Raw genomic sequence first — 70355 nt, forward strand, 5'->3', positions numbered from 1 at the left:
GATGTTGGCAGCGCAAATCGGTGTCAAATTTCTTCTGCGTGACTGCAGACATTAAAAATGGCTTCAAATGAAACCACCAGACGAATGTCGCTGGTCTGTTAATATTACATAACAGTGTTTAAACATACGGTACATCAGTGGTTTTCAAACTTTCTGTGTCCAAGGCACCACCAAAGGGCCAGCCAAAATCTCAAGGAACACCTGTGTGCAAATGAGCCTCCAGTATATAACACGTTATCTAATCACTCTGTGCTTGCTTATTTTTATCTGCTAATGCAAACAAAAATTTGACAAACATACCCTGAAGGTTTTTAAAGGATTTTTAGGGTATAGAATTAGTGTCCGTCTTGGGAAACTAATGTGCACAACATACTGATGCAGTAAATGTGTTACTTGTTGCACAGTTCTATATTGTAACATTAACATATGGTTGTAACAACAACCCCAGCAATCAAACAGCACACCTGGACTTGCATCAGGGCACACCATTTGTGAAGCACTGGAGTCGATGCCTGGAAGATAAAATGACCAGGAGCAGAATGTTAATCGGCAAATGTATGGCTTTTTTAAACAAAACTTTATATTCTGAATGCAAAATCATTCAAAGTCGAGACTGAGAGAAGAGGAGAAGACAAACGTCCAGTTTGACTCATCCAGCATTGATCTTCAACATGGGGCGGCTTCAATTTATTAATTATTTTATTTTTTCACTCAGACCCCCTGACTGTCCTCCTTTCGCGTGCAACACTATATAATAACCATTGGGTGTCATGGTTGTACAATGAAGGTGATGAATTATAAGGATAATAGTGTAATCAAAAGACACTGTGGCAGCTGCTGAGAGAGGAGGGAGGGCTGCTGGAGGCAGGGAGGTATAAAAGAGACAGTGAAGGAGTATGTGGAAGCAGAGTGAAGAACAGAGGAGGAGGAGAGAAATGTGAGGGAGTAATACAAGTAAAGAAAAAATAGGAGAAAAAAGAGGACAATCCTACTCAAAACTCTGAAACAGGATAGTTCATTCATCAAGAAGGTAAGACAGAAAGAGAATATTAAATATCTGCTAACCAGGTCCTTTAATTATGTAGGCAGATGAATAGCACAATCTAAATGCAATTTATTATGCAATTGATTACACATGTAATCAGGAAAAAGTAATCTGATTTAGTCGTTTGACTTTAAATAAGTTACAGCTAGTTTAAATTTCAGAGACTGTTATTTGTAATTTGAATGATTATCTACAATTCATTAGTCATTTCTTGCATGTCTGTTTAAAGCTTTTATTGTAATTACTGCAGTCTCATCTATGGCATGTAACACATCCTAAAGAACTCTTGCACTAATTATTTTATCGATATCTTTTCTGTTCCTTAAACTTGAAAGCAAATGTGAGAAATTAGTCCATTAGATACAATTTTATCAGTGTTTTTTCTTTCTCTCTTGCACTTAAATGCAAACCTTGTGTGTGGAGGGGTGTTTGGATTGTGTAGCCAGCCTTTCGTCAGTGGATGCAGAAATGTTTGAGTACTCCAGTGACAAATGGTGATGACTAACACAGATGTGTAATCTGAGTGGGGGGCTCTTTCCACTCACATTTTTTCACCCTAAAAGTGGAAGGAATTTATTCTGAAAGAAACAGTCTTGTTCTGGATATGAACTCGTTTTATTTATTTTTGTAAACTTGAATATTAAAACTCAATTTTAGTATATTTTCATACATATAACTGTCTGATTGGCTCATCTCCCCACCAGGGAGGCTCTGCTGCTTGGACTCTAGTTCCTGGTGTGAAACGCACGTTAGGAGAGGTGAAAGTTCGAGGGTCGGACATTGCGGCAGTGTGTGAGAATGTCGGTGTGGCCACTTCTTTTTACCCTGGGAATCACCACAGCCAATGTTGCAGGAGTTGCAGCTCAAGGTGGGTCAAGCACAAATATCCTGCTAGTTATTGACACATATGTACTGAAAAACACAGCACCCTACCTGCAAATGTACATGCATTTTAAGTAACAGTCAGATGGGAACACTTACCAATGTATACACAACATGGACACACGGTAAAAAAATGGGAGGCACATTTGCACACCTTTCCACCATTACCACTCTACAGACAAATGAAAATGAAAAGTGTATAACGTGTGGCCTGCAACTGAAAATATGTTCCTATTTGTGGATTTATACACAAACTAAACTTGATTGGTTGTTGGCAGTCATGTTTTCTGGATCAGTATATTCCCATACAGTAATTTTCCGTGACCGTTTCCTCAATCACTGTCAAGACCGGACAGTTGTCTAACGCAGTAAGTCGGTGTTAGACAGCTTCAGCTGAATTACTGCTTGCAGATGTTACAGAAACACACAGCTGCACTCAAATGTAGTTATGTGAGTGCAGTGAAAACAAATTTTCCTTCTAAAACTATTTGGTTACTTATAATGATAATTTATATATTTAATTGTTTGACTTCATGTTCGAGATGAATACAACTCACTAACTTTGGAGCAGTGACAATTGAAGTACGTTGTCAGATATTAATGTAGTGCATGGTATAATAATTGTGAGATACAGCCATGAAATATGTCTAGATGTTTGGATTTTTCTCATGTAGGATCATGGAGAAGAGACAACAGAGAGTCAAGCCCCTCTGTGTACAACTCTGATGGTAAGTCCTTTATTCTCTGATGGTTTGAGTCAAATTCCTAATGTGATAATGACAGTATATTGAACACAGCTAGTATGAGCTTGTATTCAGGCAATGTTTGTTGTTGTACTTTGTGTCCAGACAACTTTGAGTGGACCACGTGGTTTAATGTTGATCACCCCGGAGGACGTGGAGACTACGAGCAGCTGGACGCTATCCGCTTCTACTACCGTGCTCGGGTGTGTGAGAATCCCCGAGCAATCGAAGCCAGAACCACTGAATGGGTCTCAGCTCGTGAAACTGGGGAGAAGGTCCATGCGGACCCCACTGTGGGCTTCTGGTGCCTGAATGAGGAGCAGGGTCCTGATCGCAACTGCTCCAACTACGCAGTCCGCTTCCTCTGTCCCAAAGGTTCAATCTTGTAACATCTTTATTATTCATTAAGTCGAAGCCATAAACTCTTCTGACTTTGTTGGTGACTCGCATACAAATAACAGAGGACCTCTTTGATGATCAGTCTTTTCTGGTGATTATTTGACTGTCACTTGCACTTTTTTTCCCAACAGAATCCAGTGTGAACAGCCAGGGCACCTGGGGTCCGTGGTCAGACTGGAGCCAATGCCCCGCCCTCTGTGGTCAGGTGGGGGTCCAAGTGCGCTCCAGAACATGCAAATCTCACTCTCTACCTTGCAGTGGGCCTAAATTGGAAGGGAAAGCATGCAATGGACCAGAGTGCCCGAAAATAGGTGAGCTACATCTGGCAGACAGATTATTCTCCTGCAATTCAGATTTGGGAGACCCAGTGTTCACAAAATGGCTAACCTTGTTCAATTCTACTCTTAAGATTGTTCCCTGCAGTGTGCGATGGGGAGGGTGAATGCTGAGTGTGATGCATGCATGTGTGAAGAACACATCCTGCTGGGTTCTGTTCGTGGTGCTGGTGGTCTCACCGCTGAAGGGGCTACCATCCTTCGTTCTGACAAACTGCTTACCCTCACTGACCACAACGGACATTTCCGCATCCCCGGTATCTGCCCTGATGGCAACACCACCCTGACAGTGAGCCTGCAGGGTCACGCCGCCCTCAACGTTGATGTTCCCCACAGTTCTGAACGCACTTCTGTCCTCAGTGTCCAGCTGAAAAGAGCAGGTGCAGTGAATGTCTGTGGTGTTGCAGTTCTTGTTAACTTTTGTAACCAAAAAAATTCATTTTGAGCTTTGTTAAGCATCTAAGGAAACTAAAAGTTAAGGTGTGTTTTATCTCTTATTTTCAGAGAAGCTTCACGTGTTGAGCAGCCCTGAGAGTAAGGTCAGGAGGGAGGGACAAACTGCTGCCTTCTGCTGCAAAGTGTCAGGAACACCACAACCAGACAAGTATCAATGGTAGGACTCTTAATAGTGGAACTACAGCCTACAAATGTTGATGAGTCACATAGATGCATCTAATAATTAAATAGCATGGAATATTTACCTACTTTGCTTCTCTTTTCTTCTGTGTGAACCAACAGGTTTCATAACGACAGTCTCCTGGAAAAGCAGTCCGACAGCACCTTGGTCCTGAAAGATCTGCGACTTGAGCACAATGGAGAGTACCACTGCAGAGCAAGTGGTCCATCTGGGGCTATTAAAACCAAACCAGCTACACTGAAAGTCTTAGGTGTGTTCTCAGTAAATAGATAAACATATTAGATACACAGGATTATAAATGAACAGACTTTGTGAGCATTGAGTAGAGTAATGTATGGTAATGTCATTGGGTACATTGATGTATTTGAGTCCTAGTGATTTGGACTTGAGTCGACTGAAGTCACTGTTCTGATGACCCAGACAGGAAATAAATGACTCGACTAGGACTTTTAAATTAAAGATGTGTGCCTCGACTTGTGACATGATGACTCGCATGACTTGTCTTGGGACTTGGGAACTTGCCTCAACTAACCTTAACCTTGACTGAATGACCTGAGTCATGTCTGTGGGGTACATATTGTGTTATACTTCAGAAAGATGGCAGTATGATCAAACTCAATCAACATTTTTTATCTCATGTCTTACACAGGTAGAAATGAACATTCGTGTAATCCAAAGCCTGAATCCCACCTCATCCGTCTACCACATGATTGCTACCAAAACAGCACTGACTCCTTTTACTACAATGTTGGAAAATGCCCCTCAAGTACATGTACTGGAAAGCTGGACAATGGCATCAGGTGCAAAGACAAAGTGACTTACTGCTGTGGTGTGCAAAAGATGGAGGAGAGGCAGCTAACATGCCAGGGCTACCAGCTGCCTACCAAGGTGGTGACAGAGTGTGGCTGTCAGAAATGTGTCGACACCAAGACCATTGTGTATGGTAGGGCCATTGCTGCAGACAATGGGGAACCAATGAGGTTTGGCCATATCTTCATGAATGGAGTCAGAATCAGCCGCACAGGCTACAAAGGTACATTCTCTGTCCAGGTTCCTCCAGACACAGAGAGGCTAGTCCTGACTTTTGTGGACAACATGCAGAAATTTGTCAACACCACAAAGGTACTTCCATTCAACACAAAAGGAGGGTCCGTTTACCATGAGATCAAACTTCTAAGAAAGAAAGCTCCCGTGACCATCAGCTCTACTGAACTCAACACTCTGGAGCTTGGAGAGGTGGAGGGTCAAGAGGCAATGGTTCAAATCCAGATTCCACCCAATTCCTTCTATACAGAGAGAGGAGAAGTCTTCATGGGTAATGTAAATGCTAGCGTAACGTTCCTCGATCCTAGAGATGTATCCACAGCTGCTGCAGCTCAAAGCGATCTCAACTTTGTAGGAGATGAGGGAGATACCCTGCCGCTGAGAACCTACGGGATGTTCTCAGTTGACTTTAGGGGTGAGGAAAACAATGAGCCTCTGAACGCAGGTGAAGTGAAGGTGTTCCTGGACTCTGCCCAGGTGAAGATGTCTGAGCACCTTAATACCATGAAGCTTTGGTCGCTGAACCCTGATACTGGCTTGTGGGAGGAAGAAGGAAGTCTGCTGGTGGAGAAGAAAAGAAGAGGAAAAAGGGAGGAGAGAACCTTTCTGATTGGAAACATGGAGATCAGAGAAAGACGTCTATTTAACTTGGACGTCCCAGAGAACCGCAGATGTTACGTGAAAGTGAGGGCCTTCCGCAGTGAACGCTTCATGCCCAGTGAGCAGGTGGAGGGAGTTGTTGTGAGTCTTATAAACATGGAGCCCACAGCTGGCTACTCCTCTAACCCACGTGCCTGGGGCCGTTTTGATAGTGTCGTCACCGGCGCCAATGGTGCCTGTCTTCCTGCCTTCTGCGATGAACAAAAAGCTGATGCCTACTCTGCATATGTCATGGCCAACCTTGGAGGAGAGGAGCTGGAGGCTGTCCCTTCTTCTCCCAAACTCAACCCCAACCTCATTGGAGTGCCTCAGCCTTACCTGAACAAGCTGAACTACAGGCGGACTGACCACGAGGACCCCAGAGTGAAGAAGACTGCATTCAGCATCAATGTGGCAAAACCAAGTGCCAACACAGCAGAGGAAGGCAATGGACCCGTGTACACATTTGAGAACTTGAAAGAATGTGAGGAGGCCCCGTTTAGTGCGTCACACTTCCGCTTTTCAAGAGTAGAAGGAGACCGCTACGATTACAACACAGTGCCGTTCAATGAAGATGACCCAATGAGCTGGACGGAGGACTACCTGAGCTGGTGGCCCAAGCCCATGGAATACCGGGCCTGCTACATTAAAGTCAAAGTCAACAGCCCACATGAGATCAATGTGCGGTCCCGCAACATGGGTGGCACCCACCCGAAGACAGTAGGCCAGCTGTATGGGCTCCGAGACACTAGGAGCATCCGTGACATGGACCAGGCAGCCGTCTCAGCTGTGTGCCTCGAATTCAAGTGCAGTGGGATGCTGTATGATCAAGAACGCGTAGATCGTACCCTTGTGAAAGTGATTCCACAAGGAAGCTGCAAGAGAGATCAAGTCAACACAATGCTTCAGGAGTATCTCGTCAACCACCTACCTCTAGCAGTCAACAATGACACCAATGAGTTCACCATGCTCGCACCTCTTGACCCTCTTGGCCATAACTACGGAATTTATACAGTGACAGACCAAGATCCCCGCACAGCCAAAGAGATTGCACTCGGACGATGCTTTGATGGCACTTCTGACGGTACATCTCGTGTCATGAAGAGCAACGAGGGCATTGCACTGACGTTCACCTGTGGAGATCGTGAGGTGACACGCCAGAGTGTCTTCCAGGCCCTGCAGAACCCTCAAGGTCAGACACTAACGAGTGTGGTGAGAGGGGAAGGGAGACAGAACCGACGACGCCAGAGGGCCAATGGGCCACGCAGCAGTCGTAAGCGTAGCACCAGGAATCCTACAGGAAGACGTGCTGTCGCCATAAGTTAAACACTGAATGTCACAGCTTCAGAATTAACCTTGTGTTTTGATACAAACATTTTATATATTGACTTTTTCAAATTATTTGAATATGTAACTAAACAATGCTAGGCCAATTTCTTGCAGTTTCTTCCCGAGGAATATTTTCAAGGATTTTCTGTCTTACTTTACATTTTCGTACTGTGGTAAATATTTACTTGAAACTGTAAATAGAGTATTTATTACACATGCCTTAAAAATAAGTAATCAGTGATCTGGGTGCTGTGTTGTCAAATTAAAGTCTCTATCACTGATGTTGTAAACAGGAACAGAAACACAACATGTACTTTTGACCAGTGATTTATTAAATTAGATGCTTATAAAACACTGCAGATGCTGTATCTTCCACATTGTATGTATCCAATTGTCCATGTAAAATTGAAACTGGTCAATTGCTAGAAAAGAAAAGGAGAAACAGCCCCTTTCAACTAACTGTAGCCAATATGAAGACATGGTGGGGTGAAGCCCATAAGCCCCCGCTCCTCATCACACTTGATACAAGCCTGCAGAAGCAATGATTAGGAGACCAGTCGTAGCAAGTCAGTCCACTTGCCTGATCCATACTTTTTCAGCATTAGTAGAAATCAAATTAGTAAATTACATGTTTTGTCATGCACAAAAAATACCTATAAGCACTCTTTGCTCCATATTTTCAAGGATATTCCAGAGATGTATCAAGAGAATGGCTGTGAGGTTTTAAAGTCACAATTATTATACTTGTCTATCCCTTTTACCTTAACAGTGAATGTCATGTGCTCTCTGTAAAATTACAACTACTACTTACATGTTGCGTCAGTCTTAAATCACCCACAATGCAACCTTTCTAGAGATAAAGATGAATAATGTACTGAATAATTGTTCTGAATTTGGCAACCAACTTATAGATACTATATACTTTCCTGTAAGAGAACCATCCACAGGTCAGCGATACCTATAATATATACATGACATTCTGGTTATAGAATTTGCATAGAAGCTTTTGTTTCTATGTCACTACTCTTATAACTGCAATACTGTATCTGCCATTTTGACAGGAGCAACATTTAATAAAAAATGAGCCCACAAAACTCAGATGACAGCAGTTACAATGTTTTCTCCATTGAAGCTGGGTCAACCAACAGATACTACATGATTATTTGTGTGTGAGTCGAGGCTGAATGAGACGGAGAAAAGGCAATTCCATATGTATGAACATAAAGAGATGGTGAAACCGGATGCTCCCTGGTATAGTCCCTCTGGTCATTGAAGCAAAATGAAGGGGGCAACACATAGTTCAGATTTTCCAGGATGGCACTGGACAGCATGAGAAGGTACAGCTGCATTTCTGAGGGTTGAGAGGAGGAAAGGGCAGTTGCGATGGAGCCAGTGTCACATGAAGTCCTCATAGTCTTGGGCGTAGCCACCATCAAACGCTGCATAGTCAAGGTCATCTCTCATCTGTGCTTTCAAACCGCCTCCAGGTACAACCCCTTTCTTCTTCTTCTTTCCTTTGTTTTGCTGTAAGTGCAAACAAAGATACTTTAAAAAAAAGGTACCCTATATATATCTATACATTTACAGCAACCGGTTTGATTTCTACGTCAGAGCATACATTGGGTGACTGGGCTAGGTAAACAGCACCCCCTTCTGAATACAGACCAGAACTCATCTGTGAATTAAATACAAGCATGTGGTCACTTACTTTTTCTTGTTTCTGTTTTTCACTAAGTAGGACTGAAAGGGAATTACTGACTTTCTTCAAGTCCTCTACTTCCACTGTAAGAGAAGAAGAAAAACAGTTGATGGTCAAGCTCTGATAGAAATTTAAGGAACCGATATATTGATTAAGTGTAAACCAATGTTGATCATTTAAGAAGATTGTAAAAGATACTGGGCTTACATGAAATACAGAGTTCCCGAAACAATGAATCCAAGAAACTTGAATAATGCACAGATTTTTCAAACTGGGAAAACTTTTCTTTCAGCAATTTTTCAAACTCTGCGAAGTCTTCTTTGGAAGATGGACACATGGCATCGATCCCAGTGACACTGTTTGAAGTGCTGCTGACACCTGAAGAAATAGGAAAAAAAAAAAAGGTCATGTTTCTTCAAGGAAAAAACAAGGTCACAGATGCAAAGCCCTACTTTTATATTTGACCTCCAGTGTGTCACTAGTGTTCATACCAATGATCCAACTCAAGGGTGTAAAGCTGGGATGAATTTTGAGGGTGCTAACATGACATGACAGCAATAAAGAAAAGCTAAACTGGATTTGTTGCAATTTAGAAACAGTGTTACTTAGTTGGTCCAGCAGAGAGCACTAGCAAGCTGGTTTTTCAATTGTTAAATGTCAAATTAAATATGTATCTGTCACTATCCTTCATAAACAAATATAAAGGGATCCATATCACAATTTTTTATGTTTAAAACAATTACTATACTTTGATATATCACTGGCAGATATTTTTGAAATCCTGAGAATATGTATATATTAAATATCCTGTATCTATCCATCTATACACAATGTAATGTATATACAGTTTATAGCCATCACTCAGAACATGTTGAAGTTGGTATGGTTTTACAACAACTGGAACAATTTATTCAAATGAAAATGCCACAAAATTGAGCATTTTTCTCGAAGTATACAGCAATTACAAAAACTATTCAGAGTAAAATAAATTTTGTTAAACATCAGAAACAGTTCATTTTCAAATCATTGCTTTGTTCAAGCATATTTAAACATGACTAAACACAACCTACATTTTAGTGACTAGTCTTGACACCACTCAGGAGAGACAGTGTGAGAAAATAGTGGCGAGGGTTCAGGAATGCTGACTGGTTAAGATGGCTACAAAGAGAATATAGTAGGTAAAACAAATGGCCTGTAATCACGAACAAAAGCATATACTGTTTTGTGGAGGTTTTCTGAAGGTCCAAAACACACAGCGTCAGACACTGAATTCATGACGCGTCTAAACACAAGCTTATGAACATACTAGCGTTTCTGTTTATCATGAGTTGCTGTAAGTTGCACCTACAGTATTAACAACAGGTGTGTTATGGTGGAAAGTAGAAGAAACCACGGGAGCAATCAAGCAAAGAGTGCATTGAATGCAGTAGTTGTACAGTTTCTTTTTTACAAAAAGGGAAGTGGTGTGTATTTTGGAAAACCAGGTTTTTGCTGGACAAAAAGCAATGTGGAGCTTTCACATTTGATATTTTTTGTCTGAAGTGTAATTCTGACTTACCAAAAGCATCTTTCGCTAGCTCCAAGTCTGCATCTTCCTGTAATTTCTTCACTCTTAACTTCTCTGCTTGTTGTTCTTCTGGCGTAAGCTCCTCTTGCTGTAATAACAGAGTTAAACATTATTGAAGAAGGCAAAGAGGACAACAGTTGTGTACATTATATAGAAACTATTTAAGTCATAAGGGGGAAAAAGAAACACTCACTTTTTCCTCCATCGCTTTCTTCTGCTCCTCCTGTTTTTTCTTTAGCCGGTTCTCTTTCTCTTTGATCTTCTCCATTAACTTTTTCTTATCAGAAACCTTTCCATCTGAAAATTAAAATAATGGAATAAATAAGAAATGCAGATAAAGCAGGCAACTTTGCCACTGATTAACATACAATACAACGGGTTAACATATTTACTGTTTCATCAGAACGTACCCGATTTTGTCATCTCTCTTTTTTTCTCCTCATCTTCATCCTCATCATCCCAATTGTCCTAAGAATTTAAAAAGATGGGATAGTTGTCATTTTATTATAGAGGCTACACAGGCAAACTGTAAAAAAACACTTATTGAGAGTGAGACATGTCAATTAATGTTCACAAACATTAACTGTATGTAACTCACAAAAACACTTTCACAAATAAGATGCATTGCAAAAAATTACCCATATACACCCATGACTTTACAAACACAAACATGTATCTAATATATCAACACACTTTCCAAATTAGAGCACTACGATTAAAAATCTGACCTAATTCTAATGATGAGGTGTCCAGACGGGTTGACAGCCTCAATAAATGCAACTAAACAACAGGAACAATCAATATCCAAAAGTATGCATGGCTAGTCCATCCACATCTTGATACTAAAGATGGGCAATATTTCAATATAATTTCTATTCTATATCTAATCTATTAATTTCACTTGTGAAATTTACATAAAATCTGATTATAAGGATGTGATTTCATTGTTTTATACATGTTTAATGTCCATTGAATAAATCTTAGTAATCTGTCTTTTAAAACTAACAAAATGTGATATTAACTTTGTTTGAATTCAATTAATTTTGTCTGGTGTAATATTTAAAAGGGGGACAATGCTGAGAAAGATCTGATTATAGTGTTAGATTGTATATCATCAATATTGTGATATCTCTATCAATCTATCACGAAATACACACTACTCATAATTAATTCTGGATATTGGGATGTGTGTGCATATATGCATGTATATACAATAAAAGTCAAATGAAATGTGTCTCATTGGTGTATGCACTTCAATATAATCCACATTAAACATCCACATTGTTAAAAATTTAAATCCCATCATGTACCTAAATTTATTAACCTGAATTAATAATCTCAGTCTGCTAAATTCAAGCTTCACAAAATAATGAAACTTTACACACACATTTCTTGATGAGCTTTGACAGGCAAGCTACTTTATAACTCAATACCATCCACTTTATTATATTATAAATGTGTTCATTTTGAACAGTAGTTCGGTGCATTAGCACATGCTTTGTCACTGACATTTCCCCCTCTTGCTGAATAAGACCATGGTTTGTACCACAGAGGACCTGAAATCATCAGTTTCCTTAGTCCGGCCACCATATGTGACAGAAAACGGAACAATTGGAAAGGCCTTTACCAGCATTTTCGCTGGGTCAATTATCTGAGGTTTCTGGACAGCAACCATTTCAACATTCAGTCAATAACCACCTGTATGTCGGTACCAACTGAGCATCAGGTTCCTACTACACGCCTGTTGTGAAATCGGAAAGTTCTCGGCCTTGTTCTTGGCTGAGTCGAGTCATCAGTCCAGATGATGATTTCATCCGATTGTGGCTAAAGTTGGTTAGCAGGCTAGCGATGCCTCATGTTGAACGTAACCCAATCTATGAGAATCCGGGACAGGACACAAATGCTAATCTCCGACAATCATTTAATGCAGCCAAATTCGGCCACTGATGGGATAACAGTCTACATCAACCACACATGAGCCCGGTACTCCAGACCACTAAAGTTAACGACGCAATCGTCGAGGTTACCCAACATTAAAGCGTATATTTCAGACGCAATCTGCTATGGGAGCTAGCGAGTTTGCTAGCTAGCTTAAGTGGCCCGGTTAGACGTTAGCTTCGAGGTACGTTATCCAAGTTTAGCCCAGCTGTCTGGGAATTAACATCGCCAACTGTCAGCTTACACATAAAAAAAAACGAACAACAACAGCGTCCAGACATTACGTTTATTTCGCTGACAAGTTAACATTCACATGGACACCGGTGCGTTACGACAGCTGAAAGCCGAGCAGTTAGTAGCCGAAGGTTAGCTGGCTGAATTAGAGTAAGTGGTTGGAGCCACATGAGTTAGCCGCCAGCTAGCTAGCACAAAGCTAACACAGGCTCTGAGGGCAGGATTGACAGGCAGCCTGTAACCGCGTTGAAGCATGGCACCACGGCGGGGGCGACAAGGCTCCGACCCAACGTTAGCTGGACACGAACACCCTGTTTCAACGCTGACACGACAAACGACGGCTGACTTTGAACCCCTCAGCTCAACACTGAACGAGCGCCGGTCGTGTTAATTTACCTTAACGTCCTCCTCTTCGTCTTCGCCTTCCCATTTGTCCATCGCTGCCGCCTTTTTAATCGGCTCCTCCGGCTCGAAGGTTTCAGCGTCTGTAAAAACGACAACATGAAATGTGTTAGGCCAATCCACATCTAACGACCGAGTTTGTCAATAACGGAGCGTTAGGCTCGTATAAAAAACAAAGACTGTGTCAAGCGAAGGATGTACGGATAGCTATCCTTCCCAACTTAGTTTCTCACCCCAGTCCGCCATGTTGGCTGTGTTGGTTGTGTTTGACAGGCTCCCAGTGAAGTCAGTGCTGCAGCCCGTTGGCCACGTCTAGAAACAGCTCCCACCTTCCGGACGTCACTGTCAGCTTATCTACTGAGGCAACATGACACTGGTGTGGCAGCCAGGGTCTTTTTATTTAATTACATAGTAAACATAAGGAGGATAATATGGCGGAGGTTAAACGTGACACCCCACAGGGCAGAGCAAGCCTCATTTACTGCTCACTTAATGTCTTTTTCATTCAGGATGTTCGCTTTTAGGCCTGTGAGAAAGTCTTAAAATGTCTGAAATTTAATTTACAAAGGCCATAATTCTGGTTATACAAATATTTAAAGGTCCACTGTGTAACAAAGTCTTTGTTTTCGTAAACCTAATTTTAAAAAAATGGCCTTAAAGAGGCATACTTAAAGATTTCCAGAAGCGGCAACTGCAAGTGTATTTTTGGACCTCACTGCTTCCCATAGATCAAGTGTCACCTGTGTGAGCTTTGCCACGCCTCCATAACAACGCCACACGAAAGCCGAAAAGGGAAAGATGTCTTCTGAGACGGTAATTATAACACGTGCTATTTACTGAATAAGAAATGGCTGCTATAAAGTAGCATCATGTACGTATTCATTGTCTAACATTAGGCTAACTTACTCGGCCATTATGACGCGAACCACCTGCTCTCTCTGGCCGACCGACCACTGCTGGGTGAGCGCGTCGCTAACTGCCACCGACACCCAGTGTACATCTTTGGTATTACAGCAAAGCAACATTCATCAGTGGGCCATAGGCTCGTTCATCATTGTGTTACCTCATTCGGCGATAGATGGTGACATAACAGGTATTTATGTACATGAAAATCTTCGAGATTATTACTTTAAAGGACAACGCAATTTCATACTGTCTTACTTTGTTTATATGTGGTGGACCCTGCCACCTTTCTAGCTTTCTGGAAACTTTATTTTCCTCTGAGAACAGCTTGTTTATTCAGTCACGGGAAAAAAAAAAAAATATTTCTGAATTTGTATTATTACATCATTGTAAATTTCTAAGTTTAAATTTCTTCTCCAAAAACTATATAGTGCCCCTTTAAATCTACCACTGAACCTAATACCATCTCTTTACTTGATACTTTCACTTGCCTGTTGTAGTTTGTAGATTAGTATCCTCCTGTAGGCTGGATAACTGTAGTCACTAGGTACTTTGCAAATTGCATGCTGCGTCAGAGCCAAAGCAGTGCATTGTTAAATACATGTATTTTATTATTAATTGGATAAAAAAAAAAAAAAAGAAGATCATAAAAATGCTGAATATCAAATCTGATAATCAACCAGGCCAATAATTGACCGACCCTTATTAAACAGAATATACATATTTGTAAATATATGAACAACTTACTTTACTACTTGGATTTTTGATACTCAAGTACATTTATTGCCCAAATTACTTAAATTACTTTACAAAAAAAACTTTTGATACTTAAGTACATTTAACAAGATATACTTGAAGACTTTTACTATTCGTATGGGTGACTTTCATTTTTACCAATATTTGAATAAAAAAAAATCTTTACTTTTACTCACATTTTTTTTTCTTTACAACACAGCGATAATCACTTTTAAAAAACAAATTCAGACATAAAACCTACCTCTACAGGGGCACATACTGTATACACTACTTACCTTTTTACTTAGCAGTGCTTGAATAAGAAAAAAATTATTTGTCAAAAAATCAGTCTGAATTTTGGTTAAAAATGAAATTGAAAATGTCTGTGAAAGCATTACATTTAAGTGCCTGATACCCTTAGCCATTAAAGTTTTAGATTTTAGTCTAAATGATTAGATGGCAAATAAAAAATTATATGGTAAGTCAAAATGTCTACTAATAATCATAATATATGTTGACTGATACAATGTTCATTGTAATATTAAACTATCACATAATTGTTCAAAAGTCAAAATAAATATTTATAGTCTGTTAATAACGTGGATCAAAGTAGTTCACTATATTTTTTTCTCTTCTATTTTGGAGCTGTATGTCTTCATAGGCTATTATGTCTCAGTCATTTTATATATTACAAACTTTAATTTCATTTGTGAGGTTTTTTACAATTCCAAATAAATGTAAGTAAATTTAAATATACATAGTTTCTTAACAACTTGGATGAAAGTACTCCATTATATCTTTCTGTTATTCTAAGTAATCCTCTATAACGATTATACATTGTACAAAGTTTAAATGCAGATGTGATGTATTAATAATAACTACAATAAGATAATTTTAAACAATTCCACTGTGCTAAATTAAAAAATAAATAAATAAGCAGTCAATCAGAGGCAGATTGGTTCACTTTAATAATTTAAACTGTATTTATCACACCAGAGAGTGTGCACAACAATACAAAACTCACAGCAAATGTAGTTGAAGTTGAGCATTATGTACCTATTATCTAACCAAGACATACAGTATAAATGTAGCAAACATTACAGCTCTCACTCTGACAAAAATATGATATCATCTCACAAAAATAAATAACTTTGTAGGTTTGCAACACTTTTAATTTACTTGTAATAACTGTATAATAACTATATTTTTAAAAAAAAGTAGCTTTTAAGTGTTTGGGTTGATTTGCTGGGTATGGCGTCACATCCCTGAGAAGGATATATTGGGACGGCGGGGAATCATATGGGTTTATCAAAAAAAATAAACAAATAATCCAAGTGTAATGAAAATAATTCTGTTGGTGTTGGTTAGAGTGGTGGATACATGTTTGTACGTTTTTTCTCTTTCCAGAATTAAACTTTATATTTGGTTCTTCCAGTGCTCAACGTTGAAATATCAAAGTGATCGTTGCACAAAATAAATTAGAATCTCATTAAATACAGTTTATAGAAATCCTGAAGTGCTGCTTATTTCAAAGAGGTATGATATTGCACAGATAAATCAGAGATTATCTTGATTATGTGGGCGCAGGGAGGTGTCTCCTGCTCCAGCAGGGGTGAGTGGGGTCATGTGTCGGGGCAGATCAGGTCAGGGGAGGGCAGGACGATCAGCAACATCAGCAGTCCCAGTAAGAGACACAGAGGACTGTGGCTCAGTGCCATCCCCAGTGACTTCCCTACAGGAACACAGTGAAACCAATTCAAATGAAGAGCCATGCAGAACATGATCTCTGAAATCTCTGTTTTGTTGTATCATTACAAAAAACCCTGTAAAACAATGTATTTCATTGCACTTTCTGGAGTTGTTTAGTAGTGTTATTCCAGTGGTGTTTCAGAGCCATGAATAAAAATACATCTCTCAAGTGAACCGTGTCTGTTTCTTCTTAGAAATACTGTACATATAAGACATTCAAAATCCCTCTCAGGGTAAGTATTCAAAGGAAACATTAGGCTTTTACAAAGGCAATGTTTCCACAAATCAAACAGATATATGTATTTGTGAATTAATAAACCTGAATATAAATGTCCCAATTGTGTGTCATAATGTGTCCCAATTCCAAACTACAGACTACTTAAACCAGGGTTTTTGTTTATAACATGCATTCACACTCTTACACAAAGATGAGAGCCTCTCTACTAAGATTAAAACTCTACACAGGGGATTACAAGGTGTAATTTGTAGAAAATGGCCAGAATTCGAAGGCAGATCCAAAAACACTGGGGGCAGCATATCACCAAAATAACCCACAACTGCTGCTCTTTGACAGCTATCCCTGGCTGTAGCTAGCTAATGTTAGCTAATTAGCTCATGGCTAAGTTGGCTGTGGGGCCAGCGGTTCTAGAGTTTGTCTGGAAGGCGGCCTCAGATAAAAGGGGGTCACACGGGTCTAGCTCAACTGGATTTGGCAGCCTGATGTGTGTGTGAACACAGCCTCCAAGACCGACTGAGGTCAGTTTGACAACAGGGAATGCAGTAAGGAGGGGATTTACAGCAGCTGACTATCGTCTCTTTGCAGCACAGTGTGGTATAATGCGACAGGATGGGCCTGTGGCTAGCAGGTTAGCATGCTAATTTCACACAGATGTCTCTGACATAACATCTTCACACTCTGGTGATAATGTTTGTACATTTTTTGAATGTTGATGATCATAAGATCATAAGATCATGTCTATGATTTCTTAATTAGCTTGATTTTTGAGTATGCTGCAGATGCACGGAGGACAAGGAGCTACTTACAGCTGGGGAAAATTAAAACAAATTGCAGATGATTGTGGGACAGCTCCAGGATGATCTCAGACAAGAGAACAATAAAAAAAAAAAGAATTACATCTTTGGAAATACATTTAGCACATTTTCTTTTTGCAATAATTTTCTAAAGTCGGAATCTAAGCATATACACTATATTATGAATATTTGTATTTAACACACTGAAATGTACAGTATTAGTATGGAATTGGGACACAACTTCACAGATAACCCCCATGTAGCCTTGAGTTAACAAGAAAAATTAAAGCCGCTACAAGAAAATTTCATTTTTCTTGATTCTGGCAGCTCCTGTGGACAAAAGCAGTATGAGCAACAATGTCTGTCAGGTAATCTTTTATTACAATTTCTCTTTTTCGTTCGCAGCTGTTTGCAGGATGGATAGCAATGAGATAATTTATCTATTTGTGGCTATGTAAGATTAATAAATGTATGTGTAATATGACGATGTTGAAACTTGTTTTAGTGCCGTTTAACATCTAGGTTAGCCTACACGTAGCTTACAACTAACAGATTTGGTTGCTCTGTAACAGTATTTTAATTTAGAAAGCCAAAAATATAAAGAAATTCCCCAGTAATGTTATGATTTCGTGCTGAAGCCAAACCGATGACAGGAATTAAGAATACAGAAATGGTCTATCTTTTCGCTGATGTTTGAGTTTAGAAGACTTCAGGGGTTCACCTCTGAAGTCTACAAGCCTGTCCTCCCAGGGTGTCAGCACCATCGCCAGCGCTCTCTTCTGTAGATCATTCATAGCAGCGATCTGCGCCTTAGTCACTGCTGCAGCCTGCTCATAGGAGAACACGCTGATCTGTCTCTGGTCAAACACCACCTGGAGCGAGTGACACAACACACAGATACGGGGACAGATAAGACAAGATACAGAGTTGTCAAGAGGAATAAAAACACTGAAATCAGACTCATATGAGCGTATGAAAATGTGAAATAAAAATAGTCTTACAGCAAATTTATCAGGTGGTATCATTGAGATAGCCTCAGGTGTGATTCCTTCAATTTGTGCTTTAACCAAGGCTGACATGGCGATGTCTGGGATACCAGCTGGAGGGAGTGAGCACACACAACATTTGACTGAACGAGTGGCATCATGAAATTACATACAGCTGTCGACAGTGCAATTAGCTACAACATTAAAATAAAGCATTAGTGATTATAGATGTGAAAATCTTGCAAACTGGCGGGGGAATGCACAATACCTGCCAGAACTCCGATCTCAATGAAAACATCAGTTCCCCATGAACTTATGGGCCCAAAAGCAAGACTGTGGGTCAGAAGTCCAACAAGAGCCAGCAGCTGCTCCTCTGAGCAGGACAGCCTCAGCTGACCCAGCCAGAGCACCGCCTTACTGCAGCCACCAGGGAGAGACACAACACCAAGGGTGGAGGAGGGGAAATTACATGTGACTATACAGAACAAGTGTCAAACATCAGGGAGCAACTAGACAGCATTAAGAAGTGTTTTCATCTGCTCACCTGAACTCTACGGCATTGAACAAACGAATCTCCGTGGTTTTAGCTCCACACACGACGTATCCCATCGCCTCCAGCATGCTGGAGTCGAACTGGCTCGCGCTCAGCTCGGTGGAGTTTAATATGGTGGTGAACAGGGCGGCCAGCTGGGAGGAAAACAAGAGTTATGATCCAGATATAAACTCATCCGATGCACACAACAACCCTGCAGTGAGTACCACTTTAATGAAGGTGATATGGTTTAGTGAAGAGTCGATTCACCTTTATGGTCTCTCTGGAAGCTCTGGTTTGTTGTGCTGTTGAACTGTGTACTGAGAGGTGTTTTAATATTTTATCAAGACCTTTTTGTTTGCCACTGCCTTTTATTGAAGCAATTTTAAGGCTTTGACCAAAATCATGAACTACACTGTAACTTCTTTTGTCTTGTCTTTTTAATACCTATTCTAATTTAGCTCATTTTTCTATTTTTTAACATTTGTTTTTTTAAAGTTTTGTTTTTTGATGTCTTCCTACCTGTTTTAATCTCTCTTAAAATCAATTTTTAATGTAATTTTATGCCCCTCCAAAGCACTTCGAGTTGCCTTGTGTCTATGCTATACAAATAAACGTGCCTCTCCTTTAAGTAAAAGTACTGATTCTGGGAAAAAAGGGCCCCTGTCAGTGTTAAACCTTTATATATGATTTGTTGGATTAATATAACTGGTCTATTAATGTGTAGACAATAAGTAACCTGTTGATGGCCACTGCATTTCCCACTTCCCCTCCCTCTCTATTGCATTTTTCACTTTTTCACTTTTGCACATTTGCACTAACTTGTTGCTGCCTCTTGATGCACAACCCAACCTGCCTCAATGCTACTTTGCACCTCATGTAAATACTGTAAATATCTTTTTAGTTTATTTAGTCTATTTTAGTCTATCTGACTTGTTTGTGTCTGTGTACAACTACTCCACATGCCTTTAATTGAATATGTTGCATATCTATTGCTGTGCTTGTTTAAGGTTGAGTTAAATGTAACTACTTGCTATAAAGCAGTTACCTGTCTGTTGCTCCAGGCACCGACAGTGCCCAAAGCAGCAACGCTCCTCCGCTCAGTCAGTGGGAGTCTGCTCAGCTCCTCTAGTGACAGCTCTGTGGCTATTCCACCCAGCTGAGAGATCAACGACTGGGAGAAGGACGAGACGGGACCATATATCTTCACGCACACAGGTTATTCCAGAGGGACCCAGTAAAGACAGAGCAGACACACAGTGTTAAGACCTGGACTGAGGGGGGCAAACTAGCCTGTGCAGCCTTGAAATAAACACATGGGGTTGTTAAATGCTCTGAAATCTCACCTGTTTGACTCTGTTGAGCACCTGGCTGCGTTGGTAGGAGGCGAGGAACGGGTCACGACCCATCAGCTCGAGACAGTTGGTGAAGGCAGAGGAAGACATGCTTGTCAGACTGCTGGAGGTCCAGGCAGAGGGAGCTGTTGTGTGTAGAATCTCACAGGTGGGAGTCATAGGAGTCGCTGGCAAGGACATAAACACAAATGTCTTAACATACAAGTTTTAATTTATGATTATAATCTGGGTTTCTCATGGCCTTTCATTCATTTATTTGATAGGACAGCTTTAACAGTGACAGGAAATGGAATGAGAGAGACAACAATCATGTTGACACGATTCTGTACGTTAAAGGGATACTTTGACATTGGACATGGAGCATCCTGCAAAACCACAGCTTGTTTTTACCCTTAGTTTTTGCACGGATAAAACAAAAAAGTTATAATATGTTGATTAGTGAGCTTTAAGGGTGCCTTAGGTGGATTTTTTCACCTTTTTGGGGAGAGCCAGGCGATGCTGGTCTTTGTGCTGAGCTAAGCTAACTGAATCTTGGCCGTACTCGCCAACCTCGAGACCTCAAAAACAGGGAGGATTTTGAAACCAAAGCAGGGCTCTGGGGGTCCTCTGGAAATATTTGGGTTTCAGACACCATGTGCTCTTCATTCTGGTGACTTTTAAAGAAGTACACAGCATTTCTATGTTAAATACATTTAGTTCTACTTTTAATTCTCAGGAAAGAATACAAAATAATTTGCCTAATTGCCTTGTGTTTGTTAGCCTCTCGCTGGTGGTGGATGTCGGTGCGACCACTGTGATCAACAGAAAAACTTGTAGCAGATTTTAACATGCCCCTTTTCTTAAAACTTTCCATAAGAAACTGAAAAGTCTCTTTCTCTGCTCTTAGACCTACAGTAGACTATATGTTGAACAGACAGAGAAAGAGAAACAGACTGTGATGACCAAAAGGGAAAAAAGGTGTGAAAATGTATCGTAAATCAGGAGAATTATGGGAGAATTGTGACCCAGGGAGGAAACCAGGAGAGGGCAATGAAAAATGGGAGTCTTCCAGGAAAATCAGGGGGTCTGGCAAGTGTGCACTTGGCTGTAGACTTGCAACACAACAGATATGCATACTTCCCAAAATATCAATCCATTACATTACTGTATGTATACTGTTTACACACATAAAGGATCTCCTATGTGACATGTTGCATATTCCCCTGAATGTCAAACTATTCCTTTACAGAGAGCCAGTGGGGATGTTGCAGAGATATTAAGGACAAAGTGATGCTCACGTGATGAGGGATATATTTTGAGGAAGCCCAGGAAAAACTGAAGAACAAACTGCTGCTTTTCAAAAATTTTCCTCCTTTCGTTCTCGTCCAAGCAGTGGATCCCCACATCCCCACGTTCCCACTTTCGCTGGCTCATAAACAGCTTCTCTATGCGGCCCACGGTCATCAACGCCTGTGGGAGTACAAACAATACACACTTTCAATATGCTCATGTAGAGACACCAACACACACACACACACACACACACCCACATGGTTTTAGGGAAAACAAGATCTTCACCACCTGATCCTGACACCTACTGGAGATGTGACACCTGAGGGATTTATTTACAGCCTTTGTTGGCCTAACCTGTTGTGGGATCAGGTAACAATCCCGACACCTCACTGTGGATTTCTAGAGTCTGTCACAGCTCTAAATTTAACTTGTTTAATCTGAGAAGCAATTAAGGTACAACAGCGAATAGATAAAGCAAAGCAGTAAACTGACTGACCGGGGAAATCTCCTGCAGTCTGTCTTTAGGCAGGAAGAGGAGGAAGCGGTCCACCTGGCTGAGTATTGTCTGGTTCCAGTTCTGGACCGGGCTGTGAGGAAACACAAGAGCACTTCATCATCTTTCCACATGTTCCTGCTGTGTGAATACCTGGTATGCAAAGAGCTTTTGTCTAATGAAACCTCTCTAAAAATGTTGTTTATCATTTTCATGTTTTCCCACGTACAGATCTCACTATAGGTTGAGGAAATCCCACAACCACACTTGTAAAACCCTGCTGGATGAACTCTTAAATGTGAAACGTATCATTCAGAGGCAGATTTTCTCCAAGAGAAAATGTTAAATTTGTTGAATTGCTCAGTTCTCATTATAACAAACATCATGTACATGCCAAATTCACAATGAACCCACCCCCCTTTAAAGCTCTTTCTTTGGGTAAATTATGGCTGAACTACAAATTAAAAATTATTTAATAGATTAAATAAATACATTCAGAAAAAAATGTACTTCTACATGTATTTCTGCATTTATTTCTACATTTCTACATGTTTATTTATTTATTATTTATTTATTTTACATTAACTCATTTATTTATGTATTTTATTATTTATTTCTGCATATATTTATTTATTTCTGCATATATTTATTTATTTCTACTTCATTTTTTGTCCTTCATACGTAAGAACTGTTGATACCTATTCTTTTCAAATAAAGATTTACTTTTTATTTATTATATATTATTTCATTATTGTTATTATGTGTGTTTTTATTTTATTTTATTTTTTTGTTTATTTTTTATTGTGATTTTATGCCTTTAACTTAAATTTTCTTGCTCCTGATATTGGTATTTGTGACTATGAACTATTAATCAGACTCATATCAAGGATGTGTAATAGCATGGTCCTGTTGATGTAGCATCAAAATAATGGATTTTATCGGCCACAGCAGTTAAAGCCTTCATCTTGAGGTAATAACGTTACCCGAAGACAGCAGGTTCTTCCAGGATACGAGCCACAATGTCCATCTTCGTGCTGGTGTAGCAGAGCCCCTGCAGGAAATCCAGGTTGTCGATGAAGAAGCGGCGGTCCAGCTGAATGAAAACCTCATCCACCACAAACGGCGCCATAATGCCCAGTGAGCGAAACTCCTCCTCGGTGAACACCCCTGTGTACATACCCTGCAGAGAAAGGATCCACAAAACCAACATGACAACTCAGCCTTCTTTGCCTTAAGATAGGTAACACAGTGCCGCTCTAACTGACCATCCTCTGCACCATTTTGTCCACCAGCAGCTCCTGTTTTGTTCTGGACAGTATGAGAAACTGGTCCAGAACAATCATCTTCCTCAGAGTGTCCATCATATCTGTGGGAAACTTCTTAATGGTGCTCACCCTGCAGGCGACCACACAGGAACAAAAACATGATGAGCGATGTGTTTCACCATGTAAAATACATCTTTAAGTCACTTTTCACAAAATGTTGTTTTCAGCAGGGACAAATAAATCTTCTCTACTCGTGATGAAACAACAACTTCCCTCATAGTGGAGTAATGACCAACTTCTGACTTACGGCATGGACAGGGCAATCTCAGCTCCGAGGTCTTTGAGCAGGTCAGAGAAGAACTCAAACTGATACAGCTCCTCGATCACACACTTTTTCTGTTCCGGAAGAACAAAGACACATGACAAAAGCCGTACAGACATATATCACATGCATCATAGACCGCAGAACGGCTTTGATTAAAACGGTTTACAAGTGAGGTGTGAAGAGGAGAAGGCTGCTGTCTGAGGAAGGCCAAGATTCCTCTCACTGAGGAAGGCGATGAATCAACCCGAAGACGTTCCTGTAACACTCTGCAGCTCACACCCTGACCCACAGTTCCCAGACTCCTGATTACAGGAAGAGGAGAGCGTCAATACATGCACATAGAAAGAAGTAAAACTATTACAAATGTATCGCAGACGTACTGTACTTACAGAAAATCTCGGGTGATTAAGTTTGGTTTAGCATCAAGAACCTCTCTGAGAATCGCTTTAGCCTGGAGAAGAATGATGTGAAAACGTCGTGTTATGTCTTTGTTGATACATGGCGGTTTACGCCGGATCTTCTGTGATCAGTGGCGAGGGCAATCTGATACGAGGATATTTTTTTGTCCATTCACAGTGTCAGCGATGATGACGTCCTTGCTTTTGCTTCTCCGCTCAATAATTTAGCAGTTAATCAAGACACTGTCATACAAACCTTCTCATGACAAACGGAGGAAGCATATTTAATCAGCGGAAGTGCGAAGAGATCATGACACGTAGTAAAAGTCACAGCTCTCGGGGTTAATGGCATATTTAAAACTCCATTTTATTTTAGTCTCTGCTAATCTGTATATTTACACTTTTCCCCTTTTTCTTTGCTTACATTACCAACTTTTCATACTTGTGACCATTAAAGCAACATTATGTAGAAACTGGGATTTTGTGCGATTTGGCGCCCCCTACAGTTTGATTTAGCCACTCAACACTTTTTAAGACACGTAGGTGCTCTATAATTGAATTGTAGGACATTTATGGATGTATTTTATGTCATAGAACGAAATGTGTGAATCTCTTGGTCTCTGGTAACCACAGACCTTATTTCAGGCATTCAACCAAAAACCCATTATTAAAAAAAAAAAACATTGACTTTGACACGAGGGAACAACAACTGATATCCGGGTTTTAAGACTCATTACTACAGCAGTCTTCAGAGTTTGAATACCGTGGGCTCCAGGATGGAGGAAGGTCTGTGTGACGCTGTACCTGCTGAGTGTTCCAGGGTTTTGTAAACGCTGCAGTGATGTTCACAAGCAGACGAGTCCTGGGCTTGACGCTGAGCAGAGGTGTGCAGTGGAGCAAAGGCTCCACTTCATCCAACCAGCCGACCACTTCTGGGAAGCCCTGGTCAGAACAGAGGGAAGATAACACAAGGAAAGTCTAACAGCTGTCAACTACAGATGAAAAAACTCACATAATTGAGAGAAAATTAATTGACAGTTATTTTGATAATGGATTAATCTTTTCCGTATTTTTTCAAGTAAAATTCCAACTTCCGCTGCTTTCCTTTGTCATTTATGATCGTAAATGAAGAGTCTTTGGGTTTTGGACTGTTTTACATGATATAGACTAAATGATTAGTTGATATAATTTAAATATATATTTACAAATGACGTCCATTTGTTTGGGGATACAAGCACAAGTTTAAAATGGAAAATTTGCATCCCTGTACACTAATCCTGAAGATTACATTTTGATTAATCAATTAGTCTGCTGTCAGCGTGTGTGTTGTACCCATAATTTGGTGGAGAGAGCGTTGGCTTGTGGCGAGCAGAGGCTAGGCATGTGTTGGGCCATGGCGGGCAGGGATGACAGCAGCCTGTCAGAGGTCAACATCAACAAGGTCTCTGTCTTCATTCCCGTTATGAGATGGCCGAGCTCCTGCAGCTGGCCTGGAGCGGTCAGCTGGGCGGAGGGGAAGAAGGTGTGAGTGTGCACAGAGCATTTCCATACTGAATTCACAGTGAGATGAGTTTACAAAATGACTCACGGTGTTAATGGAGGACATTTTGTCGACAATTACGGCGGCCTGAAAAACACACAGCAAATGAATAACAACAAATGACCTTATAAAGTGGTGATTTTGACTGATATGTCATGTATTCTCTATCTACTTGCTCCAGCGCTTTTATACCAGGTGAGATATTCAAATCCAAGAATCTTGCTTCTTTGGGCTTCAAAAACACTTGTCCACACAACATTTTTGCCATGATGGACCTGAAAAACAACTATAGGTCTGAAGAAATGAACTCTCTCAAGACTCTGAATGACACAGTATAAAAGCGAGACGACAGCTGTGAGGCTGAGGTGAAAGTACAAGGCTGCAGATAGCTCAGGGTGAAGTAAGACCTTATGAGCCATCTCACCTCAGGGATCAGTCTGCTGAGAAACGACTGCCTGTCAGCTGTTCCTCAGGCCTACAAGCACCATCTGCCAGGAAACCCAACCATGTCCAACAAATAGGTGCTTATGCAGTGAAAGGGACTGACTAAACACCCCTCACTCATTTATTTTGCTCACTCACTTGTAAAAAAAAAAAACTGTGCGTGTTAAATAACAGTATAAATCAAGCTGTAGATTATTCCTACTACGTCTTCCACTGAAAATGACAGGTGGAGTTCGCTCCTCTACCTGTGCAGGGCTGAATGAAACCGAGCTGAGTGCAGGGAGGGTGGCGAGCAGCTGCGACGACGTGAGATCCTGCAGGAAAGGCACACCCAGCGCGGGCAGGAGGGGGGCGAACTCTGCCAGTCGACCAGGACTGAGCGAGGAGGGGATCTTTAATTCTGTGTTGTTCAGTAACAAACTGGAAATCTTGACGAAAGGTTCAGAACAAGCACAGAGACGGCATAAATATATTGTAAATGCTCCTTCAATGTGATTGTTAAATGAAAGCACACAATGAAGAAACCACATGTATCTGCTCCTACCAGACTGCTGGGCAGACTCATTCCCTCATGTGCGCAGGCCATGACGATGTCCCTGATGACGCTGAAGACCTCAGTGTCTTTGTACACAAGCAGGTCCTCTGGGTCTGCCAGGCACGAGATATTACCCAGCCTGAAAAATTAAAAACACTGTTGTAACGACACACAACAAGGTTTCTTTGCAAAAAAAAACAACTACATTTTGTAAAAAAAAAAAGTCCACAAAAGCAAAATACAAAGCCATTCTACTGGTACAGTACATTTCACAGTAATATGTTACTGTTTCAGTAGATGTTGCTGCTGGATCTCTAGATTCAACATTTATGTAAGAATTTAAGTTTGAAACCTTCAGAAATTAACTAAAATTGATCAACAGCATGTGAAGATGTTACATGTTACATGTCTAAGACGACTGCCGTGTTGCAGAGATATCTAATGAAGTTAGCATGCTAACCAGCTAGCCCTGGGACTCAAAACCCCTTTCTTCTGGTGGTCTAAAGCTCCTGTGCTAACAGTGGGAGCATAGACACTCCCCCAGCATTCCAACTAGCTGCACGGCTAACTGAGCTAAAAGCTAGCAGCACTCATGGATGTATAGAATACAGTTAGCGGTTACTCTGCTTTGTTTGGAGTCTGAATTCAACCAGTGGCCAATTCTTACATATTGCACCTTTAAAAATTAGATATGATTTTGGACTGTTATTTCTGGTAATTACATGCTGCTGTAAGTTGAAGAATAGATCAGTATAGTGTAGTATAGTGTATATTACATAGCACAATATCTCACACATTCAAGTAACTTTATAGCAAATGTGCAAATGAAGCAACAAACAAACGACTCTTGTTCATACGACATTATTGCTTTACACTACCATGGGCCAGAATGTATCTCATATCTGACCTAATGTCTAATGAACCGTTAACATGGACAGAAGGTCAGGAGGTGCCTCCACAGTCATTCCTAACCTGGTAAAATTCTGAGCCGTCAGGTTTCTGTAGGTGCCGATGACGCTGTGAGCGATGAATTCCTGCTTGAGGGAAGTGAGAGTGTTTCTCTGCAACACATCCAGCCCGTCCAACAGCTGTGGATAACCATGACAGAATACAGCAATAATAATATTTCTGTGAGTGTTATCAAATGAATGTGGCAACAACAAGCTCACCGATATTCACAAGATATGAGAGAAGAAACAATTTATCTGTCTTCACCGCCTCCAGGATCATGAACTCATGCAAAGGAATAGAACATGCTTATTTGCCCTCTTGTGAGGTTAATATTCAACATTTACTGATGCAAGCCGGGCAGAGGGAACGCTTTAAAGGGATAGTTTGACATTTTGGTGAATATGCTTATTCACTTTCTTGTAGAGAATTAAAAGAAAAAAAGATTGATACCACTCTTATGTCTGTACGTTTAAGATGAAGCTACTCCCCAACAGCTGGTTCGCTTAGCTTAGCTTAGCTTAGCGCAAAGACTGGAAACAGGGGGAAACAACTAGCCTGGTTATGAACAAAGGTAAGAAAACAAAACAAAAAGAAAACCTCTAAAGCTCATACATCAATACAATCTTGTTTATCTACGTCTTACAAAAACAAAAGCGTTAAAACAGCTGTTTTTTTAAACGCATGGTTGAGCGCTGAAAGGTCAGTGACCCCTTCATCTTCAAGTCATCCTTAATTCATGTGCTCCTATCTTTTCTTATTGAACATTAGCCACACACATACGACACACATTGGTGGTGACGGAGAAAGAAGAGGCTGTCTGTGCTTTCAGTTGACCAGCATGTGACGAGTAGCTCCGCTGTGGCTAATCGAACTGACAGAGTCCTGGCTTCTCGGGTTTCGCGGCCAGGTGTCAGAGCTCAGAGGGCTGTTACCTGAGCAGGTGAGAGGTGCTGGAAGTTGTGGAAGGGCAGGTAGGCGATCAGGTTTCCAGTGTCCCTGATGAGTGATTGATGACCTCTGATGATGTTGGAGGGGGGCAGAACTTTGCTGAACCACGAGCCAAACGCCCGCCGCTGGTCCAGAGTCATGAGCCACAAGTTTGTGTTAATGGTTTCCCTCCTGCAAAAAAAATGAAATAAATATTAAATTTTACAATTTTGTAATACTGGATATACTGGAACTGCTGCTTTGTAACAGGAGATTTGGGGAAATATAAACCAGGTACAAATAATACAGGAACTCTTTGACATTTTGGAAAATGCATGTATGATTTGCAATATTGTTGAGCATTAGAAGAGAAGATTGATACTCTGACCCAACTGTCAGGCAGCAATAAGCTTAGCTTAGCATTAAGACAGCAAACAGGAGGAACAGCTTGGCTGACTCCATCTAAAGGGAGAGAAATCTTCCTTACAATGCCTCTTAAGTTCACTAATCAACACGTTATATCTCTTTTGTAATTTATAATAATCTAAAGAGAGAGGATGTCCTTCACTGTACAGACTGTAAAGCCCACTGAGGCAATGTGATTTTGGGCTATATAAATAAATGTGACCTGACTTGACTTTATACATGTGGACCATCTCTTGTCGGACTTTTTGGTTCTTTCTGTACTATTTTCCATGTGCACACTGTCTGCAGAAGAAAAACACTTGAAGGAGCTTAAAATACAGACTGCTTTGTGATTACCTTCCACATTTACTCACTCATTCTTGTTGAATCAACAGCAAATACCTTCACACACGCACATTAGAAGCCCTTTCTAGATTGAAATCTAGTCAGTGAACCAGTTTCCTTTACTTTCCATGTATAATGCAGATTCTGGCACTTCAAGGTGCAGTGACACATCACTTCTCACAGAAGCCTGACACCTGGACTGTGTTCAGATGGAAACATGACGTGTGTAGAAAAGAGAGATTGCATGATTGTGCACAAGGAAAACTTTTAGGTTTAATAGCACCTCTAAACATGTATTCTTAAAGGGGCACTATGTAGTTTTGGAGAATCAGAATTTTAATATTTAAAATATCAATGAGGTAATAATACAAACTCAGAAATATGTATCTTTTCCATAACTGAATAAACAAGCTGTAGTTAACAAGCTGTAGATGTGCTGTCCTTTAAAGTCAGTTTGTTCCTTCAGTTTATTTTGTTATAAAAGAGTCAGTCAATCAACATCTTTCTCTTCTGATTAAAATTTCTTCTCCAAAACTACAAATTCCCCCTTTATGGCACACATGGATCAGTAACGTACAGAATCTTGGAGATGAAAACACCAGCATCAGAAAAACACAACATTTAAACTGTAACAGCATCACAAACTAAAAAGGGCGACACTTAGAAATCAAATAAACAATCCTAATCATTCACACACAAGTGCAACAGAGAATTACTTCTGTTCGATGAAGTGGCAGAATAATCATTAGTAAATGTGTCGTGCTCATTAGTAATGAGTATTGAGTCGATATAAATGACTGTTACTTACACATTTATGTTGTTCTGCAGCGAGGGCAAAGCTTGAATGTCACCTGGTGTGGCTGCAGCCAGCAGAGGAGCCAGCTCCGGGAAGAGACTGCCATCTTTTGCCAGGTGGGTCTGGAACAGCACCGACACCATGGTGGACAGGTACCGATTGGGCAGCTGGACAACAGAAGCAGATATCAGTTCTGTGTCTGCAAGAGTGTGATCTTGCGTATTGTATGATGGACAAAGAATGCCACGTAGAAAGAAGAAAAAAAAGATAAATGTTTCTGATGGATGTTCACCTGCAGCGTATCCTTGTGCCTGCTGTAATACTGAAGGATGAGTCTGACGGTGGTGATGTGAGCTGGACTGAGCACTGACGCCAGGCTGCTCAGCGGTATATTGAAGTACTCCTGGAAAGATATAAAGAAATAAATACAAATAAACTACGGAAGCCCTAAAGTACGGAAGCCCCAAAGGGCCATGCATTCATACATTTTATTTCCTCCGTTTTCCCGTGATAACGAGTTAATTTCATTTGTTTTCTCGAGATCTCGAGTTATTATCTCAAAATAACAACTGCCGTTTTCCCGAGATAACGGGATAATTTTCTCGAGATCTCGAGATAACGAAACTTTGTTCCCCGAGATAACGATATAATTAATTCCTATAGGGCTTCCATACCATGATCCCGCTGTACTTTACAGCTTCTTTAAACTACGTCTTTTCTGTTTTCATTGTTTTAACTGAGAGACCCCTGGTGGCAGAAGTTGCGTGTTGTGCGTTTAGGTCGTGGTGTTAATCACCTTGATGACGAAGAATTCATCGCTGGTCACATCTCTTGCTGTCTGCATCAAGCTGGTTAAGACTCTCTACAGGAGAAACACACACACATACACACACAGGGTTGTTTACAGATGGATTATGTAATCTGGTCGTCTCTTTTGACACATTATTGTAATTGTCAAATCAAGTGTAAGCCAGTAGAGATTACACAGAGAGGAAGACATCTATTATGACGATATCGGTGACAGGAGTGTAACTGTACACCAGCTGTGGGCCGGCTGTACACTGGAGGTCAACGGCTATACAGTGACAGTCATGGTAACTGATATGGATGAATAATTAGACAAACTGTAAAGTCAATGAATGAACAGAAACTGATTGAGCCTGTATGAATAAAAGATGAGGGAGAATCTCTATTCACACGACGCGCTGATTAACCTTCAGAATTAATTTACAAGAATGTGATAAAATATACTCAACCAAATAAAAAACATAAAATGGCTCCGCACAGCTCGTCCGGCATGATCCCTGAGATTGCAAAGTGATTTGAAATGAGGTTATTTACACCCTCGATGTGCAGTCGCACCGCTCGTGCAGCCACACTACCTACCCCAAAGCACTGCAGCAGGACCTTCTTTTTGTCAAAGTTGGTTTCCCTCTCGAGATGCTGAACGACAGACGTCAACACACTCAGCCTGATGTTCTCAGTGACGTGCAGCGAGGTGTTCTGGACCTCCTCCAGGGCCAACAGGATCACCACAGCGGTGCTGACTGCCTGCTCCAACACTGTGGTCACAGGTGGAGTCAGCAGATTCTCCACCCTGGACCTCAGACTCTCCACCAAGCAGCGCACCATCATCTGCAGGGCCACGTTCTGACTGGCCCCAGGCTGGCAGGCTGGGGTGAGGTCAGCTGAGCAGGACCAGTTGAAACGCTTCACCAGGTTTCTGGCCAGGCACACATCTGGATCTGCAGTGGTGCTGTTGTTGTTGGTGGTGGTGGTGTAGTTGGTGTAGGTGTTACACATGCTGCCCACCCACATACTAGACGGCTCCCGGGACAGCAAAAAGAGAAGACCGGCGTTAGGGCAGATAGAGGAGACAAAGTTGGTCTGGTCATTCTCCCAGCAGAGGGTCAGGAGGGCTGCGTCTGGGACAGAGATGCTCCAGCTGGAGTACTGGCACTGCTCTGCGGGGTCGAACGCAGTCAAGTCTCCTCCTTCTCCCCCATCTCCACCAGGAGATACCCCTGGATCTGAATAGTTGGCACAGTGGTGTATTAACCAGGTGTTGTCCTGATTTGCCAACAGGTTCTGGAGGACGGTATCATTGGCGCAGACTTTGGAGGTAAAGTTAAGTGGGTCGATCTCAGCGCAGAGAGCCAGTTCAGTCATGTCCACGATGATGCGACGGGTCCACTCAGAGTACTTACACACCTAGAGAGCACATGATTGGGAATACAACAGCAGAATATAAAATAACAGTTTAACTTGTTTTATGTAACAGTTCACTATTGTCCTTCCAGTGATTAATAGCGCTGCCTTAAGGATTTTGTTGCATAGTGTTTATATAACTGAACAATTATCTTACCGTGTGCGTTTGCTTATATACAGTTTTGAATTCTAACATATTAGTGTTATTAAAAATATATATATTACATTTAATTTTATCAAGTTTCACGTCAGGACATAATATTTTGTAAAATTATAACAAAAGGGCATTTGTTCAACCAAAACATATGAATAATAATTGTAATAATTGTTTTATTTTTGGTGCACTTATTGAGCCACTATGTCTTTATTTATTTTTTATTTTGGCTTCCATAAACAAGTTGATTAGACTTTGGATGCACAGATCCATGTCATCCAGATAAAGTACCCACCTGTGGTAACACGGCTGTTGCCTCTATTTCTTTAATGTCTGTGCAGACTGATGTCAGCCATTCGTTCTGAGGGTCTTGCAGCAGCTTTTCAAACACAGGCGCTTTGCAGCAGACATTCTTCTGAAACCCGAGCTGATCGTACTGCCAGCAGAGGCCGACCACTGAGCTGTCCACCTGCCGTTCTGCCCACGTCTGGTAGTCACACCAGTCTGTGATGCTGAAGGGCTGCGTCGGCTCAGGGGGCCGGAGGCTGAGAGAGGTGTTGCAGTGATTTTCAAGCCAGGCATTTGCCTGGTTACGCAGCAGAGTATTCAGAAAGGTTTTGTTAGTGCAAACCTCCTGAGTGAAACCACTGTTATCGAGGCGGATGCACTGAGACAAAACGTCTGTGGTAATCTGCGTCACGTCGTGCCACTCTGAGTAACGACAAGACTCTAACATATGTGAGCCCATGTCAGGGAGCGGTGGTGGAGGGCGAAACACTGTGCAGTTAGGCATGAACTGCATATTTTCAGGGTTGGAGAATAAAAGCATGAAGAATCCGGTGTGCTCACAGATGAGTTTGATCAGTCTGGGACTGTCCAGACTCATGCAGAACTCCAGTAAGGCGGGGTCGACCAGGACTGATGGCTGGTCCAGCCACTGCTCATAGACGCAGAACTGACTCACCATGTAGCCAGGGTCTACCGAAGAGTTCCCACAGTATCCATACAGCCAGTTGTTCATCTGATCAGACAGCAGCCTCCTCATCAATACAGCATTGTTACACACCTGCTTCACAAACTCCTCACGCTCATTATCGCTGCACAGCGACACGAGGACAGCGTCCACCGCCTCGTTTTCTAACCAGGTGTTGTAGTTGCAGGCGAGCTGTTTGAGGTTGGAGGCCTCTCTGGCTGCTCGATGAGGGCGGCTCTCAGAGGAAGGGGTGAAGGAAGGATGTGTGAGCCCGACACTGCAGTCAGATGACCTGCTGAGGATTGGAGACACCAGTGCTTGAATAGCATAACACATGTTGCTCCACACCTGCTCTATCTGGTTAGGGCTGAGGGACTTAAGTGCCTCGCAAAGGGTGTGCACAGATGGAGAGTGCCCAGCTCCTGAGCCCATGTCAGCACAGAGTGTGTCATTGAACCTGGCCAGGTTGTTGCGATCACACTTTAGCATGATGTCGTGGTCGTTATCAGTGTCTGAGAAGCTGCGTTGGAAAGGGATGGTGGGAGTCTGGCACTCTGGCCCTGGATATGTACAATGAGACTGTTCAGGAGACAGGAAGATTTCCAGCAGGATGTCAATGATAGAGGCACCAAAGGACCAGCTCACATTGTGGTTCAGCCCCCTAAACAAAACGGACATTTGATCATTATTACAGATCTTCAATAACATTTACAAACATGCATACAGACGGAGAAGATGTTTTTAAAGGAGCTTGAGTTTACGGCCGTCGCCATCTCGGTTTTTGGGGGCCAGGAGTGACCATATTTGGATGAGAGGATAGCTTGATTCGACCTGAGCAAGCAAAGACCATGACAGCAACTTCTCGATCACAAGGTAGCCACACCCTAAAGCGTCCCCCGCTTTGTTGTCTGTTTTGCTCTAAATGGGACCATAATTTACTAAATTAGCATCACGGTCGGAAACTAATGATTGAGACCATAAACTCATTAGGAAACTGTGCATTGAGGTAATAAATCTAGTGAGAAGTAGGGTTATTTTCTCATAAGCTTACATACTATGAGACTTGAAGTGCAACCACAGTCATAAAAACATTGCTCTATAGCACCACTAGTGGTCAGAGAGTCCACAGAGCAGCTTTAATATGTAAAGAAAAAAGGGAGTTTATGTGAATTTAATCACTGACTCACCACATAATGAGCTGCTTGAGATCTCCTGCAGAACAAGTGGTAAAAAAGTTTAATTAGCATAAAAATATGTAATAAACTGTGTATTATACAGGACAGTTTAAAAGATGTTAAAGAGTAATGTTTACCTTGCTCACAGACATCTCCTCCTTCTAAAGATGGTATTCTGATTCCAAACTGTAAAGCTATTTTGATGTAGTCCATCGGTACTTGGAGAAACGATGCCATGAACTTTGAGACATACGTCACAGCCGAGTCCACGAGGCCGCTGATGACATTCATCAAACTCCCCGAGAGAGGGAGACTGGACAGTACATTTATAAACGTCTCCTGGAAACCATTAAACGCTGCTGACGTTGAGTCTCCCATCCTGAGGTAGGCCCTGAGGAAGCTGTTTGAGTCTCCGTTCAGAGGAGTGCACGTCTGGGATCTCAGGGACGACACGAACGCCAGCAGCGGCTGTACAACCTCCAGAGACACGGTCTTTGTCAGTTCTGCCTCCAGCCCACAGTCCTGTCTCCCAGACAGGATACAGACGACAGTTCTGGGGAGGTCATCTATGAATCCTTCTCTCAGCAGCGGTTGAAAGACAGCGTACACGTTACTCATGGCATTGTAATATGCTTCTAAGTCGAAACCCTCTGCTGGAGTTGAGGTGCCGAAGCTGCGTTTATCTTCATTTCCACCGGACAAAGAGTGGATTTGATTTATGACTTTGTGGATGTCCTTCTCTAACTGTGCAGCCTCGTCAGGAGTCTGGTCAGTCTGTCTTTGGATAAAATTAGGTTGCGAAGACACTCGCTTGACTTCGCATGTGATCCCTGCAGACATGAAGAAAACAAAAATATGGGTTTCTGTTGGCCCACAGTGACACTTCAAGGTTTATCTACTCTTCGCTGTTATGAAAATAATAGTCACAACTTATACAGCATATCAAGGATTGACCTGAAAAACATGTATGACAAAGAAATCAATTTTGCTTTCTGTTCACAGGATTAATAAGTAAACAATTAGAGCCTGATCGATATATCGATTGGCAGATATTCTTGGCTGTTACCGGCCTATCACAGATATATGTTGGTGTATATGTTATGGAGGACTGATACTGCCATAATCAAAAATAAAGTAAGTAGTACAAATGTCATTAAATTAAGAAAAAATACTAAAAATAAATTCAGGCAATCATTAATGTGTAAAATGTGACATAAATTGATATTTCTGTTTTATCTTGCTTCTGTATTAATTTCCCTATTTACTTACTTTCTCTTTTGTTTAACCACTTTGTTTTATTCATTTTCTTTATGTATTTATTTAGTTACGTTTTTACTTATGTATTATTTTGTGAAATGCAAAAGGAAAAGTATATAGAAATGAATGCGTAAATCAATCAATTAATCAATCAATTAGTAAATAAAATGGAAAATTAAAGAGAAGAGTAAATAAATAAAGGAATTAATACAGAGGTAAATAAAAGCAAATGAAAACAGAAATATAATTGTATGTCTCATTTCATAAATAAGTTAATGTTTACCTTTCTTTAATTCCCCCATTTATTTAATTTGTTTGAACATTTATTTATTCATTTATAAAAAAAAATATGAATATATTTATATGCAATCCTATTTATGGATTATCTATGCAAATAGAAAAAAATACAAAGATAAATACAGACATAAATACGGAAATAAAAAAACTTATAAATTAAAAAATAAAGTGGAAAATGAAATGGGAAATAAATAAATAGGGGGATTAATAAAAGTTAAATAAACACAAAAGCAAATTACCGAAGAAATAATAATTTATGTCAAAATTTAGAGATTATAATGCAGAAAAAAGCAACTTGGGTTCATTTATATTGATTCAATTCCCAGTAAGTTTATTGTTTCAGTGCACTGACGTCATTTTAGTCGATAAAGTTTGTTGTCAAACTGTAAACTTTCCGTTACATACTGTAGTCTGTCACCAGTATCTGATAACCACTTTTAAAGGATCATTGCAAAACACAAGTGTGCATCAGCAATTTATCAACATCAGAATTTTTTACATCTTAATTTCTGCATCAGCCCCAAAACTGAAATATTGATCAGGCTCTAGCATCAACACATCTCCTCTTCTTGTTATAATAAAATAAATAAATACATTTAATTTAACTTACTTAGGTGCTTAAAAGTCTTTACTACTAAGTACTAAGCTTTACTAAAAGTTTATACTGAAGAATTTAGCTAATTCAGCTTTGCATATCAAATTTCTATCACATGCTGTTGCCACATTACTGACGTTATGTTGTAAAGGTCATGCATGCTTGGTGGTTTTTAATCAAGACTAGCCTAAAAGCTTTCTCAAATCTTGTTGTGCACTTACCAAACAGGATGCACATCATGCAGGCAGCTGGTGTGGACCACATCGTCACTGTCCTCAGTCTAAAAACAAGCAGGTAACCGATCCAGACAAAGATAATAACACAATAAATCCACTTAGTTTTATCCTGTGGATGCAGAGGGGATGTTCATCTGAGGCAGGAGGAGCAGACTGACAACAGACTTCATATTTTTGAACAACTCAGTCTTTGCAGAGGGGGAAAAAAAACATTCAACAAGCTCACCCATCAAACTTCATGTGTGCTCTGCAGTTGGAGGTGATGCTCCCTGTTACATGGCGCTGCAGCCTCCTCACCTCCACCTGTGTCCACCTGCAACTCTACACCTGCCCTCAAAGCAGCGTAATTAAGGACACCGGTAAAGGAAAAAAGTAGGTGCGAAATGAGGGCTGTGAAACGCAGAAGGGATTTCGGCAACAAGCCCGGCCGTCTGTGCTGAATTATTAACGGAGTGTGTTGATTAAGTGAAACCTGAGTCCTGTCAGAGGAGCCAGGAGACACCAGACTGACTGCTGGAGGATTTACATGACATCTGCTGCAAGGACGACTTCTGACTCACATAATGCAGCTGATGCATAGAGATGGACAAAGAGCAACGCTTTAAGACCTAACCTTTAGAAATAATAATTATAGGTCTTCTGTAAATGTGACCAAATCTGCTGGGTCAAAAATATACATACAGTAATTCTAATATTTGGTTAATTGTCCCTCTCCCATTTTCATCTCAGTCAGGTACTTTTTATAGTCAGCCACAAGCTTCTGGCCGTCCTCTGGCTGAAGTTTTAACCGCTCCTCTTGACAGAATCGGTGAAGTTACTAGACTTGGACGCAGTCCACATGTTCTTGATGTTGTTTAATTCAGGACTTTGGGAAGACCATTCAAAGACCTCAATTCTAGCCTGATTTAGCCATTTCTTGACCACTTTTGATGTGTGTTTGGGATCATTGTCCTGTTGGAACATGAACATGAATGTGTTTTGTAAAAAAGCAGTTTGTGTTACTGTCATCCCATCACAGAAACATGAAACTACCATGATATACATGTTTTTGTTGGGTCTGGTGTCTCCCATCTTCCTCTCTCTTCCTCTTGAAATGGTCCTGCATCTCTATACAGTATGGAGTATTGTCAAGAGGAAGAAATGTTGACCACAACTCTATGAAGACTGTTGCCATATTGTAATACAATACTGTGAATATATCACATTACTATGACATCGATACAATTCACATTCGTCTATCCAGTGATCTCAAATTGGGTTAAACTCATAAACCAGCTTCCCAGAGTCCTGCTGTAAACTTATAGCTCAAACCGAAGTAGAGGCCACCTGAGGTCTCTTTTATGACGATGCAAGTGTTTTGCCAATTGAGTTTGAAAAGGTGAGAAGTGACTGAATCCGACTGGTAGGCCAGTGTTTTCCAGGTGAACAAAGCTAAGTGTGCTAAATGAAGTAATTTGTGCTTAAGAGTTTAAACAGTTCGGCAGTCTGGAGTTTTGTTTTGATACACGAGCATCTGGTTTTCAGAACTGTGTGCACAGTTCCAGTTTCATTGTGTGTATGCAACGGAGAAAAACAAAAAAATGTAAATCACAAAAACAAAACAATTAGATCTTTTAAAGGCATATGGCCTCAATTTTGTAGCCTTGGTTTTAATGTTATTTCAACCTTTAAAGTGAGTCTGTTTCTGCTATTTTAGCCAAAGATGGGGAAATATTTTCACTGCTCTCCTAAAAAGGTCCAATTTGTAAGAGTGTTGATTTGAGTCTCAGTTCATCTGGTCAAATACTGACGCTTTGGGATTGTAGGTCAGGTCGGCCAAGTTGAAATGAGACCCAAAAATCAACTCTCTTACAAATTTGACCTATTACTCATGAATCTCAGTGTAATATAACTGTAAAATTACATAATACTTTTCCTCTTTTCTCCCCGTACCTGTCCCACATCTCCAACATCATCCAACAGTAAAGAGAAATAAAAACAAAGGGCATGCAGGAGGTTTTTAACTTTAAAACTTTGTTTCAGAAATTCAATGTAACTGTATATACACTTTACAATAGCATGTAGCCTGACGGCTAACAAAGATGTCTTAAAACATTTTAAATACATCTTCAGCACAAATAGCAATTCTTGCAAGTAAAATGGCTTAACGGATATTGAAAAAAAAATTCATTAACACGATTGCTCTTTTCTGCAGAAAAAGTGCCATGATTAAAATTTAATTCAGGACTTTCCCACAAAGCAAGCTGTATTCTCTACATGCTAAGTTTAACAGTTCAGTAACATTGCGCTAAACTAAACATACAGATATTTGTAAGAAAAAAAAAAACACTCCATCTGAAGTAAAGTTAAATCTTCATTAATACATTTAAAAAGTAGATATGACATGCCTTTTGAAATCAAAAATACAAAAGATTTTCCTTACTTTAAGGATTTTTTAAACATGAAGCTGCATGTATTGTACAACACTCAGTGTACAATAAACTGGTAATGCACATAAAAATGAGCTGGATGAAAAGTATCAAATGCCTCCCACCGATCCTTCAGAAACGAGCCACGACTGATCGTTATACATAATCACACAGCCCTCTGAGGAGACGAGCACGCCCGGGCTACATCACACTCTAAAAGGTGAGGCTTGCATACTAATAGCTGGCAGTCAGGATGGCGAGAGGTCATGGGGAGGGGGGTAGGGAGGGGGCTACCATGGTGGGACCTCGAGACATGTTTCCTCTTCCATGCACATTGTTCTCGCCTCCTCTTTGACATGTGAACGACAGACGCGAGCTGCCGTCGCTCCTCATCGATTTGATCGAGAACACAACAAGGAATTTTCGGAAAGACACGCAAGACGTCGCCCCATGTACAATTTTACATTCATAGTCTGGACATGTGTACTCATAACATTATGTCTGAGTAAACACCATTGTGCCCTGTAACAATTTTACTTGAATACAAACTAATTCTAATTTCTGGAGAGCTCCCAACTTCTGGTGAACGAAGGCAAAGACGGGCAGACGCTGAACAGGACCTGCGTTAAAGTGAGCAGCGGGGATTGTTTGGGCTGGGAACACGAGGAATCACCTGGCAAATTTATTCATGAGGGGGGAGTACAACTCAAAGGAATCACAGTACACGACACATACGGCACACTGAAAGTAAGAAGGGCAGGGCGGGTGTCTCCAGGTTTCAGTATCTGCAGAGCTTTGAGGTCTGATTGTCTTTTTCCATCAGCGTTTTGGTGGGGGCGAGAGCGGGGAGGGGAGTGGGAGTGGACTTGTGGGGAGAGGAATCATATGGCACTGTACAGGCAACCCAGACAAATCCAAACACATTTGCTTTAACATCTTCAACATAAAATGCACTTCTGATTTAAAACCGTACTGAAACGAGTTCAACGACGCATGCCAAATTATCACGGAGATTCAAGTCAACTCTTGGGGAGTTTGGGTTTGGGACAGAAGACAGCAGTGTATGGCTGATTTTGAGCTTTCTGTCTTGTAAATGATGCCGACACAACATCTACATTTCTGCCAACTATTTGTCTCAAATCAAGTTGAAACAACGGAGGAGTAAAATGTCAGTTTGGCTTGAGTGTCCGGGCAGATACACATTCATATAGTTACCATTCTTTAACACAATGCTTTAAACATATAAAGACAAAAAAAAAAAAAAAAAGTAAAAAGTATGAAACAGGAAGAGGAAGAGGAGCAGTCAGTGGAGCTGTGACTGTTAAAACAGTATGTTGCTGGTGCCAGATATGGCTGGTACAGGGTCTGGCCATAAATTTCTACCACGGGCAGACTTCATGACACACTGGCAGAGATGTGCTACATTAGTCATAATGCTACCGACATAGCCATCAACTTACACAACTAAAAGAAACAGAGCTCTGATTTAGCCAGAATACTTGATTAGGAGTAAAAGACAATACTGATTAGAGACAAATGACAAATCAAATACCATTATTAAAGAAAGGCTAACGTTGACACGTGTCACTTTGAAAATGAATGCCCTCAAACCTTTACAATATGTCAGATTTACAAGTAAGAAGATTCTTAATCCTAACATTTAATTAAGGAGCCACGTTGTGTCCACAGTGAAGCCAACACACCGATTTAAACCTTTATTTGTTAGAACAAACTATACTTAAAGTCCTGGATTAACTCCATTTTATGACTACGCAGTGGACTGTCATCATTAATATGCACCCATGTTCTCATAATAGGAAAAAGGCTTACAATAAAACTTACATGACCCCTTTTAAAATATCATATCTTACAAACAGAAGTAAAACATTTTGAAACGCTATATTTTTTTTCCTTTTTTTTTTTTAAAACAATGAAACACCAGTTTTACCAGAAAAAAACTGCAACCAACAATAGAAACTTGACTAGGCTACGGAGGAATGCATATGATTTCAAAGGCTACAGATTGTAGGTTTGCCAAACACCAAATCAGTGAGAGTGTGTGTGTGTGTGTGTGTGGCTAGGAGTAAACATACACACATGCACAGATTGATTTACAGGCCAGTCATTCCTGCTGAAAATGGTCTGTAGCCACAGAGTGTCGTTATTCATCAGTGTCAACAGCGTGAGCACCAGGGGGATGGTTTGGGTTCAGGGACTCGGTCGGGGGTGGAGTTCCTCTTTACCAGGTGGCGTTTTCATATCCACTAAACCAGCACCAAGACTTCAGAATTTAGTGTGGAGACGATATCCGGCTCCACAGCGGGAGAGTCACTCAAAAAGAGGAGTTTACCTGGGCTTGTTCATAGTGTGTGTGATTTCATCTTTATATAGTAGATTTTTAGAAAATTTCGCCCAGACCTTTAAAAACGTTTTTCTTTTGAAGTTTTTCTTTTTTAAAAAGCAACGGTGGATTTAAAAACAAAAAGAAAGAGGAAAAAAAAAAAAGGCTAAAACTTTAACAGTAATGGCAATGTTGTAGTTTGTAATCCAAAGAGGGGCTTTTTACACGCGTGTCGTTTTCAGTCTTTTCCTGTCGTCCCGTTCTGAGAGACTGCGGTCCAGTTCAATCGGGGGGCAACAGGTCGTGAAGTCGGAACCTCTCCCGAACGTGCGGCCGCACATCCTCGTTCTGATGAGTTCAGCAGGCAGGAGAAACCAGGACAGGAGGGGAATAAAAGAATAAATTAGATTTACTGAAGAAAGTTAAATATTTTGCTTATGTGGCTGCTGTAAAAGATCCAACAATAGCAGGTAAAGACATCTTACCATCTCAACCAACTTCTCCAGGAAGGGCACCAGCTTCAGCAGCTCGTTGTCATTCTTGTCCATGAACCAGCTCTCTATGGGAATCCCATTGGACAACTGTTGGGATTAAAAAAAAACCCATTAGTTACCACATATTGTATTTTTAACTAAACTCAAATGTGCCGTAATGAAAGAAGTGAAATCAAAACTCCTCAGAATGATTAATAAACCAGGGTTTCCCACAGCGTGAGACAGTGTAGCTGCGTGAGACAGTGTCGGAAGAAATTATTATCACCTTAATAAAATCTGGTAGAAAAGCAGATGAGCTATGGCAGACAGTGACTGCCGCATAAATAATGAGTGAAGGGGTTCGTTTAAAGACTCATCTGGTAAACAAATTGATGACAGATGAGATGCGTCAGTATCTGCCTGATTCAGCTCAGCAGGTTACAATGATTCATCAATCATATCCTATGATTAATCAGGAGCCACACGCTGCAGTCAGGAAAGAAGAAATCTTGGACTATTTTACATTGAGATTACGGCTGTGACCAACATTTATTTTCAAAATTAATCAATTAGTCAATTACTGACGTCTTTAAATTGCTTCTTTTGTCCAACCTACAGACTAAAACCCAAAGACTCATTTAAAATCAGAAATGACAACAAAAAGACGGAAATCCTCACATTTAAGAGGGTGAAACCACCAAAATAGTTGGTAACTTATTTCCTTTCTATCAGTTAACCGCTCCATTTGAGAGACATTACAGCCAAAAGGTTCATTCAGTCACAATCAAGTTGTGATGTGTGAAAACAACGTGTTATTAAAGTTATTTAAAATAAAAAAGACACTTTTGTTCTGAAACTGAAATAAGTTTTCCTTTGTTGATGAAACTGAAGCTTGTTGATAACCAGCTGCAGAAAACATAACACTGCTGGTTTAGCGTTTGGTTTTCACCTGGTATGCAAAGGCTTGTGGTGAATTGTCGATGATGATGGTCTTTGACAGATCTCTGCCCAAGATGTTGAGGTCTTTGATGTAGTTTCCCTGGACACAGACACAATGCTCACGAAACAACCTGTGTCTAAAGTTACAGCAGGGAATGAGAGGAAAGAGGGACGAGAGAGAGAGAGAGAAAAATCAATCAGTGACAAGGTCAGAGCAATCAATAATTCAGAAAAAACACAACACTGACACCTCAACAGCAGCACACGTCAACACTAATGCTACATACAGCTTCTGATTTTGTTGTGTAATTATAACAGGAAACACGCCGTACCTCACTAGCTGCTTTTTAGGATCCAAGATGTTGAGCAGTTTGTCTGCATACACCTTTTTAGAGGCTGTGAACAGGATGATCTGGGAAAGAGAGACAATAAGGTTAACTTTCAAATCTGATGCCATGAAGATGGATTATCGGAGTAGACGGGGTTATTTTTACCTCGTAGATTTGAGACATACGTTCCAGAAACTCTCTGAAGAACGGCCTCAGGCGCACATACACCTGCACACGACAACACACCACTGGTAAGTAAACATTCACCATCAACACTGACACACACAGACATCTGGATCACACATCATAAAAGTTATTTTGTCCACTGAACTGAACATTTTTTCCAACTGTTTGACACCTTTCCTGTACAAATAGGACGATATCGCCCTCTAGTGGCGTCATGGAGTAAACAAGGGGAAACGTTCCTCTCAGTCAGAACTTACCTGGTAAATGACATCTTGAAAGAGGACAGGGAAGGTAAGTGCTGCATCCTCCAGCTCATTTAAACTGCAGTGAACCAAAGTTTCATCCTAATGACCCAAACAGAGAAAAATAGTAAGAAACTGTGTGACATCTTTCAAAACGTTTATTAAGAGAGTTTAAATAATCATTAAAAAAAATAAGGAAGGGAAAAAATAATGTGTTATTATATGTTCAGACTGACCAGGTCTAGGACCAGAGAGAACTCAGGCGTGCTGCGTGTCTTCAGCGGCAGGGCCGGCTTACGTGTGAGCTGCTCTTCTGTCAGCGGAGGGACGTGCTTGATGAAGAAATACCTACAAATCAAAGACACCACACGTACTTTAAGTCAAGTTAAACACCAGTATTCTATGCAAAGTGGAAAACTTACAAACTGGTTGTGTAGAGGCTGTCTTAAGTCTTCGTTACCTTTATCTTAACTTTCCTGCCTTTATAACCACGTATGAGATACAAGACGGAGCACTGAGTGTCGGCAAAAACAATCGTAAAACAACTGTGTTGCTCTGCCGTCCGCTTGTTTATTCACGCTACAGAAAGTTTTGCAATAAATCTCTACTTCCTGTTTGTCTAAGGGTAGCTATGGGAGCCGCACAGGATCACAAATATCCACGAGTCAAAATATCACAACAATTATTCAACTATACTTCTCAAGATCATAAATGGTGCTTTTAGGATATGCAGCCACATGAGACAACAGCCAGGAAGATTTATCAGCTATTGTCTAAGAGTGTCCATTGTTGTAGGCTCAGATGTCAGATTGGTGGTCTGGATATCATCGGCCTTAACTTAAGTTTTGACCTCATTGAATCAAATGTCTCATCGTGCTAAAAACAACGCCCTCATTTTGCAAAAGCTTTCCACATCATCAACAGTCTGGTTCTGTTGTCTCTTCAGTGGCGTCCGGCTGTAAGACTAAGCCTTTTATGATTGTCGTGTTTTACTCACGGGTCAAACACCTCCCAGTCTTCCTCATAGGACGCCTCTGGTGGTACTGTAGTGGGGGGAGCGTCAACGTACGTCATCTCTGGACTGGAGCCTGGAGCTTGAACCACAACAAGAACAAGATGAGAAACAGAAGCAGCACTATAAGCAGAGCCAGCAATTGTCACTTACTCCATGATTACCTACAAATGAAGTAAGACTCTTAATGTTTAAGACCCACATGCTCTCAGCTGCGTTATCTACCTGTGAGGGGCGGCAGGTCAGGATCGGCCTCGAGGCCTCCTTCCACTACGGTGGGTGACACCTCGGGGATGTGCGGAGGTCGCAGAGGTGGCAGCTGTGATACACTAGAGTAGAAGTTAGTGGGGGCACACACTTCCTGTGTGGATGTGGCTGTGCTGGTGGGCGTCTCTACAGGCTGCTCCATCTCCAGCTGCTTGACTATCTCCTCAGCCTCCAATGCCTGGTCTGGAGAGTCTGAACCAGAAGAGGCTGAAAAACAAATGCAAAGAGGGGTCATCTGAGTTCAGCATCATCCTGTAACAACTGACACAGTGGAACAACAGATTATTATGAAATGAAACACGCTGCTGGGGCTTTTATAAATGCAGATTTCACTAATATACGCTTTATTTTAACAGCACAGACACACTGTAGGCTTGAACCCCGTCTCTGTTTACGGTGCTACCCATGAATCATGGGTAATAGCTTCATCCAGGTGTGTTTACCATTTTTAGCTGGTGAGAAGAAGTTGAAAACAGGGGAGAAGATGGTCCCGAGAAGGGTGGTTCTGGGCGGGCTGGTGGGCACATCGACGGCCGTCGTCTCCTCCAGGCTGCCATTGGGCTTCTCCTTACTCCTGTCATGATTGGTTGCTTCTGCAGAGGTGAAGTAACACGTTTAGTTGCCAGAGAAATAAATAATTAAGACTAACTTTTTTTCTTGTTTCATTGAGTACCACTCACGTCCATTAAGTGAGCCTCTCCTGCCAACCCTGCTGATAGTCTTGCGAGGGGTGTTGGTGTTTGGGGTGGTGGAGGTGATCAGGTTGTTGTCCACATCACAGTGGAGGCGTGTCTTCTTGGCTGGGCTCTCCTGCGGCACCTTAAGGAGACAAGACATCAGGCAAACAAGTGTTAAACAATAAAAACAGTCAACTTAAACAAAAAAAAGCCCTGAAGTCTGTGTGATTTGGGGCTCTCTCAGATGAAGGAGGACACATCCACCAGTGGAAGATTTAAAGCTTAAGTGACAAAGACAGGCCGTGTCAAAAAATCTGAACTGGACAACAAATTTAAGACTAAATTCACACATAATCTTTATCTACAGATGAACCAACTGGAACATGGCAGGGCTACAACTAATGATTACTTTCAACTTTGAGTATTTTCTCAATTATTTTGTGGTACTTTAGTGGTGCTCAGTGTTTCCCAAAGCCCAAGATGTAGTCAAAGGTTTAGTTTTGACCATGAACCAAAAATATTTGGTTTACTTCCATAGAGAAGTAAAGACACGTGAAAATATGTGAATTTAAGACGATGTAATCAGAATTTGTTAAGGACTTAAACTAAAGCTACAGATCGACACGGGGGAAAGAAACTCAAGGTTTAAGCTCCCAGTCTTAAACCGGGACTTAAAGAGTAAGACGAAATGACTACATTATCTAAAAACATCAAACAGCTTGTGTCTTTGCAGAGGAAAACCTTCTCTGAGCCGAGTTGACTTTTCCACTTGTTACTACGTCCTGTCCCAGCACACCAGCTCTGCGAGCCAGCAGCTAAAATTAGAGCCGAGTCCGACTTCTCAGACAAGCTGCTGCATTCCAGCAGACATTTCTTGGGAAACATGACACTCTGCACCAAGAAACGCTGTATTTAACTCAGCAACCTGGAGAGCACAGGGCTAAAAAAACGTTTTAAAAACAGAGAGATGCAAAACAGTCGACGTGAGACTGTTAAACCAAAACACACCGAGAGGAAGAAGCTCAGCTACAATACATCAGTGCTCCCAGAAGGGGCACCACACTCAAATGAATTAGAAAGCAGGGTCATCTGATGTGATCACAGGAGTCGTTACCTTGACAGCATTTCCTCTGATGAACTTCTTGATGGTCGAGAACAAGCCCCGCCCGCCGCTAGTAGGAGTGTCCTCTTCTACTTCGGAGTGCCTCCGCTTGGTACGGGATGGGCGGCTCGCCAGGCTCGGGTTCGGCTGCTGAGACGCTTTACGCATTCTCAGCCTCATTGTTTGAGCAGTCACATGTAAGGCTGTTTCACAAAAATCAGACGTGGGGAGAGATGACAGAAACAGAAACAGAAACAGAAAGAAAGTCAGTATGACTGCACAGTCGAGGAAACAGAAAGCAGATATTTAACTGTTGAGGTGGATGAACAGGTTGTTGTTACAGTCTCCACTGGTCTCACTTTTATAACGGATACGTCTGGGGGTTGTATCTATCTGTAGTCGGGTAACACTGGTGCATTTTCTGCCAACATCTGGATGCATTCAAGATCCCATTTCACTTACATCACAGTGGATCCCGGCAGCCACAGCTGGCTTTACTTCTAGTCGTACAGTAAAGGAAGAAAAACATTGCCCAGGATGTAACTATACACACTCACTCTCAAGTACTGCCTGTTATTAGCTATGTGCACACGAGATCAATGTTTCAGTCAAGACAACAAAGTACAGTAACTGAAAAATAACCTAGACGTGGACAAAGATTTTCAAATGTGACCGATCTGAACTAAAAACACATCTGAAGGAAATAATTCCTTATTTTCTATAAATGAGGGATTTCATTGTTTGCCATCGTGAACGCACAAACTCTTCACAGTGAACATGAATTGTCAGTCGAGTGTGCCAGCCCCCTCTGCGCTTACGTAACGGCAGCTGGCTGAAAATGTGTCCGGACATATCCGCAACCTGTCAGGATCCCTGAACGCACAATAGCACCCTCTCAAAACACACTGTACATCTCAAACACTGTACATCTCCTTCACTACATCTGCAGTGCATTCACAGGGGGTGTATCCATGAACGCACCAGAGGTGTACGTGCTGTTGCTCAATCGTGCTCACACAAAAAACCCAACAGGCGCCTGAAGAGTGTCAGAGTACATGGTAACATTAAAGTAAGAGGCAGGCGGGAGAAAGTGGGACAAGCCTCAAAGTTGTGACGGCTCAGAGTATCAAATAAACCGGCAGATCTAAGACGGCGAATCTGCATGAATTTCAACGTACTAGTTTGAGGAGGATTCGCTTCCTGACGTTATAATCACGTCGAACATAGAGGCTGCTTTTAAACACCTGCTAGGAAAGAGTTTACACAACGATAATCCAGTTTCTCAATAGTCACATTTTCTGAGATGGTTTTAGAAAATGCCAAGATTGCACGTGTACTCCTGAGATTTAAAGATTAAGTCGACAAACCATCAGTGAATGCTCGTGTAGCATCACACAGGACTTTCACCCTTAATGTACAATGAAAACACTTAGCCTACAGTGTGGATGTAGTCATCACAGTGCTGACAGTGTGCTTCATACATCGATTCATTATGCCCGTGTGAAGTAACTCTGACAAGATTACATTAGTGTTCCAGCTCGGGGTTGCACAGATCAGAAAGTCAGCACTGCTGATGTTCTCCTTGTTACCGCTGGTTGTCTCTGCTGATGCAATGTCTGTGTATATTTGGTAAACATCCTCATGATGTATAACAATCCCCCCTCTTTGTACCTGATGCCCCAAGAGCTCAAGATGTCACCAGAAATGAACCCTGAAATCTCATGTGGAAACATCCTCCACCATGATCTTCACTGTAATGTCATTAACTTAACTCATCATATATTTTTTAGAGGTGTTGCGCCAATAAACACTTCTTTATTATAATATTTTTTTTAACCAAGTGCTACTCTCAATCTTAACTTTCTTCCCACGCCTGCTCATATGCAATGCGTGTGTTACTACAACACATCAGGGTTTTTTTTTTCTTCCTGTTGCTGCTAAATAGAAATCAAAATGAAGTGTCTGTTATATTTAGCCATTGTGTGATCAAACTTCGCCACGGCTCGCATGGCAACAACACCATAGCTCCTAAACATCCTCCTTTCCAGGCAATCGCCCACTAACCAAGGATCCTGCACACAGCTAGGTACGAGCCACTGAGCGGGAAATAAGAACATGCATGCCACTGAGACTGTATGAGCGAGCTAGCAGACGCTAGCCGTGGAAACAGTGAGGGAGCCAGCGAGGCCCCTCGGCAGCCTGTCCGCTCTAAAATTTACTCCCAGGCTAACGTTAGCCGACTGGCACCAGAAGTGGCTGAAGCATGTATTATATATATACAAAAATAAGTGAAAAATGAATTAAGTTAGAGGCCACAGCTAGTCCGGTTGTCTCACTCATGGCCAAATCAGCGTTTGCAGAAGTTGCACTACATAATCACGACAACCAAGCTTCCCTGCTAAAACGAGCGGCTAGCCAGATGAAGCTAATGCTAGCATTACGAACTACAGGAGGTCGTGTGCTAGGCGTTAGGGGTTATGAATGTGTGCAACATTGCTTTGTTCACGTAAAGTTATTTCAACACTGTCATATTGTACAAACAGTGAACGTTAGATTGTTAATACAAGTCAGTATTTATGTTAGTCTGTAAACGTACACGTTAGCTTTTCAACACGACAAGCCCGAGCAGGCTAACTTACCGCTAGCAAACCAGTGCGGCATCGTAAGTTGAGCAAAATAACAATAAAATGATGAACTTATGTGCGGAACATTATTTAGCTACATGCCGTGAAGATTGCCGAGTGGTGTGACTAGACTGTCTCCTCAAACTGTTCGACGTTGCATCGTTAATGTTTGCGTTGTTTGTGAGTGAAACTCGTCAGACATCGTTAATCACAACAGCTATCTATCGATACATGGTAACGGCATCCAAATGATCTGTTGATCCGGTCAACGATAACTTAATCCAACAATGTAGATAGTGGGATTTCATTCATCGGCTGTGGTTAGGTTATATAAAGTAATCTGGCTCTATGCCTATTGTGTAGTAATTAAATGGTAAATCTGAGTTGGCTAGCTAATGTAAGCCTAGCAAAGTTCTGTTGTGGAATGCCAATTGGGAAGACGTTAGCCTCAGTGCAAGCTAGCACATAGTTGTTAGCTGCCTGACGGCAGTTAGCTGGATGCTCATTGTTTAAACAAGATACAAACAATTGCACTTTGAATGTTTAATACGCCAGTAGGAATTTGTTGAGTGGTCTGAGTACAAAGAGGAGAATTAAGCGAAAATTAGCTAAGGCGTCGAGTCAACCGGGAATTAGTCATGTCCATGGTAGGCCGTGTTTTAGCTCCCCTCAGCTATTTAACTTAGCATAGCACAGCTAGCTTAGCGTTAACCCTACCTAGCCTTCTTGGGAAAAAACTGCTTCGGGCTAACAGATGTGCACAGGCAAGGAAGGGAAATATTTATCCTGTCGTTAGCCAACATTACATAAACCGCAAACCAAATTGTAACAAATACACGGAACAAGGTTGGTTAACGTTATCGACTTACTTTACGGTGATCCGCAGTGTCTGGAGATAACGACTCAACACCGATCAACCATCACAACAAGAGGCAGCGGGTGTTTTTCTTGATCTGGTCCGACTTTTTTCTTCTGTATACATCTACTCAAGGTCCGTCTCCGAAATGACACATCGTTGTGTTACCAGGCGCCATTTCCCGCCTCTGCTCGGTCTCTCCGAGGCAGATACCCGTATGGGACACAGACACACCCCCTTACCTCTCAACAACAGCAGCCAGTCTGCAGCGAGCAGCCCGCCCGCCTCTGAGCTTCCTCTTCTTTACAAACACTGACTGTTTAAAATGTCAACAACACACTGGACGTTTAGGATTTTCTTTCAAGTGCACTACCACAACTGAGAAAAATGACATGAAGCATCACCTTTAATAAAATTAAATTACATTCACTGTGCCTTTTTTCCCCCTCATGAGAAATCCTGCACAAACACAACTGGTTTCATGTTCATGGACTTCCCTAAAGGTGAGGATGTAAGTTTCCCTCAGTACAAATGGTAACAGTTCAACTACATTATGTACAAGAGACCTCATTAATGGAAGCATGTGTACAGTAGGTCAGCTCCGGGTGCTCGGTTGATCTCTGCACACCCTGGAGGATACTAAAATCGCTCTAAGTATTGCTTAAGCATCAGTATTTTGCTCAGTTTTGATTAATAAAAAGGTTCAAATGCATGCAAGGGCATCGCTGAAGAAAGAAAACAGAGCGAGGAGCACTACTGAGTGTCTGTCACCAAGAAAAGAAGTTGATTTAATAGGCCAGCAGAGTCCTTGGCATTTGTAACGCATTCCCACTCCTGTAAATGAAAGAAAAAGAAAAATCCCTTCGTGTTCGAGTCCAAAAGTGATGTTAGGAAGGCTGAACGCCGAATTAGTCTGTGTGATAAACATCTCAGGTGAAGAGTTTGTTTGAGTCGAGCGACCTGAAAAGGAAAGTAGAAAAAAAAACAAACACAGTTGGACCTTGAAGTTCAGGTACGAGTCGACAGGGCTCTTTTCAGACGGCTCCTTTATGAACTGAGGCAGTTATCAAATAACACAACTCAACAGTCAGTATACATGATGTCATGATGTCATGATGTCATCGATCAACAGCAGCTCAGGACAACGCTGGGACTTTTTTTTCTCTTTGTATTATGTTATTCAGAATTAATTCATTAGTTGCAAAGTCTGTTCTTCAAGATAGTCCGTGACGATGAGGATGCACCCTATAAACTCAAACATGTTGATGCTCAAACTATTGTGTCGAGAAGGACCGTGGTCGTAGAGAAAAGGTCTGAATGTTTTTAATGAGCTACGGCTGAACGACTTCCCGCTCAAAGAATGTCCATGGCTTGGTGTCTTTTCCCGTAATCCACGGCGCGCTCTCCCTGCATGTCTCGATCCTCGTCGTCTGGGGGAAAAAACAGAAAGCGACACAAACGTTAGAGATCAAGTTGAAGACGGTACACTCAGTGATGTGTTGTAACCACACTCAGAGTCATCGCGTATCATTTATCTTAACTACGTCCAATCACAGCTCGACTCCGCTCTGTTACAGTGAACAGTCGAGCACGTCGGAGGTGAAATGAAACAATAACTCCAGGTTAAAGTGCTGACGTTGAGCTTTAAGGATGTTTGAAGGTGTGAACAGTTGTTTTGTTTAAAAAGGTGCAATATGTAAGAAGTGGCCTCGTCTCTGTCGGGCAGCTAAGCTCGTTTCGGTTCTGTGAAAAGGGGAGAAACTTGGATTCAGACGGTGTAAAGGCTTTGTGATCGATAAAGATTAAAGGTATGAGATCATCAACTGGTGGAGCGTCACAGACTGACTCGCATCTCCCAGTTGAAACGTACAAACGTACTGGACTTTGGTGGTGTTACGAGACGATGCTATTTTGTTATTTCTTCATATTCTGTTGATCGTGTTCGTTATATTACAATTCTTACATTATTGCACCTTTAATGTAAAACTAATTAATTGAGAGGAAACATCTAATTTTGGGACAAACTCCTCATTATTAGCTTCCTTGTCGGCCATTATAAGAGACTGTATACAGTTCAAACAGTTCAACAAAGATATAATAGACAGAAGTAACACTAACATGACTTAAAAAATGTTTCAGGTGGATGAAAACAAAAACATCATTCTCAAAATGCAGTATCGTTACACTCTCATCAAATATTAAAACTCTAATCTAGTAGGCGATCAGAAATTCATGGCAGGAAACAACAACAAAGAGAAAAAAACACAGGCATGCGTTTCAATATTTCAAAAGGAGAAACACAGACACATTCACGAACACAGTGAGCTATATTTATCTACTGGTCTAGATGTGGGTCAGATGTTTGGTGGGCACAGACAGGTGGTAAAGCTAAAATGAAGCACAGGCAGGAGAGAAAATACTACATGGCGACTGAATTACTCTCACAGAACCGCAAGTTTCCTGGGGTCAAGACTGTTACTGCATCTATACAGTAACACAACATTACTCATCCTGGACTGCGTGCACAGCAGTCCTGCTTTGACCCTGAAGGTGTTTTTTTGTTAATGGAGGATTTCAGGAGCAAACTCGGGGTACTGTGAGCTACTCTAACTGTCGGGACAAATGCAGGGGAGGGTTGGCAGCAGGACAGGGGTGGAGGGAGGGAGCAAGGGAGGAATGGTGGATACACATCTGGACAGGGTAATCCAGTCCCCCGACCTGGCTCACCTTGAACGTCTTCCTCCCCACCATCACCATCCTCTTCCTCATTGTAGGCCAGCTCGGCCTGCTTGTCGGCCTCATACTCACCGACGTTCCCGTCGTCCCCATTGTAGTCCGCTAGCTTAGAGCCGTGTTGCGGATCTACTGGGGACTCGTTCTCATCAAAGAACCGGCCTGCAGGAGGCAGAGAAGGGCCTCATCAGGAAGGGAGGGAAGCGAAGGCAGTTGTAGGGAGGAATGGGTGAAAATACTGCATAATGAATGCATGAAGGAATCAGTGATCACATGAGGAGGGTGACAGAAGATAAGGGAGATGAGGTGGATGGATACAGGGTGGCAGATGTTAATTAGAAGACAAGTGTGTCAGAGGAGCAGGGAGAGTCAATCACGGACTTGAAAGCAGAGTGTTGAGTGGAAACAAATGTGGTTCTCTTGTAATGAGGGAGCTTTAAAGTGTGGAGAGCACCGAGTGCTAATTGTGTTACGGGTTTAATCATCTGTACGATCCAATCAATCAAACACAACAGTCCTGCTGTAAATCCCATCGTCTGCTTCCACTGATTGATTTGATTCAAGTCGAGGCCAAAGATACTGAAGGTGTGATGTTTCTAAAAGAGCAGCTACTGTGAACACAACTATCTATTTTATCTTTTTCATTTTGAGTTTATTTTTATTTGATTTGTTTCGTACATTTCTTTCTTCTTCTCCCCTCACGCTGCTGTGTCTGTGAGTTTCTCCTATGGGCGATCAGTAAAGGTACATTGCACCTCATCCCATCTTATGAACATGTGGCAGTGGAACAGCGACGTTTATCATCTAATCTTGTAACATTTTACAATTTTTAACCTGTTTTTACACTGAACAGGAAGTCAGTATTTTCTGTGCCTCAGACGGCCACGTTAAAGATCCAAAAGGACTTTAGAAAGTCCAGAGGTTTATAAAATTGTAGGGTTGCACGTTATGGAGAAGAAAAAAAATTATATTGCGATTATTTTCACATATATTGCAATATTCTTCCTTATTATGCGTTTTTGTCACACATTTGACCTTCATATTTCCAATTCTGTCATTTTTGATGCAGCCCTATAAAATTGCCAATCAGAGAAACTGATCATAACATACGTACAATATATCACCGACCTCTATCGCACAAACATCTGAGGCGGTTTATGTCCCTCTCTCGCTTCCTGCAGATTTGAGACTGCGCTGGTGATCACGACAGGACAGGGTGGGGACTCGAGATGCACTGAGGCAGTGTCTTTGGGCCGCTAGTGTCTAGTGAGCACCAGACACTGCCAAAAAAACGAGACATCTGGTGGGTGTCGGGTGTTAATTTGCCATAATAGGATGCATGTATAAAGAGATGAGAGGATTAGAGGGAAAAACAAAATAAAGACGTGAACTGAATACAGTCGAGTGTTTAAAGCAGTGGATGCTGCAGAGGGTGAGGCTGATGTATACGGGAGATAAAGAGCAGAACGTATGAAAACTGAAGAGAAGGAGGGAGGAAAGGCAGCAGAGCAGAGCAGAAGCCAGGCAGCAGGAAAGGATCATCTGGGAGCCAGGTGTGTCATTTGTCTCCTCTCCTCTGCAACTGAGCCCTCGCTCTACTCCCTGACAGAGCTCCTACCCATCAGACATGACTTACATTCAAACAGATGAAAGTGTGTTATGTAGAAGTAGGGCTGTAACCAGTTAGCAATGGGGAAAATTCACACCGAAGGCACGACACCAACAAGTATTTCACTCTCTGCGTTGACACTCATCACAGAGAGCTGGAGGCAGCAGCTAAGCACTAGCAAGCAATAGCTGTGATTGTAGTTATTATTTGTATTTGTAATATTATCCCCCCCCCCACACCCCTTCAAAACAAATCACCAATCAATAGGTTAATAAAAACCACCAACTAAAGCCGCCCTTGCACATGACAGTTTTCCCTTTTTCAAATTGCCGTGGAGGAACTCACTTTGGCGGTGGTGTACTGGCTCTGCTTGGACTTGGTCTTTGGCGCGGTGAGGCTGGATGGGGTTGGGTACCTGGGCAGGGTTGGGGGGCAGAGCAATCCCCTTCAGGTGTTCGCTGTCACCCTTAATATTATCAGAGGCTGGCAATGAGAAAGACACTTTTTAAAATATCAAAAAGGTCAAACATGTTCACTGTTATACCTCGTCAAAGCGTCAAACTTCCTCCTCGTCTGCTACGACTAAATGTCCTGAGCAAATTAATGCCTTGTTATTAGAGTGGTAAAAACTACTGCATCTGTAGTCTTTGTTGTTGCACCTTAAGTTGTGAAAGATGTCACACAAGACTGGGAAAACTCATTAAAATGTAGAAACTGGCAATGAAAGATAACAGCTATTCTCTGCTGCCTTTTAATTAACTAAAGATTCAGCCAGAAAAACATGATTGAAAGCATTAAATCAGCAGAGCTACATATCAATGAAGCCTGAGAACAAATAATCACATGCCTCAAAAGACTGACTATCATAATTAATACAAATTACATGGATGTGGTGCATTCTGTACCTTGAAGTTGTCTTTGTTGCTCTCCCAGCTCGTCCGCCTTGATACCTGCCTTGTTGTCTTCTTCGAACACTACCGCTTTCTCCGCCTGTTTGACGATGACCTGAGGTGCGATCACCGCTGCTCGGCCCTCCACTCTGTCCTGCTGGAGCCTGGGCTGGTCCAGTGACAGGCCCTGGCCCCCGGGGCCGTCAGCTGCCCCGACTCCAGGTCCAGGTCCAGCACCGGCTCCCACAACCGCATCTGGGGCCTCATCGTGCTTCTGAGTGATGGCTGGTTTCTTCAAGGCTGTAGATAAACAGATTGGAAATGTAAAGACACACTGTGGTGAATTTTTCGTGTTTGACTCGCCACAAGGAACAGATACATGGTACGTATTTAGAGCCGTGACCCCAAACAAGCTGTTTTCTTGATGACACGTTTGGTGACATAAGGGAGTGGCATTTCCTGACCCTGCCACAGAGCTATTCACATCCGTCTGTAGTCCAGTGGTTAGTAATTCCTCTCCAGTTTTGTTTTCGATGTTCCTTTCTTAACGGGTAAACTGATGCGTTTGTGTTTGCACAGGCTGAGTTTATTTACTCACCCCCCTACACAAGTCACAGGTTCAAAAATCATAAATGTGTGTAAATCCATATTTAAAATCTGATCTGTCCAAACACTTGACTTTTACTTGACCTTGCTCTGCCCATACTGCCTTACAAACGAGTTAAAATGTCAATGTTTATACTTTTCACATAATTTTCCTCACTAATTAATCCCTTACAAATCTGAAAATGGCTTTATGAGTTTAGGTCCATTGCTTACCAAACTGCACATCGTCGATTTTTCCCACCTCACTGTCTTCAATACCAGGCATGCCAGCGTCACTGCCAGGCTTACCCATCTCTTCTGTAACAGAGCAGAGGAGTATTTGTTAGTACACGGTTTGACATTGAAAACGTTTGATGATTTCCCTTTTAATCTGTAACTTATGAGACGAACAAGATATGCAGGAAACAAACAAGAGTGCAATTATCATATTTAAAGAGCGGGTCCAGACGCGTTTCTCTTCTAGGTCTTTAAAATGGAAACTCCCACTCAGCTGTTACTGAAGGCAGTGATGTGATGTGGGTCACAGTGCTGATGCCCTCGCCTCCCCTCTCAAAGCGTTAGCTTGGAAGATTTGATCTTAGAGGTGGAAGATGAAGCTTTTTAAAACTAAAATTAGACCTAAACTTAAATCAAATGTCTTTGTTAGTTTTATTGCTTTTACTTTGAATGTCTTGATTACTGTTTTCTTGTTTTTATTCTGTGTCCTTTTGGCTGCTTGCCTGCAATTACTGTTTTTATCATCTGTTTTTAGTATTTAAGTTTTATTGTTTTGTTAGTATTGTACATGTAAAGCACTTTGAGTTGTCTGCGTACGAAAGGTGCTACACAAATACATCTGCCTTGCCTTCCTTTGCCTAATTTCATCTATGCAGGTTTTGTCAGTTGCTGCTTGTAAAAACACTGATAAGTTGACACAGATAACATTATTTTCTGATTGTGTCATGGTGGTTATGTTCTGCCAAAGTGAACGCCTCATCCTGTCAACTGTGTGTGGCCACTGACCAGCCCTGTGACTCTGTGTGTAGTTCAAAGACACAGAGACAAAGAGACACAGATCTGTAGCTCTCAAGTCACTGAGAGGAGGAACACTGTTAGGCTATGGGGTTTAGGAAAATGGCATTTTGACTCAAACTCTGACCAGAATTTGAATTTTCAGATTTTAATACAAAAAGAGCACTACAGAGCTATAAAAAAGACTCTAAAACACAATAAAATAATGGACCCACCCTTTCAATTACTTAATTATATCAGAGACTGCTGCATCTAAACTTCATGATAGTAATCAAATACTACATTTAGCATGTACGTACACAGCAATACAAAGAAGAACAGTCATAACAGCACAAGCTTTGGTCGACTCTCTCATCTACCGTACCTTTTAAATCTGGACTGTCATGTCGGCGAGTGGCCACAGTATGGTGCTCTCTGACCATCTCCACACCAGGTGCTCCCTCTACATGTCTACCTGCCACTACGCCCTTATGGCCGTCCATCAAACTCTGATGAATTGTTAAAAAGGTACATCAGAGACAAAGGAGCATATTGAACATGAAGACAAGGAGACACTTTAATGAGTTTTAACAAGAATAGAGAGTTTGAATGTAAACTGTCAGTACATTGGTGGGTGAATAAACGTTGGACTGGAGTACAAACAACACTAACCTGTCTTAGCTTTGTTGCTTCCTCCTCCAGGGTCTTTTTTGTTTCTTCATATTCATCTTTCAGTTGTGCAATTTGACGTCCACACTGTAAACTGGTTAAGACATATTCCTTGTGAATTTCACCCACATAGTCTGGGATTTCTTCATTATATTATAAAATTGGTTCATGCCAAAAAGAAATGATCATTATTTTGAGAAATAGCAGAACTGAGTAGGTATAAAGGTATTTTACTTATATGGAACACCCAATATCAGTGAAATATCACTTAGATTAATAAAAATAGGAAATTAGGATAACCGATGACCTAATATCACCTTATTATAGGGAATATTCAACTGAAAAGCCATTACATGTCATGATAATGGACAAGTGGAGAAGATTTAACGTACCTCTCATACTCCAGTTTTCTCTCTAATGTAGTGCTGTTTTTCTTCACTTCCCTTAGCTGCTCTTCCTGCTTCATGAACTCCTGCTTCAGCTCCTTTAGCTGCTCTGTTTGCAGCAACACAAACATGCACAAACGCATAAATACAATATCATTTGTGTTGAATGAATAATAAACACTTCCTCAACAATCTCAACTCCCTTACGGATACATTTTTGTGTTTGAGGATGCCCCCTGCTGGTCAGATATGTCCTACCTTTAAGCCTCTGGATTTCTGTCATTTGGGCTGTGACATCATTTTGCACCTTTATCTGGACAGAAGAGAGAAAACATGTTCAGGAATCTTACGTATCTACGTTTTGACTCTAATCTATTAAGAGTTGACCTGTTAAGCTACAGATGACTAAACTGTGCGACAGGTTTTCTAATTAGCAGGCAATGTCACCATTTACACATGAATGCAGAGGAACAGGTTTGTCTTGTTCTTCTGTGTATGAGGCACCACAGCACCAACAGATGGCAGCTGGTGTGACATTTTATTCAGCTACTGCCGCAAGGCAATAAGATCGTGCCTATCGGAACCAACGTGGGGTATTAAACGTTAACCCGATGGTTGAAAAATGATGAATCTCATTCAACTTCACTGAACGAGTGCTTTTGTAACATGCTGAAAAACACTTGTACTGAAACAGAAAGCTTATACATAGCTGGTTTATGATCTCACTCTGTAAGTAAAGTGCCAAGGACAATAAAACTGCAATGAAGTCCAATACAACAGCTCTAGATGTGAAACTCTACCTGCAGCCCACACTGACGCTCACTGTGATATTAAATGAAACTGTTGGCTGTTCTTTATTTTGTGCTTTGATAAAACTCATATCATAGACTGTTGAAGGGATGGAGGGAGCTGGCATGATGATTAAGAGGGGATGCAGAGGGGAGGGAAACCTCGACCTTGGACTTAAAAATGATACCCAACATGAATCTTCAGAGTTTGAAACACGGCTGGTATAAAGTTGTAGTTCTGTCCTTGACAAAAACCAGCAGCTGCTGTTCTCTCTAATATGATTATACTTTTATAATACAACAGTGACAAGTTTTAGAGCAGACAGCGTATCAAACAGTCCACTAAAGCTTGCAGCCTCGACACACTTTCTGGTAGAGCTGCGAGGGAAAATTTCATGGAGAGAAATCACATTAATCAAAATTTGGACCCTAATATTCCACTAATAATTAGAATAATAGCACAATCTGATTGAAAATGCCTCACGTGACCACCTGAATCAGAAGAGGCTGATCCAATTCAGTCCAATCTGAATTAATTTTCATTCTGAATTAATTTTTCATTCAGATTGAGAGGCAATCGTCCGTTCAATAGGAAAATACCAGTGCCTAACAAACCATGTAAATGCTTAATCCAATTGTTTCTCTCCAGTTGGCGCATGTTCGCCTCCCGTGGGGCTAACATTTGGTGATTTTGCTTCCAAGGAGGGACAGAAACAAGGCAGTAGGGAAACAGAACTGGTCTGTGGCTGACAACTTTCTTGTTACAGAGCTTAAAAGATTTAAGGATTGTGTAACACCTTGATTTATAAAAGGACTCAAACAAACAAACAACAATTTGTTGGAAAAAGTGTTTGAAAAGCCGATCGAAGCCGCAGTTCCCCTGAACCAGAAACGCAAATATTGTTCTCAGCTCCGTCAGATTTGATGCTTCACAGCAGATTAAATGCTTTGGGGCGTGTGCACCCACATCTTATCAGATCACTATTAAACGTCCATGTAAACAATTAAGTTGGAATCTCTTATCAGATTAATTTCAATCAGATTGAAGAAATATTATCAATATAACTTCAGCTAATAACTGTTTGTTACACACACTGAGCATATTAAGTGACAGTGGTGAAGTCAGTAATGCAACAGGTGGGGTTCGAGAGATTTCTATGGATATACGTTTTTTCCTTTCACCAAAAACTTTCTCCTTATGAATCCACTGTGATTGTCTGGTTTCTTGAATGAGTTACAACTTACTGAGACTGAGGGCATTGAGGGGAAAGAGGACAGGAAATGCAGCATCAGTGTCGAGACTAAAGCCTCTTCCTGCCACTCTCACTGGTGTTTAATGGCTTCATTTTGCAGCCAGCTGAAACAGGTTGTATACACAACAACACGGCCGTCTGTTTACAGACTCGATGACCAACTATAAGCTTGCGTAACTCTTGCACCTAAAGGGAACAGGTCTATATATAATATACTGTATGGCAGCTCACTGAGACTAAACTGTCAGTAGTATTTTCTCTGCATTGCAGGCCTCTCACTGTACGTAGCAAGCACGCCTGTTGAAACAGGGTTGGGCTGTTGACTAAAGAAAGGAGTGGAACGACTGCTATTCAACACCTGCCTTTATCTTGATTACGGAAACAGGAATCAGGATACTGAAGTTACAATCAAGAAATTAGGGCGCTCTGACTCTTTGTTGTTATTCTACACTTCACTAACTGAACTCGGCTCAAAAATTGCAGCTCTGGCTTTTTAAATCTCTTATACAAAGACAGTTTTTCAACACTGTCAAACAACGTGGCTGCCAAGAGGGGTTTAAGTATTGCATAAAAACATAAAATTGTCAGTTTGCAGATGATCAGACGGTGCCAGCACAACAGGCACCAAACAGAAGGCTAACTGTTATAGGGCCATTGTTGTGCTATAATTTGATTTGGCCACAGTATAACGGATCTGGCACACAAACACAGCGTGCAAAGGTCGGCAGGAGAAACGTTTCAGAAGGCCTTAAAAATCTGAGATTCATTTTATACAAATAGGTTGCTTATTACTAGCAGCATTATCTTGCCGGTCACTAAGTAACTGCACTCAAGAAGCTAAGAGGAAGAGGTTTGACGTGTTGTGGTCAAGGACAGCTTGTCAGCAAATGATGAGCACGATAAGAAGTTGTTCTCAGCCTGATAGTCCTGCAGATTACCCTCCAACTATACTTAAGTGTTTCTTTAATATACATTTCACTGATTACCAATGAGTAGTGAGAAGTTTGCCGCTTCAGGATCAGACAGTCATTAAGTCATCTTCTGCTTCTATTCAAATGAGACGTCAAGTTTAATGTGTCCTAGTTTAGCTCTACTGATTTGACTGTGGCATTACATCACATATAAGATAAACATAAGCTAAACAAATGTGTCCATGTCTATGAGAAATAAGCACATCAGACGGGATGCAAATTACAGGAAAACCTCCCACCCATCTGTTGTCTCAACGTCTCCCGGGGCAGCTGGACACACAACACAGTGAACTGCTGGCTGGGCCACTGTGCAGGACAAAAGGTGGAAATAGCCTTGTGGAGCATACAAACGGGCCACTCAAAGAGAATAAATTAGAGCCACACAACTGCTTCAAAACGTGCTGGTTAAATGAATCGATAAAATATCAATATAGTATATGGAAGTTGACTTCAACTTGTTTTTATTAAGTACTTGGGGAAAGGTGTGGACTTTAAACAACTGCGCTCACGACTGAAAGCTGGAAGTGAAACAAACGGACTCATATTTAGTCTACCAAAAAATGGGTACTGTGTGGACTCATCTCTTCTCATAAATTAGAAAAGAGGGTCAACTGATAGCACATTCATCTAAAAGTGGATGTACAGTATAAATCGTGTTGCATTTAAGATACATCCTAAAATCCATTACTTTAAGAATAATGTTATCCACACTTAAATGCATTGTAAGTGGCTGAAAAGCAAAAGGCACAGTGAAACAACACCATTACACTTTTTTCCCCTCAAACACCTAACAGCAGGTTGCAACTATTTTGGTTGCACTTGCACCCTAAAATCAGCAATTTAGCAGTTTATTTTTTTAAACAATTGATGTTATCGCCATTTCTTGTTGTGTGTGCTGTGATTAAGAAAAACATGAAGGAAAACACGTTCTTTATTCCTGTTTACAATAATTTACATAATGTGTTAAGACATTAGAATGCATTATGGGGTGCACCTAAATTATGTGCCAGTGCAACCAGTGTAAGAAGTTAGTCTGGATATTAGTGCACTCTGGAGAGCTTTTAGCTGTGAATTTCCAGGAAAACAACTATGTTGGTGGAGCAAAACAGACAGGAATGCCTATCAATTTTTCATGCATCATCTGCCACTTGCCACTCAAGACGATATCATCTTCATATTGACTTCTTGCCTCTTTAAAAGCAGATACAACTTTGCCACCCCAACCCACCCATCAAGAGCTGCCAACGTTTTCAAGTACAGGCTGCATCTGACAAAGAATAGGGAAATTACAGCAACATAAAGTAAATATTGTGATGATGCAAATGATTTCGGCTACTATAATGACGATAATGATGAGATAAGATTATGAGATAATAATGCTAGTGTTCCTCGCTTCATAACATAACAGTGATACTTATCTAAACTTGTCTGACGAGCTCAGTGAAAACAACACGGATCCTGCTTTCTCATTCTGCTCCCATTATTATTTGCTTTCCCCACCCACACCTAAATACAGTATGAGAGCATTAACAGTCTTTCTAAAATCTAGACACACAGTTAATAGAGGTATTATTCAACCAAAATGGCTTTATGTAGCTTTAACTTCGTAAGTACAAATTTGAGGAACTTAACTTGAGTATTTCCTTTTTCTACTACTTCACACTTCCTCTCCACGACATTTATTTTATAGATATAGTTACTAGTTACTTTGCATATTCAGATTATTCAGTGTCTATAGGTTATTGATTGTGACTTGTTACCAACCAGTAGTTGTTGAGGGTTGAACATTGTGAGAGGATGTGGCATCAGAGCCAAAGTAGCACATTTTTAAATTAGTTTAATTTATTGGCAATCTGACGGAAAAATCAGATACCGATAATCTGAAAATGCTGAATATCGGCCCTGATAATCGGTCTACCCCTGGTACTGAGGCTCAAGCTACTAATGATGCTTGACTCTCTCAGCTTTATCTGATCATGTTTTTTTTTTCCTGGGCTGTGAAAACTTTGGTTCCTGGACGTGCCAGGTGTCAGTGAACACAGCTCCAGTGAAATTAACCTGTAATAATGAAGCTTTAATTGCACCAGAGCTGGAGTGGGGATTAGACATTTCTGCTAACACAAATTACCTTATCATCAGTGCACTTTTTGATGAGCGCCTCTCGGGCCTGCAGCTTGCCCTCCAGCACGCTGTAGTCTCCATCCTTCTGGTCGATGTGCTTCCTGTGCGTGTCCACCTGCACCATCAGCTCCGAGTTGCGCTTCTCCAGCCGGCTCCGCGCCGCGTCCGTGCGCTTCACCTGCGTCTGCACCTCCGCCAGCTCATCCAGCAAGCGGCCGTGCCCGTTGGACACTGTCCAGTAGTTGAACGACAGTATGGCGATGATCACCATCAAGAAGATGAGGATGAAGGACGGGAGGCGGCCTCCACGTCGGTTTGCACCAAACCCAACCATTTCAAAAAAACCAAAGTGTGTCTTTACTTCAGGTTGTAAACCCTAACCTTACAGAGCTCAGTGAGAGTATCCTCCCGCTGTAAAACACATCCGTCTACGTGACATGCCGCGTATATGCGGCAACCGCTCGGAAACGCAAACACCACACAGACAGACAGTCATGAATGTCCAAGACTTCTTCACATTTCTTCTGATCTTTTTTTTTTTTTTACTCTCCTTCCTCCTTCCGCACACCAGGCATCTTCTCTGCAACTCGTCCAATGTCAGTGGGTTGGATGAAATACGCCCGCAGGGACGTGGCCTAGCTCAGCTGGCAACGTTAAACACAGCAGACGAGACGAGACGTGGACAGCTACACGGCTCCGTGGCACCGAGGAGGGCGACTACACACCACACAGCTAGCTACACACCACTAGCCTTCAGCTACTTCTTTTTCACGCTCCTCTTTTCTGTCTCGGGACTTCGTGCACTGACGTTTGAAGCCTCCTTTAATCGCAGAATCGCCGCCAAATAGGACCACTGATGATTTTCGATGCCGACCTGACGTTAACGTTAGCTCCCATTGACGTTACCGATGTCCGGCTAACCGCTTCACACTAGCTAGCGACGGAAGATGCGAGAACACAATTAGCTGCTGTCAGACGACAGAGGTGTCGTCTTTTCTTGCGAGGGACGGATATGACCCCGGTGACACAGCTGACCAAAACCCTAGCAAACACTAAGGACACGGGCTTTGAGTCACACTCTCCTCAACTCGCTGCTGCTGCCGACCAAACATGATCGCTGCGCTGCTGCGTTAAGCTAGCTATAAACAGGCTGCGTGGCTTCCGCTCTGCCGCCGTTTCAAAATAAAAGTCCGAGGCAGCGCAAATAAATCGAGGCATTTGTCTTTTGAGTGCATCGATTCAACGATTAGTCGACGCCTATGAGCCAGTTTATAGGCTTGAGGCTTAAGGTTCACACTCGTGGTATAAATGATGGAGGAGAATTATCGATCAGTAATAAAACTGTATGAAAACATGGCGACTTACATTTCGACTCTGACGCCACAAGACCGGAAGCACATGGCCGAATGAGAAAAGACTTTACAGAAATAATGAAATAAGGAACCTGATTTAATTATTTATTCATATTTTTGCACGTTCAGGAAGTGTTGCGTGTCGGTCTTGACAACAAAGGCCTGCATGTCCATTTCTATGACAGTATTCTCACTGAAAACAGCCTTTTAAAGAAAAAAATGTGTATACTCAAACAACTTCCCTCTGATTATCTAAAATATATATAATAGATAAAAGGTGTTTTCTAATTGTGACATCAAGAGGAATCAACTTTCAGGGGCCAAATTTAATTCTAAAGTCTACCTTCATGCAATCTTATGTCATTTACTTAAACATTTCGAGCAGCCTGATGTCTCATTACTTTTAAAATGACTAAACCTCTCCCGGCACTGACTAACTAGAAAATCCAGGTGGTGAATACCATTGTAAATGGAGAAAAGTAGCCATTTACCATAGCTATGTAAAGTATGCACCAGGTTTGCCTTGATTATTTCCACCTCTCTGAGTTGTGTTCTTCATCACTGGGTGTGCAATTAAACAACTTCACCATCTACAACATTGCTTATTTGAATAAAAAAATAAAAAAATCATATCAACTTTACCAGATTGGTATTTATTGTCCAGTGTTTCTGTAATTCTGGCCAGCCAGGTGACCAACCTGCAGGCTGACATGATCCTGAAGCATTCATTGAAATAACAACACGAACCACAAGATACAAACTCATATTTTATTGTAACACTGATAAGAATTGTAACACAATGAGGTAAGTTAAATAATCCACATCTGCGATGTTCTTGAACCAGCGGCACCACAAAATATTCACCACCCCATCAGTTACAGTTCCACGAAGTCTGCAAACAATGGCTAGTAATGCCCAGTCGGTTCAGTTCACAGTTTAATACAAACATATTTCTTCTTGTTTCTTATGAGGACAAGAGGAATACTGATAACACAATCTCCTTTGTCTTTCAGCCACAGATCCAAACTTACCAAGCGGAGTACTTTTTTTCAGAGATGAAACTCAGTAGAAAAGATCCCCTGAGGGAGAAACATTCTTTTGTTTTTCGGATGAGAAAGAAGCCACGACAGACACTGGCAGGCTCAGTCTGAGTTTGCTACCATTTCTGCTGATGACTTGGCACGGTCTCACAGGGCACTAGGAGATACAGACCATTTCAGTTTGCCTTTGCTGCAGTCACACTGTGAAAATAAATCATCTTTCAATGCTGGATTAATGACTCTACAGACATCTGCTGCACAGCACAGAGTGGCTGCAACACCCGCAGCCTGAAATGCCCTCAGAGTTCTGATCCAAGTCTTTGTTGGGAGAGTGGTCAGAGAATAGTTTCTTTGCACTCAAGGCTTTGTTCAGAGGAAGGGGAGTCCAGTGGGTTGGTGGAGGCGCTGGTTGTTTGTGGGAGGTGTTTTGGACGGCGCATGGAAGGAGACGAACTCAGCGCGCCACAGCTCTGAAGGTGGAGATCCTCATGGCTACGCTTCCTGGGACTGCCAATGATGCGCTGGGTCATCATCTGTGCAACAACAACAAAACAGCCAAGAATGAAAGAAGGAAACACAATAATAGATATTTGAGCTTTTGTTTATGCTCTTAAATAACAATCGTGTGATTCGACTGAGCTAGAACATGGTGCTTGAGCCAAAACAACTACCCAACAAATGTCAGCAACACTTTTGCGGAAAATTTTATGAATCAAGCTGCATTTCACAATATGTGATTAGGTTTCACCCTAATGGCAGGGTTGGCAGTTTGATTCCCAGCTTCACCTGCCCATATGTCCTTGTGCAAGACACTAAAAAGTAACTCCACCAATTTTACACATTAAAGTGTGTTAACAGGTCTTGAGGAGTACTGCTGTAGAAGTGAAAAAAGCAGTATAAAGCTTTCTGTTGGTCTAGAAAAAGCTGCATGTAATCTGATAAACTGCCTCCAGTGATGAGAGACAAGCTAAGTTGCATTGTGGGTAATGTAGGCGCCAGGTTTTGAAAAGCAGTCCACTGTTCTAGCATTGCACTCCTGTAACATGTTGAATTCACTAAGGGGAGTTAAAAACAAATTATCAAAATCAACACAGCAGAACCAGAGATACCAACTTTTTTACTCCACACATTCTTCTTCTTTATGAAAACTTGGTGCCTATATTACCCACAATGCAACTTAGCCAATGGAAGCAATTTTAGATCATATTCAGCTTCTTCTGGAGCCACAAAAGGGTTTGCACTGCTTTTTCACATATGGAAAAGTATTCCCTAAGTAAACACACCTTTATGTGTTAAATTGGTGGTGTTACCCTTTAATCATGTGTGCATGTGTGAATATGAATGAGAGATAACTTGTAAAATGCATTGTCTACATATGAGTTCGTAAAAATAATGAACTGTCATTGACAACTGTGGTTTTGAGGCTAACTCACTTCATGAGAAGAAAAAGAAGAAGACATATTTTATTAATCCTCTTCGGGTTATTTTACGCACATGCATTAATGTATTGATAGATGTCAGAGTGAGGGGGCTGCTATGTAGCAAGGCACCCTGAGCCGTTAGAGGTTTAGTGCCTTGCCCAAGGGCACCTTGGCAGTGCGCTGTCCAGCTACTAATCCATGTCGGTATTGACTGGTCTTGAACCAGCCACCCTCACGTCCTAAGTCCCCACAGACCGAGCTTCTGCTGCATTCAAAGTAAGTGGAGGCTATACTAAAATTGAACTATAAAAACTAAGAGCAGGTGCAAAAACAAAAAAATAAAACTACATAAAAATATAAAGAGTGAAAAGTACAAAACTATCATAACTCTGTACGTTCAAAGTGTTAGCGAGTATAAACCATTTTGATTTAGGTAGCAACATGGCTTTTTATAGATGCCACCACTCTCACCCTTTCCATCTCACTAATGGTTTAAAGTTTAACAGCAAAGTTGTCGCTCTGTTTTCTTCCATCTAACATGTTTGTTTTCTGTTGTATAATGAGCATAACTGCCTCACAGGGCTGTGAGCCTGATATCTACTTTTAGTCTTTACTTGATGCTCACCAATAAAACCAGAAATAGTCCAACAAACTGCTCTTAGTCTCATTGAGTTACCTGATCTATGACGTTGGCACTAAAAATGGCCTCCTCCATGTGTTTCTCATCCGACTTGATGACACACTTGATGTTGTTGACAACCTGCTGGACTTCAGGAGGTAGACTGCAGCTCGAATGCTCCAGGAATTTCGCCACCAATATTTTGGTGTCTTTGTACATCTTGAGGTCAGCCAGGGAGTGCGGGCGTTCATTGGAGTGTGTGTGCAGGGCTCGGGGTTTCAGGTGGATGTCAACTTTTCTGCCCTCCTTTTGCTGCTTCCTGACAGATATGTGACTGGGCTTAGCTCCAACTACGTCTGTTGGCTCTGAGGAGAGAAAGCAGAGAAGGATTGTGAAAACACATTGAGTTATGAAAATACGTTCTCATCTTCAGCTCAGTTAAAATTGGCTTACAACTTTTTAGTTTCCAGCGTTGTGACAATGCAGTTTTTGAGATAATCCAATGGGCTCAGTGGGGATTTGAATTTTAATTTAGTTTATGATGTATAAGAATATTCTTAAACAATAATCCTCCAGTTTATTTTTAAAAAAAAGAAAGAAAAGTCACCAAATATAGAGAGCTTTTTAACTAACAAAAAAACATTTGTTTCAATAACCTTGTTGTTGTTAAATTAGCGCTGCCAGATTTACATTTTGTCCTTCAGGCCTAATGGTTTTACAAAACACAATGGTGAATGCTGTTTACAGTAGATATCCAGCATTACATGAATTCAGTTTCTTTACAAGTACCTTGCTCTGGTGATGTATGAGTCGAATCTGCAGCAGCAGTGTTGTTTGCAGAGGCGCAGCTTAAATGTTCTCCTGTAGAGGGAGACAAGAAACTTAGTGTGGAGCAACAAAGAAGACACAGGCTGGTTATTGATCCACTGCTTATTGAAAATGAAAGGCTGTAAGGCTGCCAGTAATCAACTTCATTATCAGTAAACCTGTGGATTATTTTCTCTTGTTTAGTGCATAAAATGTCAGAAATAGCACACATTTTCCATCTCAGAGTCGTGTTTACAGAAGTCATATTATCATAGGTGTCATTTACGCGGGGACGCTGGGGACATGTCTCCAACATTTCTTTGTAAAGCGACTGCTTTTGTCCCCATCACTTTTTAGTTATGTTAAAAATTGAAGAATCTGGAAGCAAAGGATGTTTGGACCTTGTGCTTTAAAAAGTTAAACTCTAAAAGGCTGAACACTCAAGAGTATTTCATAAGGGTGTCACGATTCTCCAAATCCACAATTCAATTTGACTTTGAATGTTAAGGTCACAACTTGATTCAGTTTTCTATTTAAACAGCTGTTTTCAGCACTGATGTCTCTGCCGTTGTTCGACTATCACTTTGTAAAGATCGGCAGCTCATTGGTTTTATGCACTGAAAACTGTTATATTCAAATTACTCTTTAAAAAGATAGGCTTCATGGTAGCATGGTGGGTGTGACACAACCTCTATATTTCGGGGGAATGTACCACATTAAGGCCATTTGGTCAAATTGAGGTAATGTATTTAAGATGTAATAACAATATCACATAGCTCGAGTTGCCTCACCTGCAAAATCCACACATCCCACACCAGATGCACGCAAATAGGAGTGGAGAGAAAAAAAACTAGGAGAATCGCCAACCCTGCTTTTGATTTAGATAGCTAAGACTAAATGCTAATTTTTATTATTTTTGATTTAGAAATTATGACACCCCTAGTGTTTAAGTGGCAGTACAAGTCTTGTGTAACACTCACTTCCTGTCGTAGAGGAGCAGGAGATCGGGTCACTGGTGGAGCGGACAATGCGTGCCAGTTTGCGGTACCTCCTGGCTGCTCGGAGGCCCCGTGGCCTTTCTGAGGGCGAGCAGCCACTTTGGGCTGAGGTAGAGGTGGGATGCGATGCGGAGGAGGGTGACCAAACGCTGAAGCACAGCCTGGGGCCGCGTGGCCTGCTGGGAGGGGAAGGGGAAGGAGAAGGAGCCAAAGGGCTGATGGCTGAAGTTCCACCAGAGGAGGCCACAGAGGTGGGGGAGCAAGGCTGAGGCGGCGGGGGGAGAGTGACTGGGAGAGTGAGCTTCCGGCTCATCATTCGTGCCTTAATGAGGGAGTGTGTTGCTGCTTTAGGCGGCTCCTCTGGTAAATGTTTGGCTGATGCGAGCTCGTCACATATGTGCATCGAAGCCCTGAGTTCCTCGCATGGATGTATGTTGTCCGTGGAGTCCTCCTGGTCCAGATTGCTATAGTTTTCTGAGGACCAGTCCGGAGAGCGTTCCAGAGACTCCTGGGTGTGCGAGGACTCGCTGTATCCTGTATCACTGGGCCGAGCGTCAGTGTTAGGCAGGCCACGGCGGCGTGTACAAAGTTCCAGGCTGGTGCAGCTTCCATCGATGGGGGCTGTGTGGGGCGTGCCATAGGGAGAGGAGTCAGAGCCCTGGACCTCCAGGGAGCACAAGTCCTCTGAGGAGCAAGTCTGGTCCTGATCAGCCACCTCGGACACCATCAGTGACGCACTGTCCACTGAGGCTGACAATAGGGAAAGAGTATCATCAGAAGGATGCCACGGCTACAACTTAAAATTACTTTCATTATCGACGAATCTTCCAGTTTTATCGTTTTATCATTGGTCAGAAAATATTACAAATT

General features: G+C 41.5%; 6 protein-coding genes across 11 annotated transcripts in view; 1 reads left to right on the top strand and 5 right to left on the bottom strand.

Moving 5' to 3' along the window:
• The first annotated feature begins 910 nt into the window (after window positions 1-910).
• Window positions 911-8151, top strand: cilp (cartilage intermediate layer protein, nucleotide pyrophosphohydrolase). 2 transcript variants are annotated; one of them, XM_084358674.1, is made up of 9 exons: window positions 911-1030; window positions 1750-1913; window positions 2602-2655; window positions 2776-3045; window positions 3201-3380; window positions 3479-3784; window positions 3909-4017; window positions 4143-4291; window positions 4691-8151. In XM_084358674.1, exons 2-9 carry the CDS (start codon window positions 1844-1846, stop codon window positions 7048-7050), a joined length of 3498 nt encoding a protein of 1165 aa, XP_084214800.1. In that variant the 5' UTR covers window positions 911-1030; window positions 1750-1843; the 3' UTR covers window positions 7051-8151. The 2 variants fall into 2 exon arrangements, with proteins under 2 accessions (XP_084214800.1, XP_084214801.1); XM_084358675.1 differs by having other exon boundaries at window positions 915-1030; window positions 1775-1913.
• Window positions 7365-13340, bottom strand: eif3jb (eukaryotic translation initiation factor 3, subunit Jb). Its single transcript, XM_084358697.1, has 8 exons — window positions 13127-13340; window positions 12888-12976; window positions 10730-10787; window positions 10513-10616; window positions 10311-10407; window positions 8960-9130; window positions 8762-8835; window positions 7365-8577 (listed from the first exon to the last, which is right to left on the bottom strand). The coding sequence occupies exons 1-8, from the start codon at window positions 13137-13139 to the stop codon at window positions 8449-8451; spliced, it is 735 nt and encodes a 244-aa protein (XP_084214823.1). The 5' UTR covers window positions 13140-13340; the 3' UTR covers window positions 7365-8448.
• Window positions 13341-15475: 2135 nt separating this feature from the next.
• strc1 (stereocilin 1) lies at window positions 15476-36804 on the bottom strand (the record flags this gene model as incomplete). The annotated part of the gene is made up of 29 exons (XM_084373011.1): window positions 15476-16263; window positions 18034-18184; window positions 18314-18411; window positions 18567-18715; window positions 18843-18985; window positions 19879-20034; window positions 20177-20352; window positions 21463-21634; window positions 21954-22044; window positions 22934-23130; window positions 23216-23345; window positions 23523-23611; window positions 23707-23842; window positions 23930-23991; window positions 24743-24880; window positions 25271-25441; window positions 25527-25565; window positions 26168-26350; window positions 26467-26596; window positions 27430-27545; window positions 28341-28527; window positions 29894-30048; window positions 30174-30284; window positions 30678-30743; window positions 31268-32092; window positions 32539-33877; window positions 34404-34428; window positions 34529-35221; window positions 36762-36804. The coding sequence occupies 29 exons, from the start codon at window positions 36802-36804 to the stop codon at window positions 16154-16156; spliced, it is 6081 nt and encodes a 2026-aa protein (XP_084229137.1). The 3' UTR covers window positions 15476-16153.
• A 1959-nt stretch (window positions 36805-38763) lies between these two features.
• Window positions 38764-50507, bottom strand: ctdspl2b (CTD (carboxy-terminal domain, RNA polymerase II, polypeptide A) small phosphatase like 2b). Of its 2 annotated transcripts, none has more exons than XM_084353343.1 (13): window positions 50246-50507; window positions 46765-46955; window positions 45654-45792; window positions 45417-45566; window positions 44932-45180; window positions 44692-44788; window positions 43931-44042; window positions 43710-43796; window positions 43432-43494; window positions 43270-43349; window positions 42948-43074; window positions 42011-42106; window positions 38764-41873 (listed from the first exon to the last, which is right to left on the bottom strand). In XM_084353343.1, the coding sequence occupies exons 2-13, from the start codon at window positions 46930-46932 to the stop codon at window positions 41808-41810; spliced, it is 1434 nt and encodes a 477-aa protein (XP_084209469.1). In that variant the 5' UTR covers window positions 46933-46955; window positions 50246-50507; the 3' UTR covers window positions 38764-41807. The 2 variants fall into 2 exon arrangements, with proteins under 2 accessions (XP_084209469.1, XP_084209468.1); XM_084353342.1 differs by lacking the exon at window positions 50246-50507 and adding an exon at window positions 49392-49496.
• Window positions 50508-50620: 113 nt separating this feature from the next.
• On the bottom strand, window positions 50621-64396 carry golm2 (golgi membrane protein 2). 3 transcript variants are annotated; one of them, XM_084358883.1, is made up of 10 exons: window positions 63256-64396; window positions 58374-58428; window positions 58122-58224; window positions 57733-57823; window positions 57446-57569; window positions 56284-56364; window positions 55480-55764; window positions 54920-55057; window positions 52960-53127; window positions 50621-51662 (listed from the first exon to the last, which is right to left on the bottom strand). In XM_084358883.1, exons 1-10 carry the CDS (start codon window positions 63580-63582, stop codon window positions 51586-51588), a joined length of 1449 nt encoding a protein of 482 aa, XP_084215009.1. In that variant the 5' UTR covers window positions 63583-64396; the 3' UTR covers window positions 50621-51585. The 3 variants fall into 3 exon arrangements, with proteins under 3 accessions (XP_084215009.1, XP_084215008.1, XP_084215010.1); XM_084358882.1 differs by having other exon boundaries at window positions 56284-56367; window positions 63256-64395; XM_084358884.1 differs by lacking the exon at window positions 52960-53127 and having other exon boundaries at window positions 56284-56367; window positions 63256-64394.
• Window positions 64397-65354: 958 nt separating this feature from the next.
• fam189a1 (family with sequence similarity 189 member A1) overlaps window positions 65355-70355 on the bottom strand; it is a 91450-nt gene continuing 86449 nt past the window's right edge. For both annotated transcript variants that reach the window (XM_084357204.1, XM_084357203.1), the window contains exons 9-12: window positions 69468-70235; window positions 68470-68541; window positions 67738-68045; window positions 65355-66173 (exon numbers count right to left, since the gene is read on the bottom strand). In XM_084357204.1, the coding sequence (XP_084213330.1) occupies window positions 65976-66173; window positions 67738-68045; window positions 68470-68541; window positions 69468-70235 (1346 nt within the window). In that variant the 3' untranslated portion in view covers window positions 65355-65975. The remainder of the gene's footprint in view (window positions 66174-67737; window positions 68046-68469; window positions 68542-69467; window positions 70236-70355) is intronic.

This window comes from Pagrus pagrus (assembly GCF_965226575.1).
Source record: "Pagrus pagrus genome assembly, chromosome: 1".
NCBI lineage: Eukaryota > Metazoa > Chordata > Actinopteri > Spariformes > Sparidae > Pagrus > Pagrus pagrus.

Excerpts from the sequence above, each read along its gene's own strand:
- golm2 (XM_084358882.1), bottom strand. The coding sequence starts at position 63,582 with ATGGTTGGGTTTGGTGCAAACCGACGTGGAGGCCGCCTCCCGTCCTTC. Across the intron at positions 58,225-58,373 it reads AGAAATCCAGAGGCTTAAAG|AGCAGCTAAAGGAGCTGAAG; the intron begins GTAGGACATATC and ends TGCTGCAAACAG. Across the intron at positions 56,368-57,445 it reads TGACAGTCCAGATTTAAAAG|AAGAGATGGGTAAGCCTGGC; the intron begins GTACGGTAGATG and ends GCTCTGTTACAG.
- eif3jb (XM_084358697.1), bottom strand. Across the intron at positions 10,617-10,729 it reads AAGAGAGATGACAAAATCGG|ATGGAAAGGTTTCTGATAAG; the intron begins GTACGTTCTGAT and ends TTTAATTTTCAG. Across the intron at positions 8,578-8,761 it reads AAAAACAGAAACAAGAAAAA|CAAAACAAAGGAAAGAAGAA; the intron begins GTAAGTGACCAC and ends TTGCACTTACAG.
- ctdspl2b (XM_084353342.1), bottom strand. The coding sequence starts at position 49,413 with ATGCCGCACTGGTTTGCTAGCG. Across the intron at positions 45,567-45,653 it reads GAGAGGCTCACTTAATGGAC|AAGCAACCAATCATGACAGG; the intron begins GTGAGTGGTACT and ends TCACCTCTGCAG. Across the intron at positions 43,350-43,431 it reads GTATGTCTCAAATCTACGAG|ATCATCCTGTTCACAGCCTC; the intron begins GTAAAAATAACC and ends TCTCTTTCCCAG.
- cilp (XM_084358674.1), top strand. The coding sequence starts at position 1,844 with ATGTCGGTGTGGCCACTTCTTTTTACCCTGGGAATCACCACAGCCAAT. Across the intron at positions 1,914-2,601 it reads TGCAGGAGTTGCAGCTCAAG|GATCATGGAGAAGAGACAAC; the intron begins GTGGGTCAAGCA and ends TTTCTCATGTAG. Across the intron at positions 2,656-2,775 it reads CTCTGTGTACAACTCTGATG|ACAACTTTGAGTGGACCACG; the intron begins GTAAGTCCTTTA and ends CTTTGTGTCCAG.